Source organism: Panthera pardus, unplaced genomic scaffold (assembly GCF_024362965.1).
Source record: "Panthera pardus isolate Hobbes unplaced genomic scaffold, ASM2436296v1 HiC_scaffold_6, whole genome shotgun sequence".
Taxonomy (NCBI): domain Eukaryota; kingdom Metazoa; phylum Chordata; class Mammalia; order Carnivora; family Felidae; genus Panthera; species Panthera pardus.
The window spans coordinates 34,801,680-34,873,768 of NW_026526991.1; positions in this window are offsets into that span (position 1 = coordinate 34,801,680).

Here is a 72,089-nt window from a genome sequence, read left to right on the forward strand (position 1 = left end):
AGCTGGATGCCATGAATGTGTTAAAATGAAATATAAAATGGAGAACTGACTTGAAAATTCCCAGAACAGACAAAACCATTTAAATCACATTAGCAAAATTTACTTAATAAACATATGCAAAACATAACTTAGTTTTCTTATAAATGCCTTTGATAAGCATAAGAGAAACTTAAGTTATCTTCCTAAAAATTGTACAAGATAATTACTTTTAACCAAATCTCCAGCTGTCAAGAAGTCACCATTGTAACAAGCAAATATTGTATAGCTTAAACAGCTTCCTCATTTTCACTTTATAAACCATCCTATATGTCATGAGATCATGACCTAAGACTGAAATCAAGAGTCAGATACTTAACCAACTGAGTCAGCTGGGCACCTCTCTCTCTCTGTCTGTCTTTTAAATTCATGACTTCGTTTTCAGTGATAAATCTGGCTCCCATCATATACAATGCACTTACTTATTTAAATGGCTCTCCTGTACATAGCCAAATTCTCATCATTGCCTTACTACCTAGATGTCCTTCTCTCTTTGGTTGGATTCTGACATCCTACACCAGGCTGCCACCTCATATGTGAATATCCTCCTTAACTCTCTTTGATCTCCATCCTTTACCCCAGGCTGGGCAGTCTCCCATATACCACTCCAGATCACTGCAGCTCTGAAACCCATATCACTTGACCTTGCATGAGAAAGCTCTGTCATCTTGCTTGGGCTCTGACTCTTGTGCTAAGCCACCCTCACTTTGGGCTTCTTCCTCATTTGAGCTGGCTGGGAGTTAATATTCTGGACTACTGTGATTTTTTAAAACTCAGATCCATACAATGGTCAGCCCTGCTAAAAGGTTTTGGAACTAAATTGTTTCAGAAGGGAACATAAGAAAAACAAGAGAAGGAAATAAACAAAAAAGGGGAAAAGAAGAAAGAGAAAGAAGAAGCTTCAGTTCATTTTTTAAACCATTTTTTTCTAAAAATTGATTTGTACTAACAGCCTACCCAAAATTTGAAATACCTATTCAATCATTCATCTAACACACGTGTGTATTGATGACTTCTGAGGCAGTGGTTTATTTCTCTTGCAGAACTTACAGTCAAAGACAATATGTATATATTAGAAAAAAGGCATTTTTTTACATTTCCAGGATAACTTTTATTTATTAAATTTGAATCTATTATAGTTCAATTTTTGTTTGTGTGTATGTATGTTGGTGAATTAAATAATATGCAAAGTTATAATATGGGGTTCCTTTTACTACATGGGATTCATTAGACATAAAAGAAAAACAATTATATGCTAATATATATACCATATGTTAAATGCTTATTATATGTCACACACTTAAAAAAAATGTGTATTTATTATGAGAAGGAGAGAATGTGAGCAGGGCAGGGGAAGAGAGTGAGGTAGAGAAAGAGTCCCAAGCAGGTTCTATGCTGTCAGTCCAGAACCTGATACAGGGCTTGATCCCATGAACTGAGATCATGACCTGAGCTGAAATATATATGCTTAACCAACTGAGCCATCCAGGTTGCCCCCATGCCATACACTTTTATAGACACTTTAAATTACCTTGTTTAGGGGCAACTGTGTGGCTCAGTTGGTTAAGCATCTGACTTTGGCTCAGGTCATGATCTCATGGTTCTTGGGTTTGAGCCCCATGTTGGACTCTGCACTGACAGCTAAGAGCCTGGAACCCACTTCAGATTCTGTGTCTCCCTCTCTCTCTCTGCCCCTCCCTTATGTGTGTTCTCTCTCTCTGAAAAATAAGTAAACATTAAAAAATGTATTTAAATTAACCTAATTCCCACAATGAACTCATGTGTAAGATTGTATTTCTGTATTCTTTTGTATATGTAGAAATAGATTCAAATTCAGTTTAAGTAATAACTTTCACTTCTGGGAAGAGTTAGCAGACACAACTTTCCCTATTCCTACCATTTAGACAACTGAAACCCATGACTCTGGTATATAAAACAAACATAAGACTCTAAAGGTGAAAAAAAAAATGAAGCAAATTTACTAGGGACTTTGGGATCTGATGAATGACGTAGTGCTGAGTTTCCCAGGTTTTCTTTTTGCCTCCTATATCCCAGACATATAGCTGAAGAAGTCAGCAATCCAGAAATACCAACAGGAAGAAACAAACAAACAAACAAAAAAAAAACTCCACCGAGATTTGCTATCTCTAACCAAACAGTCAGGAAGGAAACTTGTGAACAGTAACAGCTGTACTCCATTCAAGCAAAGAACAAAATGCGGCCCCACCAGTACACATACCAGAAAAGGTTGGTGGTGAACCTAGAAATTCATTCTTTCAAGGCTGCAATAACACACCCTAATTCAAAATGGATCATGGCCCTAAATGTAAATCATAAAACCATAAAACTTTTATAAATAAACAGATAAAATCTTTGAGATCTAGGAATAGACAAAGAGTTCATAGGTTTGATACCAAAAGTACAATACATAAAAGGAAAAATTAATAAGTTAGAGTTCATCAAATTAAAAACTTTTGGTAAGAAATTTGTTAGAAGGATTGAAAGACAAGCTACCCACTGGAATAAACTGTGCACATCACATTTTTCTGACAAAGGCCTAGTATTTAGAATATACAAAGAGTTTTCAACTCAATAGGAAAATAACTTAGAAAATGAGTATGAAAATTTTACTGAAGAAGAAATACAGATATCAAAGAAGAACATTAATAGTTATTCAACATTATTTGCAATTAGTGAAATAAAAAAACTCCCAAAAAACAGAAGTCCAGGATCAGATGACTTCACAGGTGAATTCTACCAAATATTTAAAGAGACTTAATACCTATTCTCAAAATATTCCAAAAAAGAGGAGGAAAGAAAACTTCCTAATGTATTCTACAAGAACAGCAATCTTGATACCAAAACCAGACAGACACATTACAAAAAACAAAACAAAACAAAACAAAACAACACACAAAAACTATAGGGCAATATTACTGATGAACACAGTTCCAAAAGTCTTCAACAAAATATTAGCAAACTAAATTCAACAATATATTAAATGGATCATTCATCACCGTCAGGTAGGATTTGTTCCAGCAATGAAGGATAACTCAATATGTACAAAGCAATCAGTGTGATACATGGCATTAAAAAAATGAAAGATAAAAACCATAGGATCATCTCAATAGATGGAGAAAAAAGCATTTGGCAAAATTCAACATACACTCATGAAAAAAAAAAACAACTCTCAACAATGTTGGTTTAGAGGCAGCATACTTCAACCTAATAAAGGCCATATATGAAAAACCTACAACTAACATACTCAATGGTGAAAAACTGAATTGATATTTTCCTTTAAGATGAGGAGCAAGACAAAAATGTTCACTCTTGTCACTTGTTTAATTTAGTAGTGGAAGTCCTAGCCACAGCAGTCACACAATAAAAAGAAATAAAAGGGATCCAAATTAGTAAGCAAGAAGTAAAACTATTACTATTTGCAGATGGCCGATACTATATATATATATATATATATATATATATATATATATATATACACACACACACACACACTATATATATATATATATATATATATATATAGGGAGAGACAGAGAGAGAGAGAGAGTATATATATATATATATATATATATATATATATATTCTAAAGACTCTACCAAAAAACTATTAGAACTAATAAATGGATTCAGTTAAGGTCCAGGATACAAAATTAATATACAGAAATATCTTGCATTTCCATATGATAATAATGTATTAGAATAATGTAGCAGAGAGAGAAATTTTTAAAAATCTCATTTACAATTACATCAAAAAGAATAGAATACCAGGAATAAATTTAACTAAGGAGTGAAAGACTAATACTCTAAAACCTATAAGACACTGATGAAAGAAATTGAAGAAGACACAAACAAATGGAAAAATAGTTCATGCTCATGGTTTGGAAGAATTGATATTATTAAAATTACCATATAACCCAAAACAATCTATATATTCGCTGTGATCCCTATCAGAACACCAATAGTATTTTAAACAGAAGTAGAACAAATAATCCTGAAATTGGTATGGAGCCACGATAGACACCAAATAGCTAAAGCAATCTTAAGAGACAATAAGGTATCCCAATCTAAGATTTAAAGATAAACTGCAAAGCTATAGTAATGGGAACAGTATGGTATAGGCAGAAAAATATATACATAAATCAATGGAATAAGATAGAGAATCCAGAAATAAATCCACACTTCTATGGTCAATTAATCTATGATAAAGGAGGCAAAAACATACAGAGGTGGAAAGACAGTCTTTCCAAAAAATGATCTTTTTCATGCAAAAGAATAAAACTGGACCAATTTCTTACACCATATGCACAAATAAACTCAAGATGGATTAACCATCTAAATGTGAAACCTGATCATAAAACTCTTAAAAGAAACATAGGCAGTAACCTCTCAGACATCAACTTTAGCAATATATTTCTGGATCTGTTTCCTAAGGCAAGGGAAACAAAATTTAAAAATAACCTATTGGGAATATACAAAAAAAATTGCACAGCAAAGGAAACAACAAAACAAAAAAGCAACCTACTAAATGGGAGAAGATACTTGGAAATGATATATCTGATAAGTGGTTACTATCCAAAATACAGAAAGAACTTATGCAACTCAACACCAAACCAAAAACAAAACAAAACAAAACAAAACAAAACAAAACAATCTGATTTAAAAATGGGCAGAGGACCCTGAGACAGTTTTCCAAAAAAGATATACAGATGGCCAACAGACACATGAAAAGATGCTCAATGTCACTAATCATCAAACAAATGCAAATCAAAACTACATTGGGATAACACCTCACACCTATCAGAATGATAGTATCAAAAAGACAAGAAATAACAAGGATTGACAAGGCTGTAGAGAAAAGGGAACACTTGTACACTATTGGTGGGAATGTAAGTTGGTGCAATCTCTGTGGGAAACAGTATGGTAATTCCTCAACAAATTAAAAATAGAAATCTCATATGATCCAGTAATTCCACTACTGGATATTTACCCAACGAAAAATACACTGATTCAAAAAGACATATGCACCCCCCCTTTGTTTATTTGCAGCATTATATATGAATATATATGAATACACACAAACACACACACACACACACTGGAATATTATTCATCTATAAAAAAGAATGAAATGAAATGAAAGTACAACATATGGAACATAGCCAATAATAGTGTAGTAATGTTATTTCGTGACAGATGATAACTACCCTTATCATGGTGAGCATTGCATAATTATCAAATTATGAATTTGAAGAAAAAAACAATGATATATCACTAAACACCTATCAGAAAGGGGAAAAAGGACAATTCTAAAATATGAATTGACAGTTTCTTAAAATATACATACATACATACAGATACACACACACACATACGGTACAACGGAGAAATCGCACTCCTGGGCATTGTCCCAAATATAATGAACATCAGTAATAAAAAATAAAATTTAAGTGAGTAGTAGAATTGTACTACTTGTCTCCAGGTCCCACACTCTTTAAAAAAAAAATGTTTACTTGAGAGAGAGAGAGAGAGCACAAGCAGGGTTGAGACAGAGAGAAAGTGAGACTGAGAATCCCAAGCAGGCTCCACGCTGTCAGCACAGAGAGCAAGGTGGGGCCTGAACTTATAAACTGTGAGATCCTGACCTGAGCTGCAATCAAGATTTGGACACTTAACTGCCTAAGCCTCCTATGTGTCCCAAGGTGCCACACTCTTAACACTATATTATAGTAACCTACAATGTTTTGTCCTCTCTCTGTATGGACCCAGTTTGTAACTAAAAAAGTGCTTCTTTTTAAAAATTTTCTAGCAGTATGATGATATTTTTTAGCATTTTTAACCTAGATATTCCTTACATTTAAGTCCAATAGCACACAACTATAAAATGTTATGATTTAATGTGTATGTACTCTGGAAATTTTGTGGAGAAAGGGTTATCTTCCTGAAGAATTCATGGAAGTTAAAATGGGTGGGCAATGATTTGCCCCATGTGAGACAATGTTAAGTCACCTTTCTACAGACTCATTCATGCCAATGCTACTTGCAAATAAGGAAAATACTTTGGAACAGTACTTGGACTGCTAACTCTATTTACTAGAAAATGTCTCAATCTTAAAAAGAAAAATTGTCACTTAAAAACTTGCTTGTTTGTTTTGAAAAGAATAAAAATGTATGGGGCACCTGGATGGCTCAGGTCATGATATGAAGGTTTGTGAGTTTGAGTCCCGTGTCAAGCTCTGTGCTGGAGCGGGGAGCCTGCTTCACATTTCTGTGTCTCCTTCCCTCTCTCTGCCCTTCCCCCTGCTCATGCTCCCTGTTTCTCTGTCTCTGTTTTAAAAATAAATATTAAAAAAAGAATTAAAATGTAGACATCAATATATTGTCCTTTCCCCTTCCCAAATTAAGAAAATGGGGTGCTCTTTTGTCTTATTCTGTGGATTTTATAAAGTGCCCATGCAAGTTAGCAGGAAAGAGCAGTCGGCCCTTTTCTTTTTACTGGGCAGGAAAATTACCAAATTACCAAAAATGCACGGAAAAGCTTTAGAAACAATGAAGTAAGAAATTGAGGAATCAGAGTGATTTAGTCAGGTTTCTCCAGAGAAACACAACGAATAGGATGTGTGTGTGTGTGTGTGTGTGTGTGCATGTGTGTTTAAAGATTTGTTTAAGGAATTGGCTCATACAATTATGGAGGCTGAGAATTCCAAAATCTGGTAGGGTTGGCTGGCAGGCAGAAAACACAGGGAAGAGCCAATGTTGCAGTTCAAGTACAAAGGACCTCTGCTTAGGAAGAGTCGATGTTGCACATGAAGTCTGGACAGTTTGCTGGAGAATTTTCCTTTTGCTCAGTGGAGGTGAAGCCTTTTGTTTTATTCGGGTCTTCAACCGATCAGATAAAACTCAACCCCACTAGGGACAGCAGTCAGCTTTATTCAAAGTCCAGCAATTTAAATGTAAATCCTATCCATAGGTACCCTCAGGGAAACAAAAATCTGGGCACTGTAGCCCCAGACAAGTAACACATAAAATTAACCATTGCACAGGCAATTGCTTTAAGTTACAGGAGGATATTAATACTCAAAAGAAAATTGCAGAAAATTTCACTTTACTTGGGATAGTTAAAAGATTGTGCGGAGGATTAAGAAGAAAGGGAATCTGTAGGAATTCACTGTGTCATGTTTGTAGAAGATATAAAACAGTGAATAGAAAATATGCTATGATCTGCAGGACAGAAAATTCTTCTCATTTTTCTCACCAAGTTAATTTTATGCAGCAGTGTTATCAGCAAATCTATAAAACCCTTACCATGTACCAAGCATTCTCCTAGGTGTTTTATATATATTAACTGATTGATTCATTTTAATACGTTAGCAGGCAGGATTTATTACCAACCACCTCCCCTTTTTTTCTGCAAAGATGAAGCAATGAAAGCATAGAGAGCTTACAAAATTTGCTCTAGGTCACAAATCTAATAAATCTCAGATTTTAATTTGAACCCAAGTCATCTAGTTTTAGACCCTGTGTTCTTCGCCACTACTCTTAATGGCTTTCATAAATATGACTCAGATTTTCACACTGAATTTGAATCCACTGTTTTACTAGCGTGCCAGCAGGTTATTGTGTATGGGAGAAGCTCTTGTGGGGTGAAGTCAGAATATCCATCTCTGATTCTATCTTCTCATCTGTCAAATGAGAGTAATCACTGCATTAGGTTAAGCGACGCAAGATAAACTAACATCACAGTGCTTGGCATAAAATAGAATATAATGATTTATTTGCCTTCTCCCCACCTGCCTTCCTCATAACCACTTAGACCTTCTCCTTAATTTTTATGTAAATGTTATTAAGTGTTTCCAAAAAAAAGTACATATTAGCAAAGTTAGAATCTTAAAATGAAGGACTAGGGAAGGTTTTTTGGCTAGGGAATACCTGACATTGGAGTCATATATTATTGGAATAATATGACTTGGGTTAAGACAGTATTAAAAATGTTAATGGTATAAAATGAAAAATACTATGTTTTATCTGCAGATTACTTACCTCCTACCTCCAAATGAGCATTAATATGATATCCTGTAGGCCTCTGTCTTCAGCTAAATTAACACAATGAAGGCTTTAACCCAAAAGATTGACACTAACTACGTCAATGAATTTACGACACTTCAAATAAATTTTTATTTCACTAAAGTAAAGCCATAAATATGTGGATATTATATTTAGCACACAAATTATATATTAGTAGATAGATATGATAGACAGATGGTTTGATACATTATTCTCTGTAGACTAGCACATAACAGTGACATTATTTATTCCTTGAATACTTGAAAGCACTTCCTATCAAAATCAATCAGGCCTAAAGCCATTTTCATCTAAAAATATTTCTCTCTTTTCTCCTGACCATGATTTATTTTTTCCTCTAAATATAAAGCCAATTTTGTATTTTAATAAAAATGCTATTTATTCCCACCAGATTTTCCATACTATTTAGCATAGCTTTATATAATTATGAACTGATAAAATTTTCATTTCTTTTTTTAACAGTAGACTTACTTTATTTTTCATATAGAAAAAAATTTTATCTTGAATATCTTCAGAATGGACCTGATAAAAATATAGACCAACGTTTTGTTTACAAAAATAAGGGTCATCATGGAAAATAAAAATCGCAAGTTTTAAAAAGTAGCAAAAGTAGCATTTTTATTTATTCTCATCTTACCTACTTCTACCCCTTCCAAAAGATAGACTACTTAAATTAAAAATGCACAAAATTTTTATTTAAAATCTTCAGTAGCCTTATTTTTTTAACCTCAGTGTAGTTAATAAAATTAAAAAAAATATATATATATATATATACACAATTAAAGTCTGTTAAACAGAGATCCTTGTACTATAAACAAAACTATCCTGAGAAAAATAAATTTATTTTTAGTCACTCTGTGATTTGGAACCAGCCTTTCCTTCGATTTGGTTCAAATTGAACTTGATCTATAGGCAACTTTCCTTAAGGTTTCTGCCATATGGATACATGATCTCCTACTTCATTATTCAGTTGGGATCATCTGAGTGGATTTCTAGAAGGCAGTTATGCATCTATGCCTATATCACCCTCTTGTCTACACTGATTCCTTGTTCTTATATCTTTAACGTCTTTTTGCTTCTATCACCATTAATATAGACCTTCCTCATCAATTTCTGTTTTGTTTTGTTTTCAGTTAAAGAGTTTTGTTTTGGTTTTCTATCTTTTTTTTGTTTGTTTGTTTTTCTTTTTGCTACAAGGCACCAAAGAGTCATTTGAACCAGCTCAAGCAAGTGGTTTTATATGGGTACACACTGTAGTCTCAAAGAAACCCACAAACAGGCCAAAATACATCCAGGCCTCTTATGGAGCTCAACTGGGAGTTTAAAAGCCATCAGGAATTCAACTTTCTATTTATCATGGGCCAGAACTTCTCTCAAGTCATTAAATTTCTGCTCCTTTCTGGGTGTCTGAACTCTTTATATTTTTCATCTCAATAAGTTCTCAGTAGCAACTGGTTCAGTCTCACGGTTTTCAAATTCCAAATTTCAAAAAGATAAATCTAATTGCCCTAACTCATACTTTTACAAGGAATTCCAAAGTCATAGAAAAGGAAGTAGTCTTCCTTCTCATGCTACTTTACATTAAAAGAGTTATGTCCTATGTATTTTGTATGTACATCAATTATATCTCTTCCTCTCTTGTCATATTTATGACATTTCTCTATTCTAGATGTTCATTGCCTCTAGCCAACTATTAGAATGCCTTCCACATGTTTTTCATACCTGAACCTACTCACTGCTTCATTGCATTCTTCAAGATGCCATAAATGTAGTCTTCATAACTTTAAGAAATGAAGATTATGTTTCTGTAGGATATTGACAAGAATAGGGGAGAAGAGCAAAGACGAATGATTGGAAAAATTATAAACCGTGGATCAGATAGGCCAGATCTGGAATCTTGGCTTTTCCACGAATTATTTACCACTAATAATGTTGCTTATTTTCTGAAAGCTTTAGGTTCTTTATGTGAAAAATGTGAATTTATGCAGTTAGAGTACCAACAATAGCCCAAGGAAAAGGCCAAGAAACCCGACAAAATGCCATGTTCCTTCATGAATTTGCAAGACCCCGGAGACTGACTCTTGGCTTCATAGCTAAGAAATTTGATTTGCCAGTACAGTCAAACTGCGCACTGATTTCAGTGCGACTCCTTCTGTAATGTTATTGCTGAGTTTTCACATAATTACTATTATACAAAGAGGTTCTTCTTTTCACAATATTTATAGGACATGAAAATAAGATCTAAGTGCTAAATAGGAAAAAATATTGTTACAGATATTTACACTAAAATATTACATTTATGAGTGCCAGGATGCCACTGAGGTTAACTGTCCTATCTGTTTATCATTCTGAAAAAAGTATTTTCAGCCTGGAATGAGAACAAAGCTATCTTCAGGGTATTTCCAGTATGGGTATGTTTTGTGCTATTATGGCATTTGAACAGTAATATGCTGTGGTTAGTCAAAACTCTAGTGGTTGTCATCAGTGGGAAAGGTGGTGTAGAGGAAATTAACTTGAGGCAAGGAAATAATAATGGCCTGCAACATGGATTTTCATTTTTATTTAGACAGTAATTTTCCGAGTCAATAATAGCACTTGTGGTGCCATTCATTGGAGACTCAGTTTCAACAAAATTTCCAATTGCAGATGTTATTAATTTCCCTCAGAAGCCACAGACAACAACATATACCAAGATTGTCGTTTTATCTCTCTCATAATATTTTACAACATTTTATTTTGATTGAGGAAAAGGCAAAATAGAAAATCTAGAAACACATGATTGCCATGAAAACTGAGTACTTATTCTTTGGTGCAAAATTTTGCTTTTAAATTCAAAAATGAATTTTATGGTAACTGAAAACTAGCAATCAAAATGTGTTTTCTCATGTAGAGCCTCATGTTTTGTCTTATTATTCTTCTATTTATGTAAATTTCATTTAGTTTTTTTTTAAATATTTACCAATTAACAGCCTAGAAAGTGAATATTACTCAAAATTTATATTTAAAATAAGGAAATTTAAAATTCATACACGAAAGATCGTTAGAAAGTTTTAAAACTTTAAATTTAGTTTTAAGTAGCAAATGTTTACTTACATGACTATAAGAAAAAAAAATCTCGCCTACATTTTTCAGAAAAGCCACTGTCTCTGACACTTCTTAGTATCAGTCATATATCTCTCAGCTGTCATTTCTACTCATCTGTCTGGGTGTACCTTGACCAGGCTTATGTCTGGAATAGAGACAAACTGTTAGGACATCTACTTCATGTAAATTTGTCTTTTGGCCGTTGGGTGAAACCAAACTGGTGTAACACCTGGTGAACTATTATCACTCAAGACAGGGAGAGATACTGACCAAATGGCCTCAGGTAATCTGCATACACATTTGGGATTCTGGGACTATGGACTGAATCTATGAAAAGACAAATTCCTCATGACCTTGAAAGTTTTAGAAAATGCAAGGAAAGCATGCAATGTCCTAGTATTGAATGGGAGGTATTAGAAGAGAGTTTTTCTAAGTAAAATTGGAGTGGCTATACATCCCCATAGATCAGGCCTCAAATTAAACAAATTTCCAGTGAAGAGATATGTTGGAATGAATCCATCAAAGTGAAATCAACATCCAGGAGTGGATAAAGGGATGTCTGTGATCCATGCATTCCTTGTTTTGGATACCGTAAATGGTGTGGAAAGAGCTGTCAAGATACAAGTATGTGTACTGGGAAGTCCTTACACCCCTTTCTGGCATAATCACAAATTATGAATGATGAAGAAAGATTGATAAGGACATAAAAGTTCAGTGAAAAGAAAAAGTCTATTAAATGGAAGCTATAGTATCAAAAAAGATGGTGGGAAAATCTTACTACAACACCAAATAAAAGATTAAGGAGAAATTCACATGGTCTGGGTTTATTTATATCCTATAGGCAGTGAACAATCAGGCAAGTGAGAATAGCAGCAGATTTTATTTAAAAAAAATAGAAAATAATAATAAAATCTCTACACAGGGCAAGTGAAGGAGTTAAGTCTGCCTAGGGATTTAAAGAGACCTATTTAGTGACTAACCCTCATTTTCGCTATATAACCTAGTCCATGAAGGACTAAAATATTTTACTTGGACTGTTGAAGTTAGCCACAGAGAGGGTATAATCTTTCTGAGGATTATGATTTGCCTGAATAATAAACTATTGGAAGTGATGCAAAAGTGAAACTTGCAATATTGTGTTACTTCTCTTCTACCTCCCCTATGATTTTATTGTGCCTCTGTAATTGATGTTCACTTTTTTAGTGTATCAACTGAGTTTGAATATATTATATGACATCTCTCAGGCTGGCAAAATATTGAATATTTAGACTGGACAGTGAGCCAAGCTGCTTTTCCTAGTTTTACATAAATTTAAGATTTTACATTACAAAACATAAGGGGAAATGTGTTCCACATCCATAGCTAATTTTCAAATTTAGAGTCACATGACACCTTTAGTAAGTGCTTTGTTAACTTTTGCTTAACTAAATTTTCTTCTACTCTTTAATTTTATAAACTCTATTTTTGGAGTATTATAGATTTTGAAGTCTTAGTTTGGATTCTGGGTTTATTAAATGTATGCATTTTCCTTTTAAAAATATGAAAAATATATAACAACAGTGCATAAAATTATACCATGCAGCATATCAAATAACTGTATGTCCATGTTACTACCATGTTTGGCTGGAAAGAAACTTGCCACCTGCCAAAAGTCCCTCATATGTTTTTGTTTGATCTCACACTCCATCCTCAAGAGTAACTACTATGCTAATCTTTATGGTAAGTAGCTTCATACTTTATACTGTTACCACCTAGTATGTATCCCAAAAGGATCTTACAAGTAACACACATGCTGACTTTGATGATAATTCTTTGTTTTTATTCATATTTTTACCAACAGCTATAGATAAAATGTCTGTCTCTCCCCAAACCCACTGCATTCATATATGAAATCCTACCCCACAACGTGACAGTACTATGGGGTGGGGCTTTGGATAGATGATTAAGTCTTAAAGACAGAACCTTCATAAATGGGATTAGTGCCTTTTCAAAAAGACCCCAGAGAGCTCCCTTACCCCTTCCTCTACAGCAAGGACACAGCCAGGAGACACAGTCTATGAACCAGGAAGCATGTTCTCACAAAACAGTCTGACCAGCACTTTTGTCGTGGACTTCCCAGACTCTAGGACTATGAGAAAAAAATGTTGCTTAAGTTACCCAGTCTAAAGTATTTTTGTTAGAATAGCCCTAATGGTCACTGCTTATGCATATTTTCCTAAAAAGATTTAACATAATATTGTATTTTTGACCTTTTTTATGAATGTAATCATATTGCATATTTTAACATGTTTGCATCTTTCACTCAGTGTTGTTTTTATGATATACATATATATTTACATGTGGCTGGAGTTCAATAACTTTAATTACTGTATGTTTTTTAATTTGGTGTATGATCATGTAACAATTTATCCATTCCATTACCGATGAGCATTTTAATTGTTTTGGGATTTGGTGTAATACTAAATGACTGCTATAGATATTCTTGACATTTATTTTGGTGTACCTGTGTATGCATTTCCCTAGAGTATCCATTCATCTCAGAGTGGAATCATCAGGTCATGGATATGCATATCCTGAGATTTACTGCATAAAGCCAAACAATTTTCCAAAGAAGTCATACTTACACTTCTACCAGAACTGTTTCAGAAAACTCTCAATACTTTAGCCAATATTTATTAGTTCCAGCCTCTTTAGTTTCATGTCAGTTTGTGGTGTGTGTGGTGGAGAATTACATTAAAGTCTCCTGATTATTAATGAATCTTATTGTCATTTTGTGATAATTGATCCTTTGGATCCCACCTTTTTTATTTTGAAATAATTTTAGAATTTATAGAGTGTAGAGTTCTCATATAATCTTTACCTTGTTTCCCATACTTTTAATATTTTAAATAGATATATAAAAATAGGAAATAAAAAGCTCATATTGGTACAACAATATAACAAATTCTAGACTTTATATGGATTTTAATAATATTTCTACTAATATCATTTTTCTACTGAAAAATGATACTGGATCATAATCCAGGATACTGCCTTGCATTTAGTTATAAAATTTACTCAATTTGTGACATTTTCTCGGTCATTCCTATTCTTTTAAATGACTTTTAGACTTATGAAAAATTCTGGTATGTATTTTATGGAATTCCTTTAATTAATGTTTGTCTAAAGTTTTTTCATGATTAGTCTTTGGATTGTGGATAATAATAAAACAGAGGTGAATTTCTTCTTAGTTAAATCTTTTAAGAGGATACATAACACCAACATGGATTGTGTCTGGCATTGTTAGCTTAAATTATTCCATTAAGTTGTTGTTTTTCACTTTTTCTACTGCAAAGTTAGTATCTTTCACTTTCCATACTCTATTCCTTTAAAACAAATCACTGAGCATTGTCTACACTTAAAGGGAAAGGAATTAAACTCCACTTCTTAGAGTGGTTAAAACCACCACAATGAGTAATAATGACACTTTGAGTCTATAAAAATATTGATTCTTCTTAACGTTTCATCCACTAATATTAGCATTCATCAGTAGATTTTATATGTGACAATTATAACTGTGGTTGTCTAATGACGATCTATTTGCATTTTTATTTCTTCTATTTTTGGGGGATTGTTCTGTACAGAAAATATGTCTTTCTCTCCTCTTATTAATCATTTATTTATATCAATATAAACTTAGATATTTATTTTGTGCTTTGATTTATAACCCAATGTTATCATTATTTTTTTGCTCAAATTTTTCCAGCTTTGGTCACTGGGAGCTCTTTCAGCTTGCTCCTGTGTCCTTCTGGTATGCTCTCATCCTTCTGTTCCTTTTTCAGCTTTTCTTACCATTTGAGAATAAAAAATACCCAGAATTGATTTGTATTTTTCCTACCTCAGTCCTAGAATCAACTATTTCTCCAAGAAACTTTGGTTCCTTTTATTGCCTAATGATACTTAGAAACCAAAGCCTTAGTACTTGATGTGCTTGTTGCTACCAGGGTGCTTCTAAGCCCTCTCAGATATCTATCTATCTATCTTATATAATTATCATTAATATAGTATATTAATATACTATAGTATATAGTGTATATAGTACATATTAATAGTTATATTATATATTAAAATATATTAATATATGAATTATATGAAGTATATATAGTATATACAATATATGAATTATATATATATATAGTGTATATATATATATATGTATATATATATATATATATATATGTATATATATTTACTGACCCATGTATAAGCGCTATTCTACAATGGTTTCTGTATCTACCCATCCATGTATGTGTTAAACTAAAAATGACTTTAAAAACTTTTTTTAAATGTTTTATTTATTCTTGAGAGAGAGACAGAGCATGAGCAGGGGAGGGGCAGAGTGAAAGAGGGACACAGAATCGGAAGCAGGCTCTAGGCTCTGAGATGTCAGCACAGAGACTGATGTGGGGCGTGAACTCACAAGCCGTGAGGTCATGACCTGATCCAAAGTCAGACACTTCACTGACTGAGCCACCCAGGTGCCCCTAAAATGACTTTATACTGATGTCAGATGAAACAGTTTTTAAATATTCTGGGAAAGCAAACTGTTGAAGGAGATTTAACAACTACTTTTAATGCAAATAATAGGTAAAATAGCAAACAAACATTATAAGAAAGTATCTTACTACCTAATATTTACTGTTTAATTTATTAAACACTTTAGCATAATAGCAAGTAGAAAAACACGATTAATAAAATTTTTGAAAGAGCAGGCATTTTAAGCAAAATTATAACCATAAATTTAAGAATAGTGATATTATCAGATATAAATTGAAAGTCGTATCATAAATGAGCACTTTGAATGAAAAGGATCTATTATTATATATCCGATATAGGATACACAAACACACATGCACACATACATATAATTCAACCATCATCTATTAATTGATCTTTCTTTACTCAGTCAACCCTGGCTTCTTCAGTGGTAAAACACAAGTAAAACCAAATGCTGATTTGAATTAAAAACACAAGTGTTTGATACATGAAAAGTATACTGCTGACAGCTGTTTATAATTATGTTTTTATGAACATTGTGACAGTAACGGTTGGCAGAGTTTCTTTATAGCAAAAGTATATTTAAGAGCTCAGGTTACTATAAAAGATCTCCCTCTGAAGTACAGTGACAATTATAAATTACTGCTAAACTTAAATTTAATTTTATAATAATTTTAACAAAAAATCCAGAGGCATTGCCCATATTTCTTTCATTTTAGAAGGCACTGAATAAACCTGTGCTCATAAATAGATGAATGGATATAGAAAATATAGTATATACAATGGAATATTACTCAGCCATAAAAATGGGTGCATGCAAATGTTGCCATTTGGAACAACATGAATGGACCTAGAGGCTATAATGCTAAGTGAAATAAGTCACACAGAGGAAGACAAATACCATGTGATTTCACTTGTATGTGGAACTTAAGAAACGAAGGAAATGAATAAACAAAGACAAAAAGAGACAAACAAAAAAACAGACTTAAATAAAGAGAACAAACTAGTGGTTGCCAAAGGGAAGGTGGGTGGGAAGGGTGAAACAGATAAAGGGAAGAGAAAGTACATTTATCATGATGAGCACTGAAAAACGTACAGAATAGGGTGAATCATTATATTGTACACCTGAAACTAACATAACACTGTATGTTAATTATACTTCAATAAAACAAACAAGAAAACTGAAAAAAATTGATAAAGAAAGAGATGTTAACTACATTTGATTGAAAAGCATTTTTAATTTTAAATTTAGTAATGTTTATTAAATTTTAATTAGAAACAACAAAGCCTAGCATATACTAGAAACAATGATCAATTTCATAGTATTGCTCAGTTAAAACAGTCTCTTTTACAGTTAGAAAATATCTGAGTTGAAAATTTCAGTTCCAGAGCCTATTAATCTCCAATCTAGTTTCTACATTTGATCAATAAAAAATCCATCAAACTAGTAATGTTTTAAAAAAATTTAGACTAACACATTACTTCTCACATTTCCTAAATAATTCTTCCCAAAATGCACAAATAATGCATAAAAAAGAGAAGAGAGAAAGCAGGACACTGAAGGAAGTAAAAGGGAGATTTTGTAGAGGAACTGAGGAGAAGAGTAGAGAGGAGTGGAAGGTGGGAGATGAGCAGCGATGGTAATCACAGCCTCATGCACTGGACTTTAGCCTTGATTAGAAAGCTCAGACCACAGCTGAGAGTAGATTTGGAAGAAACTGAGCAAAGGCAGACATACTTCAGTATCAGCACTGTGTTGAGAAGGGTCTTCTCCCATACTCTTTATGGAACTCATTAACATTTTTTGAATGTTTGTTTTTTTAATTAACATTCAATACATTTTATTATTTAAATTATGATGTCATAGAAAAATATAAATTCTCAGAGTTTATTTATTTATTAAAACAATCTTTTTAATGTTTATTTTTTTTTTGAGAGAGAGAGAGAGAGCGCGAGTGCACACGCATGAGTGGGGGAGAGGCAGAGAGAGAGAGGGAGACACAGAAGGCTCCAGGCTCTGAGCTGTCAGCATAGAGCCCAAGGCAGGGCTTGAACCATGAACCATGAGATCATGACCTGAGCCGAAGTCAGATACTTAACCTACTGAGCCACCCAGGCAGCCCTCAAAATTTATTTTATAATGCCAAGTTCCAACCATCCCTGTAAAGAAACCTTGTTGACTATATGCAGTTCAATAAATACCCCAGGAATGCCAGGCTTTTATAGTAGGGCTAAACTGGCAATAGAATAATGGCTACAACAGACACAAGCCTCAAAAAAATCAAGCTGACTCACAACCAACTTATGTATCAGCCACAGAAAGATCCAACATAAACAAAACTTTTACTAAAGATGAAGAAAGTAGCAAATACAATCTATAGCTTAGGATAAAATTAATGTAATTTAGAAATGACATAAGGAAAGGTCAGTGACCTTTAAGATACAACAATATAAATGATCAAAACTGAAGCTCAGAGAAATAAAACACTGAAAAAGTAATAATATGAGATTCAGTGACCTGTAGAACTATGTCAAACACTGTCAGAAAACACTTTTGGAGACCCAAAAGTAGGGTTACAGAAAAAATAATTTGAAAAGCTAATAGCTGGGGGGACCTCCTTTATAGCTCCAGGATCTACCTTGTGGCTAACAATGTCTTGCTTTCCTTCCTTTCTTTCTTTACTCTAACTTTACTTTGAGTCTTCAGCTTTCCAAGTTGCATAAGGGTAATGTTATATTCTCATAGTCAACTTGGATCCCAGTCCACAGGCAGAAAGTCTCATTTAAGCAAGTTATTACCTTACCTTTCTTCTTTTAGAGAAGTTGCCATTATACTAATTATATCTCTGTGTTTGGAACCATATTGAATGCTTGAAGAAGTAGACAACACAGATAATCTGTATTTTCCTTTGTAAATACATCTTATTCATAATCACATTGTCTTCATCAGTATGTGTGCCTTAACATGCAGTAGGCCAGAGTTTGTACCAAAAAGGAAACAAGCCAAAAAGAATTGACACAATCTCAATTCACTAGAAAAGAGTTCTGAATGATCATTAAGCACATGAAAATATTTTCACCATCATTATTCATCAAGAAAACACAAATCAAAACCATAATAAAAAGTCTGAAAACACCAAATGATGGAAGATGGCAGAGTAACTGTAAGTCACATTATTCGTGGCAGTGAAAGTGTTATAACCATTTGGGAAAATGTCTGGAAGATTCTTATTAAAATTAAAACTATGATCCAACCATTTAATCCCTAAGTATATGCCCAAGAAAAAGGAAAACATGTGTCCAAAAAATACTGTACAGGAATGTTCATAGAGGCTTTATTCATAATGGCCCATAACTGGGAAACATTCCATGTGTCTATCAATAGGAGAATGGACAAATAGTAAAATGGAACACTACATAGGAATAACAAACTTCTGGTACATGCAACACCATGAGTTAATAAACAAAACTGTGTAAGTGAAAGGAAACTTAAAGAGTAGTATTGTTCTGTTCCATTTTTATGACATTATACAACAAGCAAACCTTATCTATGGTGGACAAAATCCAGAACAGCCATTGCTTCCCCAGGTGGGGCAGGAGTTGCTTGTAAAGGGTATTAAGAAAACTCTAGGTAAAACTTCTGGTAATATATGATGGTAGTGTTCTAAATCTTGGTAACATTATGGATTACAGAGGAGTATGCATTTCTTAAAACTTAGCAAACAACACTTAATATTACACTTTTTTAGAACAAAACCAGTTATATGATTAATTTTAATCCTTTTTAACTCTTAGAAGGCTGTGGAATATATCAGGGCTGTGTCTCCCAAACTTTTATAGTTGTAGGAATCACTTTGCTTATGTATTAAAAATATGGATTTGGGGATACCTGGGTGGCTCAGTCAGTTGGGCATCTGATTTCGGCTCAGGTCATGATCTCATGGTTCGTGAGTTTGAGTCCCGCATTGGCCTCTATGCTGACAGCTCAGAGTCTGGATCCTGCTTCCTATTCTGTGTCTCCCTCTCTCTCTGCCCCTCCCTGCTCACACTCTGTCTCTATCTCGCTCAAAAATAAATACACATTTAAGAATTTTGGAAAAAATATGGATTCTTAGTCTTTTTTTTTTAGAATATTCTGATTCACTAGATCTGAATTATAATACATTATTTATAAGTCTCATTGATAATTATTTTAACTTGAGAAACTTGGGAAATTTTGCTTTAATACACAATATGTGTCCATGCTATAAGCCAATATTTTGAGGCTCACTGACCTCTACCAGTCATTGCCACATGAATATACATTTGCGGTTTTTGTTTTCTCCTTCATTACTGATATTTAAAATAAATTTTCATAATGTTGATATTTATAAAATTTGTGGTTTACCATGGTCTTCCTTTCAAATAATTAGTCACAGTCCCTATTTACAAAAAGTTATGACATTATAAAACAGATGATAAACTAAAATTTTTAGAAATATTTTTTAAAATCTCCAGGAAAACTTATTTTCAACATTACTATGCAATTAGAAAAAAGTGTTGTTATTAATTCCAGAATTTGGTAAACAGCCATTTAACAATCCACCTGAACATTTTCTCTTAACCATTAAAAGGATATAGTAATAGTATTTGCCTATTAGTTGGGCAATGATCGAGAAATTCTGTGAAAGGATGATTTTGTAAACTATTAATGATTCACAAGTGTTAGTTGGACATTTTTGGAATTTAAAAATACGTATAACTTTGGAGAATAATGCAATAGAGTTAGACAGTATGCACTTAGAATATATATATTGTAGGGAGGTATGGTTAGAGGGATATTCCCATTTGAAAATAAAGGTCTTACCTTTGCTATTTCTCTTCCAAAAGTGTGGATCAGTGTGTCAATGTTTGTGTGTGCATGTGTGCATGTGTGTGTTATTTCTTATAGTTTGAAATAGTTCTTTCTTACAGCTGACATGTGTTCATTCATTCAAAAATGAAGGGAGAAGGGAATCCCTTTGTTCACATTTCCTATCCTATCGTGTGTATGTATGCTCTGCTGTTTTTCACATTTACACTCAGGATTGCTCCAATATGTTTTTAATGAACTTGCCTCAACCTCAAACTCCAAGTGCCCTGTGACTTTTCATCCAGACACATGAAAGCTGAGAGTTGTCAGCAACACCTGTATGTATGCGTTAGCTTTCACAAGTAACATCAAGTGTTCAGGTGAGAGCAGACGTTAGCTTATTTAATATTTCCATCACATATACATAAAAATAATCTTTCTGGATGAAAGGCAGAAGTGAGCAGGCTATTCTGGTTACTAGAAGGAATTAACTGCTGCTATTAGAAAGAAGATAAATTTTGTGAATACAGATACATTGCAACAACCAGGATACAGTGTTTTTAGAGCAAATGAATGTTACATGTTTTGTTTCTGCTATTTTGATATTTGTAAGCATCTCATTCTCAGTTTGACATCATTTATTTTATTCTACAATAAAAATTTATTAGGCAAAGGGTAAAGCTTTCAATAAAATAATTTTTTTGGCAAAAATGTCAAATAGCCGGCTAGATATTTTCTATTTTGACATCAATTAGTCTACTCTTAAAAGCAGTAGTTTTGAGAAGTTTATTGATTCATTCTGCTTTGTTAATTGAAGAACACTTGTTAATGAAAGACATATTACAAAGGAAATTGTTCCTTTTTAATTTCAATTGGATTGGTTTCTTACCAATGAATAATTATGGTTATGTTCTTATATACTTCATGTTTTACAGTAACTGCTAATTGTATTTTAACAGGATGGGAATCACACGTGCCTTTTGAAGGCAGTAGGATATAATGAAACAAGAAGGGATTTTTAAGTAAAACATATCCCTTCTTTAAAATTTTTATTTTCTGAAAATACCAGTTCTCGAACTTTCAATACCTGGTTACTGATCTATGGAATGGTCCTAATGTATGAAAATTTAAGATAAAAAGGATATAAACTTCTAATTATAAGGTAAATACTAGGGATATAAGGTACAACATGATGACTATAAGTTAACACTGCTCTATGATATGTAGTTAATTTGTTAAGAGAGCAAATCCTAAGAGTTGTCATCACAAGGAGAAATTTTCTTTTTATTGTATCTATATGAGAAGATGGCTGTTAGCTGACCCTATTGTGGTAATCATTTCACAATATATGTAAATCAAACTATCATGCTATATGTCTTGAGCTATACAGTGATATATGTCAATTATTTCTCAATAAAACAAAAAAAAATGAACAGGATTATCTCACATTAAAAAAAACACAATGCTTTTAAAAGGTATTTAGTAGTATGAATTAAAACAATGCCTTGGAAAAATTAAAGAAAAAACAGTCAGAGGTACAAAATCAAATACAATTTAAATATTTGTCTTTAAACAATTCCTGAATCCCCCCATGCTCTGTGTGATGTCTGATCCCTCACCTAACTATGCATGTCAACAATCAAGGTAAGGTAGGTGTCTTGTAATGATCAGAGCCATTAATTATTGAGGAAAGTTCTTTTTGTCATTTTAACTTACAGGGTTCTCCTATTCATTGAATTTTCATCAAATTATTAGCTAAAGTGATATAATAAAAACAGGCAATTCTTTGAGCATCTTGGTATATAACTGAGCCCAGAAAATATAAAAACATTGAGGTCACTTAAGGATTCTCTGAGTATCTTTTCTCTTCTTTCAATTTCACTTACAATCTTTTCAACTTTGCTAGACATGTTCAAATTATTTGATCACCCATGGTACATTTTTGTTAATAAATTAATGCTATTAAAATTTTCTATCTTTATTCTGCCTTTCATTGTTAAAATCTGCAATCAAGGGAACAAACTTATGTTGGCATTCCTCTCATGAATTCTGAATCTAAAAGTTTAGAGTATAGGATACAGAGTTTAAAAATTTTGAGATTTGCCTCTCCTTTTTTTCTGTTTTTGATTGTTTTTTGTTTGGTTGGTTTTTGTTTGTCCTTGCATTAGTCATGCTGATTCTTCATACACTATTTTCTTTTTCTTTCCATAAAACCAGTCTGGAACAAATCAGGACATAAACTTAAAACAATGTTTTATGTTCCCAAATCTATATATCAAGTTTTAAATTTTGCACTATCTGATCTTGTGTTTTCTTTTGTGTTGTGTTTTCTTTCTTTATTTTACTTTATTAAGGGTGAATCTGAATGGAAATCAGTGCCACTGACATCTTATAAGTCAAGACTATTGCTGTTCCATATATACTGCCTCTACTCTCAAATCTCTCAGTTCTTTTGAAACCACAGCAATTAGACTCATGTTCGTACTACTCCACTGAAACCAATTCAGTGTCGCTAGTGAGCTCTACTTTGACACATCCAACAATTAATTCTTTTGTCCTAAAGGAATTGACCTAATAGCAACATTCTACACAGACAATCACTGCCCTCTTTAATAGAACTGTGTAGAAGAATTCCTAATCATTACATTATCTGTACTTTCCTTTTTTGGTAGTAAAAAAGTTTTATCTGGCCACATTCCCATCTCTTTAAAAACTATACTTTCAAATTCTGCAGCAGCTAAGCAGGGACATGAAATGAGGTACTTGCATTAGGATGTGCGTAGAGGTGATGTGTGCCTCTTCTGTGTCATGGCCTTTAAAGAAACAGGAGCAAATTCCCTTTGTCACTTTTCTCTTTCCCTCCACCTGGGAGATGATTGATTGGAACACTTTTCCCCTTGAGCAAATAATTAGGTGAACACATAGGAGTGGAATTGTTGGTGATAGAATAGGTGTATGATCAATTTTATCAGAAATTTCTATACAGTTTGCCAATGTGGTTGCACCATTTTATAGTGATACAGTGATACGTAAAAGCACCAGTTGTTCCACATCCTCACCAACAGTTGATGTTATTAGCCTTTTTAATTTTAGTCATTGTGTGAGTAGAAAAAATCTAATGGAAGTTTTAATTGACATTTTATGCTTCTTGTTGATTTTGATCCTTTTGCAAGTGTTTGTCGGCCATTTCTGAAGTATCCGTTCAAGTCCTTTACCCATTTTATTTATTTTTCTTTCTTCTTTTGAATTGTAGGAACTCTTTATATTTTAGATAAAGTCTTTTGTCAGATATATGTATTGAAAGATTTTCTCCCAGTATGTGGCTAGGCTCTATACTTCCTTTTTGCTTCCATACGTGATGAACACATGTATTAATTTTTCATGATGTATTATTCAATATTTTCTCTTAAAGTGTGAATATCCATATGGTTCTTTCTTGTTCCTGCAATGTTTTCTTCAGAAGATTTCTATTTGGGGGGCGCCTGTGTGGCTCAGTCAGTTGAGCAACCGACTTCGGCTCAGGTCACGATCTCACGGTTTGTGAGTTGGAGCCCTGCCTCGGGCTGTATGTTGACAGCTCTGATCCTGCAGCCTGCTTCGGATTCTGTCTCCCTCTCTCTCTGCCCCTCCCCCACTCATGCTGTGTGTCTCTCTGTCTCAGAAATAAATAAACATTAAAAAAAAAATAAAAGAAGTTTTCTATTTGGGACTATTTCTGAACTTGTTGCACTATTACATTGATTTACTTGTCTACCTTTATCCCAATATCATATGTTATTCACAATTATTCTTCTTTTAGAATAAGCTATGATATCAGGTATTGAAAGTTTTAAATTTGCTCTCTTTCCAAAATTGTTTGACTGTTCTAGGTTATCTGTATTGATACATCTACTTTATCAATTTCTTTAAAAATATCTGCTGTGATTTCAATTGGTAGTACATTTCATTTACATATCAATTTAGGGAAAGGTAATGTCATGACAATATTGAATCTTCCAATCCATGAACATGGTATATATCTGTTTTTAAAGCTTTTTTTTTCAGTTTTACTGAGAATAATTGACATAGATAACTAATTAAGTTTAAGGACTATGACATGATGGTCTAATTTATATATATTGTGAAATTATTATCACAACAGATTCATTTAACATCTATCTTCTCATATAGATACAATAAAAATAAACATTAAAAACAGAAAAGAACAAAAACTGCTCTCCTTGTGATGAGTATCCTTAGGGTTTGCACTTTTATCAACTTTCCTATACAACAGTGTTGGCAATTTAAGTTAAAAATGTTTTATTCCTATGTTATGTTTGGTGTTTTTTTGTGTTTTGTTTTTTAGTTTTCGGCATGCACACTTGGCACATTTTTACTTTCTGTTCTTGTTATATCCTTTGGTTATTGCACTTGATTTTATTTCCTAAACACAATTTACAGGGCACTTTAAAGTTTTTATCTGCATACATTTATAAAGACCTCTCTCCAAAGTCTAGATTCAATTATGAACATGCCTACACAAACTTCTTTTGGAAATCTTTTACACATTTAAATCTCAACATGTCACAATTGAATTCCTGTTCTTTCTATTTTTTAAATAATTTTTTAATGTTTATTCATTTTTGAGAGATAGAGAGAGATAGAGTGAGAGTGAGGGAGGGGTAGAGAGAGAAGGAGATACAGAATCTGAAGCAGGCTCCAGGCTCTGAGCTGTCAGCACAGAGCCCAATGCAGGGCTTGAACCCACAAATGGCAAGTCGGACGCTCAACTGACTGAGCCACCCGAGCACCTCAAATTCCTGCTAATTCTTCAAAAATACAGTCTAAATACATCTTATCAATGAATTGTCATTACCTTGGATGGAGCCACAATAGTTTTTTCACTTTAATAGCCTCTAAACAAGTCTTCCTTTTTCTATCATTCCTGTAGTTTATTTCATTTCTTTTCTTTTTTTTTAAGTTTTTATTTAAATTCCAGTTAGTTAACATACAATGTAAGTATGTACAATGTACATATTCAGGTGTACAATGTAATAATTTAACACTTCCATACAATACCTGGTGGCCATCACAAGTGTACTCCTTAATCCCCATCACCTATTTAACCAATCTCAAAACAATCTACACATTTAATACAATCCTTATGAAACACTCAACAGAATTTTGCACAGAGCTAGTACAAATAATCTGAAAATTTGAATGGAACCACAAAAGCCCTTAAGTAGCCAAAGCAACCTTGAAAAAGAAAAGCAAAGCTGGAGGCATCTCAATTCTGGACTTCAAGTTATATTACAAAGCTCTAGTGATCAAAATGATAGGGTATGGCACAAAAATAGACACAGATCAATAGAACAGAAAACCCAGAAATGAACCCATACTTATATGGTCAATTAATCTTTGACAAAGGAGAAAAGAATATCCAATGGGGGGAAAACATTCTCTTCAACAACTGGAGAGTAACCTGCAAAAAATATAAAACTGGACCACTTTCTTATACCATACGTAAAAAATAAACTCAAAATGGATTAAAGCCCTAAATGTGAGACCTAAAACCATAAAAATCCTAGAGAACATAGGAAGTAATCTCTTTGACATCAACCATAGAAACTTCTTTCTAGACATGTCTCTGGAGGCAAGGGAAACAAAAGCAAAGATAAACTATTGGGACTTCATAAAAATAACAAGCTTGTGCACAGTGAAGGAAACAATCCACTAAATGGTTTCATTTATTTTCAAAAAAGCAAAAATAGTAATCCTGCTAAAACACAAGATAGATTATGTCACTCTTCTTTCTAAGCTGTAATACTAATTTTTTTTCAGAGTAAACAAAAAACAAATAAACAAAAAAACAAAAAAACAGAACTTAACTAGTCTACCAGACCCTATATGACCTGGCCCCATTCTTTCTCAGGTTTATTTTTGTGTTCCTCTATTTCTCATTCTGCTCCAGTCGCTCCAGTCTCCTTGTTTTTCCTCAAATACACCAGGCACGTTTTTATTTTGCTCCAATTCCCTCTGCCTTGTACGTTCTTTCCCTGCATACCAACCCCCATTGTCTAACACCCTGCAAATCTTCGTCTAAACTTTATCTTTTCAAAGATTACCTTGACCACCTTTTTGTAAGAGAATCTTTTTAAGGTGATTGTTTGTTTGATTAAAGTAATTTCTACACCCAACGTGGGGCTCAAACTAATGACCCTTAGATCAAGAGTTACATGTTCTACCAACTGACCCAGCCAGGGTCCCCTACTGGAACATGTTATTTAATATTACACTCTACTATATCTCATTTTATTACTCAGCATTCCTGATTTTCATCATCTTGTTTTCTTTTTCCAATCCTAATCACTACCACAACATAATTTTTATTCACTTATAAAGTTTATTTTCTGAATATTAGCTTTTATTATCCATTTTTCCCAGTAAAATGAAAATTCCTTGAGAGCAGACACCATTGTTTTATTGTTGTTTACTGATGTATAAAGAAAAACTCCTAGCATTAGTGAGCTCTTATGAAATGTTGGTTGAATAAATAAACAAATAAATAAGTGAGTAGTATATTTGTCTTTATGTGGCTACCACTCATATTTTTATGAGATTAATTCTTCTTGAACCAGTGATTTCCATGAAGTTCATACAGAGGTGAGCCAAGGATTTCTTTGAAGGAAGCATAAATTGTTTTCATAATAATGTGTGTGTGTGTATAGATAGATAGATAGATGATAGATAGATAGTTAATTCCTAGTCCTTGCAACTAAAATCCACACACATAATTTAGAGAACTTTTTCTCTATTCTACCCTGATTATTTACTCCATCCTTCATAAACTGATTTTTTTGAATGATTCCTAATTTAAAACCACATATTTATTTCAAACAGTATCCGGGGATATTCCCACTTCTAGTGTACTCAATTTTATCCCAGTTTTCCAAATTGAGTATTGTTTTATTCCATTAAATTGTGCAACTTAGTTGAGAGAAAAAAATACTAGTATCAATGATAATAAAAAGAGGAGCTAATATTCAAACTCAAAAATTGTAATAACAATAACATCTAACATTCCAAAAATCCTTACTATATGTCTGGCAAAATTCTCAGTGATATATGCATATATGTAGATATACACTCAATGACACTATGAAATAAGTAATGCACTGATGCCTATCTTAAATTGAGGCTAATGAAATAAACATTTAGGTAAATTTGCTTAAGTTCATGAAGCTTTTAAATGTTACAGATGGTATTTGTAATCCAGATGTAATGGCTGCAGAATTTATGTTCATGAATGCCATGAAGAGAAATATCCTTTGCCTTCTATTTATAGGATGTGCATCTTTAAACATTCCCTCTTTCAACCAAAACAAAAAAACTTAATTTTAATTTTATCCAGGTTACTGCAATAGAAAAAGCACCTCAGATCTGGAAATGAGAGTTTCTTGTCAAGAGGATAGTTTCTACACTGTTATAAGGAGCAGTAGACAAGTCATAGTTGGAATGACTTACTATTGGGATTGATTTGGTAATCAGGACATGTCTCAGTTAAATCAGTAAAACAGAGACTATTTATTTTTCTGCCTATCTACTTTAGAGGGTCAAACAATTCGACTAATTATAGATGAGACAAAGAATGGGAAGTTGAAGGGTCTGTGTCTGGCCTTGTTAAATTCAGGCTAAAGTTTAAAGATCTGTGTTTATCTTGTCATAAGTAAAAAGTGTGTCTTTGGTGAGTCTTATGGAAGTCAAGAATGAGTGGACAGCAAGTCTACATAAATCATACCGGGAAGGATCGTTCTTTGTGGTAAGCCATTTTCTAGGACACAAAATTAGATATGAGGATTTATTTACCATTGCTGCTTTCAGGGCTTAGGTGAAGTTCAACATTGTCACTTCTTAGAGACCTTCCACATGTCTACTTAACCTTCATTGCATTTGGCTACTTTTCTTTATGTATTATGCTTTAGGGCTACAGATGTCTCTTAATAATATTAAAACTTCCTGAGAAGAGACGGTTGACATTTTTTCTTAGTTGTGCTACTTAAAATGGAAAAGTCTAAAAAGAAATATTAGATCCAAAACCACAGAAGAGATATTTAGAACAGCAAAAGTATTTCCATAGCACATATGTTACTTATTTCTATTCTTTTATATATTATTTCTTCCTTTGGCACTTACTTTTTTATTTCTAGAAATTTGTCTTTTTCATAGTTCATGTAGAAATTTTACAGTCATATCAGTTATAAGAATTTCACTTTATTTTCAAATAAAAATTCCCTTATGCAGACATCTTTACTATTCTGATAAACTTTTAGAATCAGAACTAATAAAAGCATTTCCAGATAATTATATGGAAATTTTATTATTGGAGTGAAAGTTCTTTAAGGTATTACCAAAAAAGTTTGGTATTTAATTTATTGTCCAAAACACAATGCAATAATAAGCCATGGAGTGAAGGACAGACCTACATGAATTGTCTGAGACTCTTTACTTGATTATTATTGTGTAATATATTATAAATTTATTAAATATGGTGTGTTTACCATTGTTTTTCATTACTTAAAAATAAAGTTTGGCTTCTTTAAAGAATAGGTTATATATGGGAATTCACTGCTTGCATACTTTTAATTTTTTTTTTTTTTCAGAGACAGAAAGGGACACAGAATCTGAAGGAGGCTCCAGGCTCTGAACTGTCAGCACAGAGCCCAATGCTAGGCTCAAACTCACAAGCTATGAGATCATGCATGACCTGAGCTGAAGTTGGACGCTCAACCGACTGAGGCACCCAGGTACCCCTCACTGCATGCATACTTAACTCATTAGCTACAAATTTTTGTGTGTGAATGGCCTTATAACCGAAGAAAGGTCCAAGGAGAACTCAAAGGTAATGATAACCTTGCAAAGAAAACATGATGACCCCATTGACCATTTACCTACCTAGAACTGAGCTAAGATGTTTGGATTTTGCTAAAACCAATAAACATGGCATTGATTTTTTCATCAAAAGTTTTTTTAACATTAAAATAAATGCAATTCTATTTCAGCATATGTTTTATATATTTTTTATGTACCATAAGTGAAAAACAAATGTGAGACCTTTTAGGATATTACTAATCAATCATTCCAACCTCAAAAAAAAGCTAAGTTGAGAGCAAAATAATAAGATATTCAATAGTGAAGTAATATAAGAATAATATGTAATTACATCAATATGAGGCTTACATACATTTTCCCACTTTGGAGGAATAGACTGTAGCAGATGACCATAATGCATCTGAAACAATAAATAGATACTCTTAAAGCTACTATCAAGCATGAGTCTCAAATATTTAAAATGAATCTATTACTCAGAGGATATGGAGAAATCACAATTAACATTGGCCTAGTCATTATTTAAATAGTGTTTCCAAATTCAATTCCTCAAGCTTAATAAAAAAAAAATTAGAGGCAGCACAGTGAAAATTAAAAAGAGATGATTAAACAGCTAGAAATTAGGATTACATGTAAGACTTACAATATTATGTTTAAATGACTTGGATAAAGCACAGCTAATGAAGGAGTCTAATAATAGCATGGTATGCAGTGATGCCAATAATCTGCTCTAGGGGTAGATGAACACCTGTTCTCCCGTTGCACCAAAGCAAGACCAAGAATTGAACTAAAATGAAACAGGAATGATTTAGGCTAAAAATTAGCAAATGCAGAAGCTATTACTCTAACCATTGTCTTTATGTTTGTATCATTCTCCATAGCATTTCAAAGATAGAAGCACATGGACTTTTTTAAGAAGGTCAATATTTAATTAGTTACTTAGTCTTTTTGAATCTAAGTTTCCTTATCTATGAGAAATAGGTATCTATGTACACTTTCATAACAATTTATTAATGGTGTTCTTTTACTTTATTGTCTTATTTTTCATCACCATGACAGCTGCATGAATTAGATGTTGCACGAATCCACACCTGCATTTTACAGTTCAGAAGACAAGTGCTCAGAGTTTTTGGGGTTCTCAGGGATGTACAGCTTAGCTCCCAGGATTCGTGAAGTGCTTGTATATCCCCTAAACCATCCTCAACTGGATGTAGCTTATTCATCTTGAAATTTCATCTTTTCACTTTTACTGTATTATTGTATACTGAGCAGGGCCCAACATCACACAAGAGAGAAATATAAAAAGCCAAGTCAGTAAATCTCTCCCAGCACTCACCTGATCTCTATTCATATAATCTTGAAAAAAAAATTAACATGCATAGTGACAAAGTATTACTTGACGTTAATATAATCAATAGAAAATAAAATATGCATCACATTGTAGCATAATGATGAAAATGGAATTCAATGGCCAAAAAACTTACTTAATCTCTTTAAATTTCATGCAAAATATGTTTTGCTTAAAAAACTTCATTAATTATATTAATAATTCATCTAATATTTTAGCAAATTCTGATTTTGCAGTAGGGGCCTTGTTTCTATTGCATTAGAGTAGCTGATTAATTATTAACAGCATAGTTATTACATTATATTAATTGTGGAAAAAATTGAAAATGTGGAATTATCTGTAGGAAAAATTTTATACAAAAATATAAAGCTTATTTTCTGTGTAATTAGACAGCTGAGATGGAAAATTGATTTTGATAGCTGTTGAATACTGACTTGAAACACCTAATATCAATTATCAACAACTCTAAATGGATTTTAACACATTTTGTAGTCAATAAAAAATTTATATCTGGTGATCAATCTCTGTCCCAAGAGAAGCAATGGTAAATGGATAGACTGTTAGATTCTCTTTTTTTGGGGGGGAGGGAATTACATAAAAATATGTGTTGAGATTTCATTAGTCTGTAAAGGGAGTAATGATGAAATACATGCAAAAAAATAAAGTCATCTAAGAGATTTTCTGAGTAATATTGCTATCAGTGAGTAGACAAGGACTGTTTTATAAGATGACAACCCTCAGAGATCTCAGAAAAAATCACCTGATCTCCTGCTGGACCTACTATTTGGTTAAACTACATGAGACTGCATTTTCTTGCAGGTAAAAAAGGATCAGACATTAGTAATTTCATATGATTCACCAGATAGAATTCTTGATAGACCTTAAAGACACTGATTTCTCTGCATAGCATGTTGTCCGTATTCCAGTGACTTTTCTCTATGAATATGTCATTCTTGCAAGAATGATTGATGCAAATTTTCTTTCTAAGAAATGCTAAGGAACAACTTTGTGTTTTGTTTTTTATTTTATTTTATTTTATTATTATTTTTTTTATATCAAATAGGTTCCTCAAAAAATAAAAATAGATCTACCCTATGACTCAGCAATAGCACTGCTAGGAATTTACCCAAGGGATACAGGAGTGCTGATGCATAGGGGCACTTGTACCCCTATGTTTATGGCAACACTTTCAACAATAGCCAAATTATGGAAAGAGCCTAAATGTCCATCGACTGATGAATGGATAAAGAAGTTGTGGTTTATACATGCAATGGATTACTACTTGGCAATGAGAAAGAATGAAATCTGGCCATTTGCAGCAACGTGGATGGAACTGGAGATTATTATGGTAAGTGAAACAACTATGTGTTTTGAAAAGGAGGTAGGAAACTCATTTTGCACCTTCATTTATATAATTAACACTCTCATTTCATTCATATTTTATGCTTATTTGAGGTGTTCCAGAGGTAAGGGTGTTTTACAGAAAGCAAACCTCGGTCCCCTTGGCACTTACAGCACACTAAGGAAGGAGTGTTCACACAAAGGGAGCCTATGTTCAAAGCATATACTTTGGAGAATTAGAAACAGGGCTTCAGTTTGCTTTTTCTTGTTTGATCCTATCACTGAACCTTCTCCTATGCTTTCCCATCTTAAGTAACAGCACCATAAGTAATGCAAGGTAGAAATCTAGGGAACATTCTTATGTCCTTTCTTATTCCATATGTTTGAGCTTTCATAAATTCCTGTCAATTGTAACTGTAAAGTATATCTAAAATCTATTAATTTTTTTCCATTGTGACTACTATATGGCTACTACTATTACTATTCCCTCCCCTCCCCACTACATAGACACACACTGGAGGTAAAACAGTTACAAATTTATACACACACACACACACACACACACACCCCTTTTTAAAGAGTTATAGATATATAACTCCTTATAGTTATATATACATATATATAGTTATATATATAGTTGTATACATATAATGTTATAGATATATATAGATGGTTATATATATGAATACATATATATAACTTTGCATATATATCACTTTAATTTGATAATCACTACAACTATATAGAATGGCATTACAGATGAAGAAAATGATGCCTGGAGAATTTATGCATACTGCTCATCATTACAGAGCTCATAAGGAAATGAAGGCAAGACTGGAACTTAGGCAATTCTACTCCAGTGCCACAGAGTTCCTAAGTATGGTATATTTCCTTCTTCAGACCAGTCAGGTCACCATCAGCACAAGCTTGTACAGAGGGAGTAGTCAAAACACTCTCCTTAATTCCTCCTTTATGCCACCCTATTCCAAACTCCTCAGAGATGCAAGATCAGTGGTTTAAAGCTTACACAGAATAATGTTAGCAGATTAAGTCTGTAAATGAAGCCTTTTGGACAGTCTGGTACAAGGACATGTGTGTATAATCACCCATAGAATGAACAAATACAAGCTTCTCCAGCCTTGCAGGATTCTCATTTTATATAGATGATGACATTGGCTGCTCTTATCTTTCTGCATGAGACAGTATAAGCCTGTACAATGGGAAATACACTTAAGTGTCTCTGATGTCTCAGTGTATGCTTGCATATACTTTAAGAAATTTTAATCTTAAAAGAAATTGTGCTATTTACCTTAATAACTCTCATTCATTTCTAAGACTGAAATCATGAATTGAGTAGTAAAACGGTAATACTGGGATTATAAAAAGTACTAAGAATCTTCTGATAGGTGGAAAACTAGCATCTTTACAGAAAATACTATTCAGGTATAAAATCCCACCTAAGAGAAGAGGATTCTAGGAAAATGGCAGAGTAAGAAACACCAGGAATCTATCTCCCTATCTAAACAATAATTGCTCCGATAAAATCTGTCTCATGTGACTATTTTGGAACTCTGGGGTCTGTTGAAGGCTTGCAACTTCTGGCAGAAAGCATTGGATGGTAAATTTTGGCTAATTTCAGCTCCTAGCACAGTAGAAGCTCCCCATTTCCAAATCCAGCCAAATGGCAGGCAACCATGGCCATTTTCCCAGACACGTTTGCACACAGGAGCTAAGGTAGACAAATAAATGGCCCTTTATTCCAAACATCAGAGATCTATACTTTGATCTCTGATTGCTACTTCTGATCACAGAAATGAAGACAAAGAGGCTGGCAGTTTTTGATGTTGTACTTGCCCCCACTGTTGCAAGACTCTACCCTTCTGGCTGAAATGGCTTCCAGGGGATTTGGGCCAGCATCTTTTCCCTTGTTACATATTTTCACTTTTTTCCCCCTTTCAAGACAAAGACAAAACAACTGCATATATAAGGGAAATTAGAAAGTGACCTGGCATGCCCAGGGAAAGGCTTAAAAAAGACTCAAGAATACCTTAAGTTTACACTTTAAGCTGATCGTTAGCACAGAGACAACCTACAACAATAATAAAAAAAAAACAAACAATAAACAAAACAATAACAACAACAACAAAAACAACAAAACACCCAGGAAACCTTGGAAAAGGACAATCTGATTTCCAGAGTTATGACATTATTAGATTCAAATGTCCAATGTTCAAAAAAATAATCAAAAGACATGCAAAGAAACTGGAAAATATGGCCCATTCAAAGAAAAAAATAAATCAACAGAAACTGTCCATGAGAATTAACAGCAAATAAACTAGACAAATACTTACTAATAATAGTAATAACAATAATAATAATAAACAGCTATCTTAAAGATAATCAAAGAACTAAAGGAAGACATGGAGAAAATCAAGAAATTATGCATGAACAAAATAGATACAAGAAAGATCTCAAATCAACAACCTAACTTTACAACTTAAAAATTTAGAAAAGAACAAACTAATTGAAAGCTACCGAAAAGGAAGAAATAATAAAGATTACAGCAGAAATAAATATAAGAGAATAGAAAAGCAATAGATAAACAAATCAATAAAGCCAAAGTTAGTTATTTGCAAAGATCAACATAATTGACAAACATTCAGCTAGACTGACCAAGAAAAAAATATATAGTATCAAATTACTAAATTCTGAAATAAAATTGAGGACATTACTACCAATTCGACAAAAAATGAATATGAAAGAGTACTATGAATAATTGAATACCAAGAAATTAGATAACATAGATGAAATGGAAAAAATTCCTAGAAACACAAAATCTACCAAAATTGAATCATAAAGAAACAAAATTTGAACAGACATATAACTTGTAAAGAGATTGAGTCAGTAATAAAAAACCTACGAGCAAACAAAAGTCTAAGGCCACATGGCTTCACTGATGAATTCTATAAAACATTTAATAACTAATACCAATCCTTCTCATATAATTTCCAAAAAAAATAAACATGAAGAGAAAGGGATTATTCCTAACTCATTCCTAGGCTCAAGACGCTATAATAAAAGAAAAATACAGATCAATATCCTTAATGAATATTGATGCAAAAATCCTGAACAAAATACTAGCAAACAAAATTCAGCAGCATATTAAAAGAATTTATAACCATGAGCAATTTTTTTTTATTTCTGGAATTCAAGGAGAGTTCAACATGTTAAAATTGCTGAATGCAACACACCCAGAATGAAGGAAACTAAGAAACCCCATATGGTCAACTCAATCAATGCAGAAAAAAGTGTTTTGACAAAATTTAACACATTTTCATGATAAAAACACTCTACAAATCAGGAATAGAAGGGAAACACCTCAACATAAAAAAAAAGTCATATATGAATAACACACAGTGAATATCATACTCAATGGTGAAGAACTAAAAGCATTTCCTTTAAAATCAGGAACAGGGCAAAATGCCCACTTCTGTTCTGCATACTACTGGAAATGCTAGCCAGAACCATTAAGCAAGGGAAAGAAATAAAACACATTAAAATTGGAAAGGAAGACATAAAATTACCTCTGCAGATAAAATGATTGTATATGTATAAAACCCTAAAGAGTCCATTAAAAAATGTCAGAACTACTAAATTAACTAATTCATCAAGGTAGCAGGATACAAAGTCAACAAAAATGAGTTGTATTTCTACATATAAACAATTAACAACCTGAAGGAAATAACAACAAAAAAACCAATTCAATTTATAATACCATCAAAAATAATAAAATACTTAGGAATGAATTTAACCAAGGAGATGAGAGCCTTGTAAAATAAAAACTACAAAACATTGTCAAAATAAATTAAAGAAGATATAAATATATGGGAGCACATCTCATGTTCATATGATGGATTGTTAAAATATTACATGTCAACTGTTAATATACCAAAGTGATCTGCATATTTCAATGTAATCCCTATAATACTCACAATAGCCTTATGAGCAGGTAAAATTATTCCTATTTTAATGAGGAGGAAACTAGGCAGTGGAAGGACAAATTAATAATTGGATGCCACATGGACAAATGCAAGTTGTGAATCAGCAGTGTGACTAGAATCTCTGTTCTTATATTACATTCCTTCCTATTGAATAAACCATTGCATGTAGAGAATTCTCCAGAGTCACAGGGTAAGATAAATTTCAAAGTTGTATATATATTTTGCCCACTTGATATATAAAAGTGTTGTATTATTTTCTTATTCAGCTAGACTGTATATTTCACCCAATCTTTGCATCCTATGACGTTCCATGGTGTTCAATTCCAGGGAATACTGTTCATAGTTTTCTGTTTCCTTGGCTATTTTATAATTTTGGATTTTTAATTATATGTAGTAGGATTTTTAATCTAGTGAGACTTTCTCTAACTTTATCTACGGGAATCTTTTGCATTTACTTTTTGTCAGTTGCTCCTGGTTGCTACCAAACTCTGAATTCAAGAATTCATGAACTATTCAATGTTATTTTCCTAATGTGATCTTCCTTGCATGTTGTGAATGCCAAAATAAACACTTTTCCTTTTTCAGCTACTTTTGCTAGTCTAGGGTATTTTTCTCAACATTTTCGTTGAGGCTCTATATGTTCTAGGGTCCAGTATTAAACCCCAGTATTCTTAATTACTACAACTAGTAATGCCCCAAGTGTGACTATAGCTTGAGGGTTAGCTTGCAATTTTTGGTTCAGATTTTCTTTTTCTTTTTTGGCCTCTGGGGATTTTTCTTATTCTTCTATAGGCACAGTGTTGCATTAACAAATGCTTTCTACATTTTCATAGCATTTAGAGGTGTTTTGTGTCAAGAATTTTCTCAGAGCATGTGTCTTGGCTTACCAATGGAAAAGCAGGTCCAGGTACTCTCCACTTTCCGCCAGTATAATAGACAAAGGTCTTTAAGTTCCTAAAAGAAACCGTAACACTCTGAAAGGAGAAAGATATAAAACTCTATAAGATATAAAGATATAAAACTTTGAAAACAAGGAAAATTCTTCAGTATGGCAACAATTTCATATCAATAAAGAGGTAATCAAAATACCTCACTGAAGTGAGAAAATGTGTCGCTTATATCAAAGATGGATTTTTATAACCAATAAAAGCAATTTCTTTTTTTAAGTGTGAAACCATTTGTAACCTCTGAAATCATAATTGTTTTACTTTTGCTATGTAAAGAATTTCGTTATAAAGTACTATAAAGTAAAAACTTGTCATCTCTTCTATACAATTGTGTTTTGCGTATGTAAAATAAAATGAAGACACTCCACATAGAAACAACTATTTTAAAGCCAAGAATTTTTGTTTGAACATAAATACAAACTCAAACGATTAGAAATTCCTATCAAGATTGTTTAAAGTAAGGTATACATTAATAATTATTGAAATGTTATAACTATTCCACTGCACATTGTCAAATACCTTCTCCAGATACACATTGCTTATATAAGCACAGGATTAAGTTGTCATCATTCTGTTATGTTTATGCCAGATTGACCAAAATTCTTCACTTGGGTTGTTTAGTCTGTGCTACGTAAGGTATATCGCACTCTTAATAAAATCTATACCATTCATATATCTCATAAAAAATCTTCTTGAACTGTTGGAACTCTAAATATTTTGTGCCTTAATTATAATTTTAATCTATCACTCCAACTTTAAAAAGACCTAAGTAGTAAAATATTGAAAAACAAATGTATTTACATATGTCATCTTTCATATCAGACTGTAAATGTCCTGAAGATGAGTGTAATTCACAATATCAGTATTTTTAATTGACTAAAAGATAGTTCTAAATTTTATGAAATGTTCTAGCTCATAGAGAATTTTTAAAGTTCATAAAGTAAGTACAATCTGATTTCAAAGTTGCCAGATATTAGAAGCATCACAATATAAATTCATTTACAATATATCAACCCCTGTCTTTGACTTATATATATTCATTTACTTATCTTCATCCACAAAATATAAACTCCAAGAGATCAGTAATCATCTACTTTATTCACTTATGTTAGGTATAGTTATTGATTTGGGCCAGTCAGCATTTATTTTTCTCCCTGTTTGTATTAACTGCTCCTGATGTTCATTTGGGAGCCACATCTCACCAACTCTCAGTCCATCCTTTTCTCATGACTCAAGAGTGGAATATGTGAGTTAGAATTGGCACACAACTCATGGACCTGTCACAGGGACTATTTCTGGAGATGGATCTTGGCTGCAGTTGGACCAATCAGAACTTTTAGTCTCAATTTTGGCACTTGGTTAAAATTAATGGGTACGCATCATCCCTCTTCTGCTGGATTAATATTGTGAAGACAGGACATAGACAATTATTCAGCCATTGTGTCAACACAGCTAAAGAACCTCTTTACAAATGGCAAAACAAAAAAAATTTAGTAGAAAAATGACATTTTATTATATTAATACATGCATGCATTACATGTATTAATTACATGTATTACATGTATTTACATGCATTACATGCATTACAAAGTAACCTAAAAACTCCAAAATTATTGAAAACTATGCAAAAAATGAAAATGAACTTATATATGTATACATGTGCATGTGTGATTATTAGCATTTTTTAATTGATTATTAAAGTATGGGCATATTTTAAGAATTGCTATTTTTTCTTTTATTTCCTTATTTTATTTGAGAGAGAGAGAGAGAGAGAGCGCGCTTAAGTTGGGGGAGGGGGCAGAGGGAGAGAGACAGAATCTTAAGCAGGCTCCATGCTCAGCACAGAGCCCAACACGGAGCTGAATCCCATGACCCTGGGATCATGACCTGAGTGGAAATTAAGAGTTGGACGCTCACCCAACTGAGCTACCCAGGCACCCCATTATTTTTCCTTTTATATTAACTTGAGCAATTATATTTCTACATATGTATAGAGATATAAAGATAGATGGATCGAAAGGGAGAGACAGCTTCTAATCCTGGCAAAGGTTGGGTAACATCATCCAGTCTAGCTGTATAAGGAAATAATACAACTATTTCCTATGTCAAATCATCTAAATTCATCTACAGTCTTGGCAATTCTCTTAGCTTTTGACCCTGGAGAACTCTTTAGGCACAATGATTTATTCAATGGGAGAGAATGTAATATATATAAGAAATGAGATTATTATCGAACCACGTATTCACATCCTATATTAGTCCATAGAGTTGCATGACATCCAATTATCTACTTGATCATCTTGTGCTTATTTCCCTCATTAAAATAGAAATAATTATATCTGTTCATATGCTGCTGTATTATGGAAAAGTTTAGCCACATTTTCCAAATATTAACCATAATTAATAGTATTCACATTACTATCTGTAGAGAGAATATTATTCATCTCAACCTCCATAAAAAGGGATAAGTATATAAAAATATAGCAGTATTTTATGCATCTTTCAATCTCAACCTCCATAAAGAAGAGACAAGTATATAAAAATATTGTAGTGTTTTATGCATCTTTCAAATTGATGGTTAAATTCACTATGTAAAAACAGACTACAAAGGATGATAAAATTATAGGTTATACTTGAGATAAAATTTTGTGTAGCTATTGTGGGTATAATTGTAAATATACATGAAAGCATAAATTCACCTCCTAGGCACAGGATAATGGACAAGAGTAAACAAATAAGAATATTATGAAGTGTTTTGGAGTGCTTGGCTTTTCTCCTTAATTTTCTAGAGTTTCAGTAATTGCCTTTGGAGTAAGACAACAGGCTCTGGAGCTCAGGTTCTGGAGCTGACTCTGGAGCCACTTCCTCATACTAGCTGAATCACCTGAGCCATTTCTTAAGCACAGTGTTCAGTTTTCTTACTCATTAAACAGGGACGTTAACAGGGTCTGATGGGGGAATAACTGAGTTAATACATAAAAAGTATTCATAATAATGTTTGGCATGGATTAAATGACATGAAAATTTTCTTAACTAAATGAGTTAAGCCCTTTATAGAGATAAATAGAAATTATAAACCATGCCTATTATTTTTAAAACTGTCTCTTCAAGCTAATTACATATATTTTCTTGATAACATATAATGCCTTCACACAGAATATACCTTTTTTTTCACTAATATCAAGAACCACTTTCCTCTAGAAGAAAGAAGAAAAGCCTAAATTTGAGACAAAACCACACTTTATAAGAAATCTGGAAATGAGGATATAAAGCTGTGAATAAAGACACTTACAAACACCATATGTCCACAGATGGACATGATATTTTTCAAGAGTAAAGTGGTTTTTGTCTATATAAAATGTTCAGAGTTATTAGTATTAATAAATGTAACAAAATATAAATCATTTTTAAAGCTCTAGTGTGCTATTTTATGTTGTTATGTAACCTTCTGACCCATTTAAAATGAACATGTAGGGAATCCATTTTAATAGCTTCTTCCTGTAGGCTTGAGGGATTCTATAGCTAGCACAAGTCCTAAACCAAAAATATAGTTGGGTATTTCCACTCATTTAAAGATTTCCATGCCAGAAAGTTTTGTGTTGAGTTGGCATCTCCTAGGAATACAAGTGAATAAACAATACAGAAAGAGGAAAGAAAAGAGAAATATTTGTTCAACACTCTGCATGTTGTAACAACGTGCAACATCATTTATGATATGTTACCTCAGCCAAAAATGACATGATGTTATAAATCACTAATTTCTCAATTTTGGAAAGGAAGTTGGAAATATGGGATAAGGTCATGTTCAGTTCAGGTCATGAAAACCAAAAATGCGCAGGTTGGAGTTTTTATAATGTTTTACTAAATCCCAGAGGAGGTTCAATATCATAGTTATTACTATTATTTTCCTCTTGGAAAAGAAAGGAAATGGAAAAATTCTTGCCTGATCTTTGAGGCATATAACATGACCTGGAAGAGTTTTACATTTTATTTAATACTTACAAAGTCCTGGTTATTTTTTTTATTTCATAAGCTAATATTTCAGTAAATAAATAGTAACTTTTTTTTAACATTCCCTACTTTCAGTAATGTATTCTCTGCCTATATTGATCATCTTAAATTTCTGCCATTGTGAATTTTATATTAATCTTAAAGAACAGTTCTAAACTAGCATTAGAATATAAATATATTTTTAAAATTCACACCATAATATTTTCAAAGTTGGGATAGTCTAAGAAATAGGACCCTAGGGAATCAAACAGTTGGTTTGAAACAGAAAGACTGCACTGCTAAAAGAATGAGAAATACCTGTGCTTTCAAAGGCTTTCTCCTGTCATTGTGCCAACGGGCTCTCTTTTACCCTCAATAAAACTTCTATTTCTTTCACTTGATCTATGTGGAAAGAAACACACAAAGAACCACAGGTTAAAGATGAACTATCCAACAGAAGAAACAGGAAACTCTTCTCTATGTGTTTTGGAGGGTGTTTAATTGCCTGGCCAAGTCCCCTTAATTCTACAAAGTTCATTCAGCAGGCTAAGATGGAGGTTGACTCCCTGTTAGGGCTCCAGTTATAACTATCAACCACCTTTCTGTTTTGTATTCTGGTAAACAACAGCAAGCCTACTGAGCAAGGTTACTGGAACTTTATTTTAGGATTGGTTATGTAAAACACATCCAAAATAAACTTTATCATATGGAATTCTTGCTACACTTTTCATCCTTCTACTCCACAAACATTCATTGCCTATTACCTAGGTTCAAACCCTTTTAAGCAGTTAAAATAGGGCTTGACATCCTCTACCTATAATGGAAATGACAGCTCAGTGAAACAGATGAATAAATTTAAAATGCAATAGAATGAAACAGGAGCCTTCATAAATATATACAAAGAGTGCAACAGGAGAAAGTGTGGCTTAGATGAAGGAGTCAGACAGATGGAGATTAATCTATCATCTTTATTTACGACAAAAGCTAGGTTGGAAGACATGGCTTGCTAACAGCACATCGAAGAATTACACTTAGTCACCCAGGTACAGACATAGCTGGAAAACCACAAACTTCCTCAATTGAGCTTACCCTTATAAAATTTACAGCATGAAGAGACCCCTGACTCTAAAAGAGGAAAGAGCTAAGCTGAATATGTCCAGGCTCCTTTTTGTTAAATCTCTAATCTCTAACTCACTCCTCCCACAGAAAGAAATGGATAGCTGGTGGGGAAAGAATTTGAAGTGTTATTCTAGCAAAGTTCTCCACATGGAAACATGAAGAGCTGTAACATAAACAGCAGTTTACCAAGGAGCTTGACTCTAAGAATTGAATGACTCTAAGGCAGACCCTTCCAGGAGACACTTGAGCTCTACCTCCCCCCCCCCCGGCCCCCATTCACAAATCTCCCTACTCTAAGAACAAAGCAAAAATCTTGGGAAGCTTGGACCCTGATACCTCACCCTCCCCAGATGACTCCCAATACAGCATGGAAATGAAATAGTATATATAATCCTTATAATGTGCAATATTCTGGGATTTTTGGCACCTATTAAAAATATTATTGGCCACAACAGAGTTTAAGTCATAATAATTGAGAATCTGCTATGTAACTTGAACTTAAGAATGAAAGCATTGAACTGGAAAATAATTCTTCTCATATAGTTTGCTTTTATGAAGGGAATGTTTTAGTTCACTCACACTCCTAAAGAAAGTGATTTAACTATATATTTAAACAAGTCAGTTAATGATATCATCTTTAGGCTTATAAAATCTTATTTGAGCCTAATAAGTATTCTTTCTGTGTCTTTTCTTTTTTTCCTTTTTAGAAATGCAACTTAGAGAATTTTGGTTGAAACAATTATAACTGTTATTTTAAAATAAAAAACAAATGGAAAATCAATCCTTTCTTCTCCTAATTTAGTTAATGCCATGGATATCCCACTCTTCTCATTTCAGAGTGCACTTAAATCAAACTTTGTTTGTTATTTCTTAGACTTTAGCCATAATGGTCTACTCTAGTGAAATCTCAGAAAAGTCTTACTCTGGCTAGGGCAAAGGCCCACAATTAGAAAAAAGGCAATTCTCTCTAGCTAAGTGTATGTTTTCTTGTTTGAAAAGAATAATAGACATGGTTTCGCTGGTTAGCCCTGAGCCTATCATAGCATCTCCACTTTGATGGAGTGAAAAAATCTCTACTTTGTGCCTTGAAAAAAATCACCTGGAACATTTAAATTAAGATGAGGATACACTGTTGCTTTTTAACTATTGATTTCCAGAGAGACAAAATTTAAATATCATCCTCTGATAGTACAATGCCAAACAAAATATTATAGAAATTTAAAATTGTTAGTATGTATTATGTGTTAAAGCTTGCACATCTCAAAATCAAATTCATCAATAGTTTATCTGTACTTTCTTCAAAATTATAAAAAACATGAAATGATTATTTACAATATTTTTGACATGCTGACAACTGTTAACCCAATGTGAGAAACTGCCTCAAATAAACTTCCTTAAACAAATCAAAATTAGGGTGCCTGGGTGGCTCAGTCAGTTAAACATCTGACTTCCCCTCGGGTCATGATCTCACAGTTCGTGGGTTCAAGCCCCATGTCGGGCTCTGTGCTGACAGCTCAGAGCCTGGAGCCTGCTGCGGATTCTGTGTCTCCCTCTCCCTCTACTGTCCCCCACTTGCTCTCTGTCTCTCTCTCTCAAAAATAAAATATTTTAAAAATTAAAAAAAAGTCAAAGTAAGTACATTGTCTTGCAATTATTCTTCCTTCTACCTTGCCACTACATTACTAAGTCAGGGGTTCACTGAGGTTTTTGAATCTACCAGTTTACATTTTCATCAAATTTTGGAAATTTTGACCAGTATTTCATCAAATACTTGTTATGCCATCCTTTATTTCACAGGCTACAATTACATATGTTATACATGTTACATCTATTAGACTGTTTAAGATTGTTTCATCACTTCCTGGTGCCCTGCTCTTATTTATTTTTTTGACTCTTTTCTGTATGTGTTTCATTCTGGATGGTTTCTATTGCATGTCAACAGATCCAGTGTTGAGAGTATAGTATGTCCTTGAATAGCTTACTCAACTATAATGGATGCCTGAAAAATAAACCATTTATAATGTCTTGAGAGTTTACACTGAATAAATAATTATTTTAGTATTTGTATTTTTGCTTGTCAAAATAATTGTTGACATGTATATAGACATATTTTTGAATGGCTCTAGGATGCCATTTCAACAATTCAGAAATACTGAACGATTATTAAGTACTTATGCTGGTTATTGTCCTATATATTTTCAGGTACAGTAATCAATTGATTTTCACAGCAAATCTGGAGGATAAGTACCATTCTCATTTAGCAGGAAAAAAAGTTATCAGGGTTAGGGCAGAGAGAGTACCATTATACTGGTAGACTGTAGGGCTAAGGATAGACTCACTCACTAAGACTCCAAAGTCCATGATCTTTTTTTTATGAGTCATGACCTGGAGAGACTGCTCTTCTAAGAGAAAAAAATAAAAATGGAAGCAGCAGGTAGGGCATTGGACTGTGAAACTTACACCAAATATTATAAAATGAATTCATATTTAAGAAATTAAAGGATATATCTTTGCAGCATCAATTCTAGAAATTAAAGCTTGAGAAACTCAGTTCGGCTGTCAAGACATGAATTAAAATAAAGTTAGAGAAGACCATGTTAAAAATTCCAAATTATTGTGAATTTTCATGAAGGAAATAAAGAGGTCTAATTTAACATTCTATACAATATATTATTAGATTCTTTTTTATCTGTACTTACAATAGTGACAAAGAATGAGCCAGTATTTGGGGGGGGGGGAACACCAGCTTATATTAGCTTGTCCTGTCTCTTTGAAGCACCAAGAGAACTTTTCAGATAACTGGGAACTAATCGTTCAAAATGCGTAGATATTGTGTTGGTGTCGTGGACATTTGTGTCATTAGCTAATGGTTTAAAATTTTCTATCAAAGTAGCAACTGTTGAGATTAGAAAATCTGGGCAAACATCTTTTTTTTTCTATCTTTAGAAACAACAACTAATTGTGCAATTTTGAGTAAACCTCATGGGGAAAACAAATTGAATGATACTGTGGAACAAATATATAACCAGCAGAAATATTTCTTATAATAATTATTTGTAGACCTTGGGTTACTTGTCTACTAAAAGAATACTTTTCTTTATTTTCTTCTTAAATGACAGGCTTCATGTTTCATAATACTTCTGATAATCATTACAAACAAAAGCAGATTCTTTAATAAGAGGGGAGGGAATACATTTAAATTGGAAGTTTTATACATTCATTATTTGGCACTTAATTTTACACAGTTAAAATATTTAGACCTTCTGGTATGCATTATTCACTAAGGATTTTATGATATATATCATATAGTGGTAGGAAAATCAGAAATTTTTTTTGCAGATTTCCGTGTTCTTCCCCTTAATAATGAATTGTTAAAGAAGAAGAAAACTTCACAATTATTCTCTTACTTTCTCCAGTTTTTATTTCTTCTAATATTCTTCATTTGTTTCTTGTTTGTCTTTTGACTTCGAATGTTAGGAAAAAAATGAAAAAAGTTAGAAAATATTTTTCTCTTGGCTTCCTTTCAATTGAAATTGGTGACATATTTATTATATAAAATGACATTTTGCTCTAACTTAAATGGATTGCTTGAGTACAAGCTGTGAATGAAACCCTTAGAAGATCTTGTTGGGATTTTATTAACTTATCTACATCAGATTTGTAAAATATTGCAATTTATTTTTTGTTTTTTTACAGTTTTAACAATTTTACAACTTCATATATATATATATATATATATATATATGAAAGAGTAAATAAACAATATATTATATACTCTTTTGTCTTTCTTTTTTCTGCTCAGCATAATGCTTGTGAGATCTACCCATGTTATTGTATCAGTAATTAGTTGCTAAGAGCATTTGTATACAAATCCTTTTGTGATCATATGCTGTGTTATTTTCTTTAGGTGATTACGTACAAGTGGAATTTGTGGGTCATATGGCAATTGTGTATTTGTCTTTATTAGAAACTGACAAATTTTTTTTTGACAGTGGTTGTAATATTTCCACTCCAATGAGCAACATAGGAGTCTAGTTGTTCCGCATCTTTGCGAAAACTTGGTACTCTCTAATTTATGCATACTAATAGATATGTTTCCATAGTTTTAATTTGCAATTCTCTTATGGTATTGTTAATGAGCATCTTTTTTGTGTTTATTGGCCATTCATAGGACTTCTTTGGTGAGGTTTCTGTTCTAGAAGTTCTGGAAAAATTATTTCCAGGTATTTATATTGAGTTATCTTATTATTGAATTATAAAGGTTCTTCCCCCCTCCCCAGTCTTACTGAGATATAATTAACATATAATATTATGTAAGTTTAAGGTGTACAATGTGATGATTATATATATATATATATATATATATATATATATATATAGTATATAATATGATAAGGTATACCATGTGATGAGAATGTTTACCACAAAAGGTCAGTTAATACATCAATTATTTTATTTTTTTTTTTTAATTTTTAATGTTTATTCATTTCTGAGAGAGACAGACAAGAGTGTGAACAGGAGAGGGAGGGAGGGGGAGAGAGAGAGAGAGAGAGAGAGAGAGAGAGAGAGAGAGAATCCAAAGCAGGCTCCAGGCTCTGAGCTCAGAGCCAGACACAGGGCTCAAAACCATGAACTGTGAGATCATGACCTGAGCCAAAGTCAGATGCTTAACCCTACTGAGCCACCCAGGCACCCCATATCAATTATTTTTAAATTATACTTTTTAATCTGTTTCGGGGAAATATATTCACTTTTCTCAGTACAATAGTACATTACTTTTGATTCCTAACATCAAGAAATGTTTGGAGACAGAAAATGTGATTTTGCTAATTGAAAAGATGAAAAAATAGTACCTACTTCAGAGCAATTGCACTGTTTCTAAGACTGGGCCTGATACATGCTATTGGGCTCCAACTGGCTTTTTCTGTGTAACAGCACCCTAACTCCTTCACCCTACATGAAGCACAATCTGACCCACAGTGAGCCAATCATATCAGTCACACATTCCTCACTACATTTGTGTGAGTCTGGGCTGTGCCCCGGAATCAAATTAAGCCATTTAGAAACCTTTACTATATTTTCCAAACTGTGACAAAGAGCAGGAGAGTCCCTTCCCTGGTGGTATTAACCTTGGTACATGGGTTTTGGAAGCTATCAGTTACCATATTCCTTGTGGCGAGAAGAGTGGAGAATGTGAAGTTCACAGGCAAAGAATGAAAAGGAGAAGATAGAGGGATGATCCATGGAAATGTTTCAGAACATTCTTGTTTTTCACAAACTTTCCTAAAATATTCCAGTATCTTTCTGTTAGGTAGAAGCTAGACATGAACAGTGGAAGGAAGGTCTGAGGTAAAGTCCTGACTCCTCTAAGAGGAATGATAGAAACATGAGCTGGGGGCAAGAATGGTGATTAAAACAAACAAACAAACAAACAAACAAACAAACAACAAACAACATCAAACCCCCCCCCCCAAACCTACACATTATAAGCCTGAGAGTTCAACATCCAGACCTTGTGGCTTCAAGACCTTGAGCCTGACAGATCAAGAGCCACAGGTGCAGAACATGCACTCTCCTCTTCTGCCTCTGCCACAGGGTAACCCCTAGATTCAGTATAATGCATTTGCTGTGTGGGAACAGCCCCTCCTCCTCATTGAGAAGGGCTGCCTAGACATTATGGTACAAACCTTATAGGGTCAAAAATTCCTCCTCTTGACCTGTGGGAAGGATTTCCCAAATGATTGGAAACAGCCTCCACTAGAGGCCACCACACTATTTGTCACAGCTCCTTCCAGCCAGAGAAACCCAATACTATCCAATTCCAAAATAACCTAGGTGCTAGTTCCACCTTCAGGAATGTGCCAATTCTTTCACCTTGAGAGTGTACTTTTGCTTTAATAAACTGCTTTGTGTTTGCTATCTTCCTTCCAGTTGTCTTTATTCTGAACCCTGATCCCCACGTAAATCTTCTCTTCTGGGCAATCCAAGGACCCAGGCCACGGTTCACAAAACACAGACACTCTCTCACCCCTAACATCTCCAATAGCTCTCACCTTTACTCTCAGCTTTATCAAATTTACTTTGACTTATTTGATAGTAAGTATGCCCTGACAAATCAACAACAGCAAAATCTCAATGTCAGGGACATTTACTCATTCTCTTTAGAGAACTCATTCATTTCAAAATTATTTATTTAAGCACCTTCAAGAATAAGAATCAGACTATATTAATAGTCATACATCTCTTGATGCCTAAAAATAATCTAAAGGCAACCAACTTGAAAGAGTTCTTAAGTCTGGAACATATTCTACATCAGATAAAACTAGTATGATTTTATATTCAGTGGGGAAAGCAAAAGGGAAATGATCACTTTCTCTTTTTTTTAGGAAGTTCAAATTTGGATTAGTTCTGTCAGATTGTTATTTTGAGATTTGATATTTTGAAGATTATTATGCCTCCCTGTTATCCTCAGTTACATATGACTACTAATATATGTTTATAATTTTTATCAATGCCAAATACAAAAAAATTGAATTATTCTTTATCATTTAACTAATTGAAAGGTGCACTTAAACGAATACACATGTATATTATCTCATAAAATAAACCTGTCTATATTAGGAAACAAAACAAACTTAATAGCGTTACATAAGTTCAAAAAATTTCAGTGATTAATTTGACTTCTTTTCTCCTGGCTACATTATTTCCTGGAGAAGGTATATTAGTTCACAATAAAATATTATTCAAAATAAGCCAAAGTTACAGTTAAATCTAACCTGTTTTCCCCAGATAATTACACTGCACTGAATACTGCTAATACATCCTTAAAAAGAAGAAAAGATGGACACTGATTAAATGTATGCAGGAAGTTATAAATTAAGGACAATGCAGGTTGGTAGGATAAAGTTAATCTCACTGTGCACACAAACAGACAATTGTTTGTATTTTTGGCATTTTAGATCAGTTCGTGCTATATTTAGTTGTGACTTTTAATGCTTGGATTGACAATATTTTTTCTGGCTGCACATTTCTGCCCTGAATAGGACAAGGAAACAGGAACACATCACTCTCATCCTCTTCAGACAATTCCCCTGAAGCTTTATTTATATTGGGATGGATTCAAAATTGCTCTCAACATTTTAAGGATTGTCTTGTTCCAGTATAACTTATGGATCTAAATTCCCTTTTCTAATTTCCTTAGCTCTATTTAGGGTCTGTTCTAAAACCCATTATTTCCCTTGGTAATTTATTTAATACTGATAATATAGTTTTATTGTATTCTACTTTCAATGATAAATAAGCTCCATCTATCTAGGGACACAGCAAGTGGGTGGTATTTATGTTGTGTTGTCCTCTGCTCTCATCTTGTAACAGGGGCTTGGTTTCCAGTTCCAAAAAGAGATAGAGGCTGGTAAATCAATTTCCAAACACTAAAATAAACATAGAAGTGACAGAGAGAAAGAAGAGAAGGAAGAAGAGAAAGAGAGAGATGGAGAGAATGAATAAAGAATTCTAGGCTTTTTTGTTTGATTGCGATTATAGTTATAATTAAACTGCTCCAAATTTTTCTTTTTCCATATGGCATATTATTATACTATAGATGGTAGACATTAGACTGATCACATATATTCCAGCTGTCTTTCCTTCCAGACACTTTTGGTTATATTATGCTTGGTCTTCCTGCTTGAATTTATAGATGGCCATGTGATTTTATTTGGCTAATGAAATGAGTAGAAGGGACATGTGTCAAACCCAGATAGAAATTTTAAGAGCCAGTTAGTGCCTTCCCATATTCCTTTCTCTCTCTTCTAAGAACTAGTTACAGTGGCCCAGAAAATGGCAACACCAGTCTGGTTAATGGACGATTATGACAACATGTAGAGCTCACAGAGAACCCAAAATAGACAGTGAGTATGAACAGAAGATTATTCATGACTCTTGAAAGAATTCATATTTGGCAATTTTTTGTTACTTACCAATAAGCTGATATAACTAAAATGAAATGGTACTCAGTTATCTATACTACTTAGTATGAAATATTTTTACTTACAATTAATATACAGACTCTAGGTAATATATAGTTTTATAAATCTCTATTATCTTGTAATTTTAAATTCATGAGGCAATGCTTACCAAATTAATGAAAGATTTTTACTGGGAGGAATTTGGAATCATTCAGAGTAAAGGCACAGAAAAGGCCATGTTGCCCCGCAATTGCTTTGAGTGGGGATATATGTTGTTTTGTTAAACATTTTATGTTTTCTCTTCCTGAATCACTATATTTTATTTATGCTTTAGTCACTTAAGTTGTTCACCAATTATTACTTAAAACTTTCCCTTCTTGAAGGAAATATCAAAGATTAGAGCAGAAATAAATGATACAGAAACTAGAAAAAACAAAAATCAAAACAAAACAAACAAACAAACAAAAAACAACAATAGAATAGATCAATGAAACCAGGAGCTGGTTCTTTGAAAAAATAAATAAAATTGATAAATCTCTGGCCAGACTTAGAGAAAGTACCTAAATAAATGATATCACAAATGACAGAGGAGAAATAATACCAACATCACAGAAATGCAAGCAATTATAATAGCATATTATGTAAACTATATGTCAACAAATTGGACAATCTGGAAGAAATGGATAAATTCCAGGGTGCCTTGGTGGCTAAGTTGTTTAAGCGTTTGACTCTCAGTTTCAGCCCAGGTCATGATCTCATGGTTTCTCGAGCGCAAGCCCTGCACTGGGCTCTGCGCTTACAGTATGGAGCCTGCTTGGGATCCTCTCTGTCTCTCTCTCTCTCTCTCTCTCTCTCTCTCTGCCTCTCCCCTGCTCACACTGTCTCTGTCTCTCTCAAAATAAATAAACATAAAAAATTAAATAAAAAATTGATAAATTCCTAAAAAGATGTAAACTACCAAAACTGAAACAGAAAGAAATACAAAACTTGAACTTTAACAGAAATTAAATCAGTAATAAGAAAAAAGAAAGAGGTAGACAAGAGGCCCACAGAAGATGGTAGGAAGGGTGGCGAGGCAATGTGCTCTACATGGACTGGCGGGAGGGAGCAGGGGCGGAGGGGCGGCCTGCTGGTCAAGCAGAGCCCCCGAGTCTGGCTGGCAAAAGCGGAGGGGCTGGACGGAGTGTGTTCCGACAGCAAGCGGGACTTGACATCTGGAAGGTTGTAAGTTAACAGCTCTGCTCGGAGAGCAGGAAGGCTGGAGGACAACAGGAGGGAGAGTTGTTGAGCCCCGGACGACAGAGCTCAGCTTGGTGGGGAACAAAGGTGCTCGTCAGCCCCATCTCCCTTGCCCATTCCCCAGCCAAAATCCCAAAGGGAACCAGTTCCAGTCAGGGAACTTGCGCCGTGCAAACACCCAATGCTGTGCTTCTGCAGATCTATCCCACCGGCGGGTCTGACTCCCGCCCCCCCCCCCCCCCCCGTGCTGAAGGGCCCCTCCCAAAGCGATCACCAAAGGAAAAGCGAGCTGAGCCTGCCCCTCCCACCCCTGTGCACCTTGCCAATCCACCCCAGCTAATATGCCAGATCCCCAGCACCACAAGCCTGGCAGTGTGCAAGTAGCCCAGACGGGCCACGCCACCCCACAGTGAATCCTGCCCCTAGGTGAGGGGAAGAGAAGGCACACACCAGTCTGACTGTGGCCCCTGCGGTGGGCTGGGGGCAGACATCAGGTCTGACTGTGGCCCCACCCACCAATGCAAGTTATTCAAGACAGCACAGGGGAAGTGCCCTGCAGTTCCCACCACTCCAATGACTATTCAAAATGACAAAACGGAAGAAGTCCCCTCAAATGAATCTCCAGGAAATAACAACAAATAACGAACTGATCAAAAATGATTTAAACAATATAACAGAAAGTGAATTTAAAATAACAGTCATAAAATTAAGTGCTGGGCTTGAAAACAGTATAGAGGACAGCAGAGAATCTATTGCTACAGAGATCAAGGGACTAAGGAACACCCAGGAGGAGCTAAAAAATGCTATAAATGAGGTGCAAAATAAAATAGAGGCGACCACAGCTCAGATTGAAGAGGCAGAGGAGAGAATAGGTGAACTAGAAGATAAAATTATGGAAAAAGAAGAAGCTGAGAAAAAGAGAGATAAAAAAATCCAGGAGTATGAGCGGAAAATTAGAGAACTAAGTGATGCACTAAAGACAAATAATCTATGCATAATTGGTATTCCAGAGGAAGAGAGAGGGAAAGGTGCTGAAGGTCTACTTGAAGAAATAATAGCTGAGAATTTCCCTGATCTGGGGAAGGAAAAAGGCACTGAAATCCAAGAAGCACAGAAAACTCCCTTCAGACGTAACTTGAATCGATCTTCTGCACGACATATCATAGTGAAACTGGCAAAATACAAGGATAAAGAGAAAATTCTGAAAGCAGCTAGGGATAAACGTGCTCTAACATATAAAAGGAGACCTATAAGACTCGTGACCGATCTCTCTTCTGAAACTTGGCAGGCCAGAAAAGAATGGTAGGAGATCTTCAATGTGATGAACAGAAAAAAAATGCAGCCGAGAATCCTTTATCCAGCAAGTCTGTCATTTAGAATAGAAGAAGAGATAAAGGTCTTCCCAAACAAACAAAAAGTGAAGGAATTCGTCACCACTAAACCAGCCCTACAAGAGATCCTAAGGGGGATCCTGTGAGACAAAATACCAGAGACATCACTACAAGCATGAAACCTACAGATATCACAATGACTCTAAACCCATGTCTTTCTATAATAACACTGAATGTAAATGGACTAAATGCACCAACCAAAAGACATAGGGTAGCAGAATGGATAAAAAAACAAGACCCATCTATTTGCTGTCTACAAGAGACTCATTTTAGACCTGAGGAAACCTTCAGGTTGAAAGTGAGGGGATGGAGAACTATTTATCATGCTACTGGAAGTCAAAAGAAAGTTGCAGTAGCCATACTTATATCAGGCAAACTAGACTTTAAATTAAAGGCTGTAACAAGAGATGAAGAAGGGCATTATATAATAGTTACAGGGTCAATCCATCAGGAAGAGCTAACAATTATAAATGTCTATGTGCCGAATATGGGAGCCCCCAAATATACAAAACAATTACTCACAAACATAAGCAACCTTATTGATAAGAATGTGGTCATTGCAAGGGACTTTAATACTCCACTTACAACAATGGATAGATCATCTAGACACACGGTCAATAAAGAAACAAGGGCCCTGAATGACACATTGGATCAGACGGACTTGACAGATATATTTAGAACTCTGCATTCCAAAGCAACAGAATATACTTTCTTCTCGAGTGCACATGGAACATTCTCCAAGATAGATCACATACTGGGTCACAAAACAGCCCTTCATAAGTATACAAGAATTGAGATCATACCATGCATACTTTCAGACCACAATGCTATGAAGCTTGAAATCAACCACAGGAAAAAGTCTGGAAAACCTCCAAAAGCATGGAGGTTAAAGAACACTATACTAAAGAATGAATGGGTCAACCAGGCAATTAGAGAAGAAATCAAAAAATATATGGAAAGAAACGAAAATGAAAATACAACAATCCAAATGCTTTGGGATGCAGCGAAGGCAGTCCTGAAAGGAAAATACATTGCAATCCAGGCCTATCTCAAGAAACAAGAAAAATCCCAAATACAAAATGTAACAGCACACCTAAAGGAAATAGAAGCAGAACAGCAAAGGCAGCCTAAACCCAGCAGAAGAAGAGAAATCATAAAGATCAGAGCAGAAATAAACAATATAGAATCTAAAAAAACTTAGAGCAGATCAATGAAACCAAGAGTTGTTTTTTTGAAAAAATAAACAAAATTGATAAACCTCTAGCCAGGCTTCTCAAAAAGAAAAGGGAGATGACCCAAATAGATAAAATCATGAATGAAAATGGAATGATTACAACAAATCCCTCAGAAATACAAACAATTATCAGGGAATACTATGAAAAATCATATGCCAACAAACTGGACAACCTGGAAGAAATGGACAAATTCCTAAACACCCACACACTTCCAAAACTCAATCAGGAGAAAACAGAAAGCTTGAACAGACCCATAACCAGCGAAGAAATTGAATCAGTTATCAAAAATCTCCCAACAAATAAGAGTCCAGGACCAGATGGCTTCCCAGGGGAGTTGTACCAGACATTTAAAGCAGAGATATCCTATCCTTCTCAAGCTATTCCAAAAAATAGAAAGGGAAGGAAAACTTCCAGACTCATTCTATGAAGCCAGTATTACTTTGATTCCTAAACCAGACAGAGACCCAGTAAAAAAAGAGAACTACAGGCCAATATCCCTGATGAATATGGATGCAAAAATTCTCAACAAGATATTAGCAAATCAAATTCAACAGCATATAGAAAGAATTATTCACCATGATCAAGTGGGATTCATTCCTGGGATGCAGGGCTGGTTCAACATTCGCAAATCGATCAACGTGATACATCACATTAATAAAAGATAAGAACCATATGATCCTGTCAATCGATACAGAAAAAGCATTTGACAAAGTTCAGCATCCTTTCTTAATAAAAACCCTTGAGAAAGTCGGGATAGAAGGAACATACTTAAACATCATAAAAGCCATTTATGAAAAGCCCACAGCTAACATCACCCTCATTGGGGAAAAACTGAGAGCTTTTTCCCTGAGATCAGGAACACGACAGGGATGTCTACTCTCAACGCTATTGTTTAACATAGTGTTGGAAGTTCTAGCATCAGCATTCAGACAACAAAAGGAAATCAAAATTGGCAAAGATGAAGGTAACCTTTCACTTTTTTAGATGACATGATATTATACATGGAAAATCCGATGGACTCCACCAAGTCTGCTAGAACTGATACATGAATTCAGCAAAGCTGCAGGATACAAAATTGATGTAGAGAAATCAGTTGCATTCTTATACACTAATAATGAAGCAACAGAAAGACAAATAAAGAAACTGATTCCATTCACAATTGCACCAAGAAGCATAAAATACCTAGTGATAAATCTAACCAAAGATGTAAAAGATCTGTATGCTGAAAACTACAGAAAGCTTATGAAGGAAATTGAAGAAGACATAAAGAAATGGAAAAACATTCCGTGCTCAGGGGTTGGAAGAATAAATATTGTCAAAATGTCAATACTACCCAAAGCTATCTACACATTCAATGTAATCCCAATCAAAATTGCACGAGCATTCTTCTTGAAGCTAGAACAAGCAATCCTAAAATTTATATGGAACCACAAAAGGCCCCAAATAGCCAAAGTAATTTTGAAGAAGTAGACCAAAGCAGTAGGCATCACAATCCCAGACTTTAGCCTCTACTACAAAACTGTAATCATCAAGTCAGCATGGTATGGCACAAAAACAGACACATAGACCAATGGAATAGAATAGAAACCCCAGAACTAGACCTACAAAAGTATGGCCAACTCATCTTTGACAAAGCAGGAAAGAACATCCAATGGAAAAAAGACAGTCTCTTTAACAAATGGTGCTGGGAGAACTGGACAGCAACATGCAGAAGGTTGAAACTAGACCACTTTCTCACACCATTCACAAAAATACTCAAAATGGAGAAGGGACCTGAATCTGAGACAGGAAACCATCAAAACCCTAGAGCAGAAAGCAGGAAAAGACCTCTCTGACCTCAGTCGTAGCAATTTCTTACTTGACACATCCCCAAAGGCAAGGGAATTAAAAGCAAAAATGAAATATTGGGACCTCATGAAGATAAAAAGCTTCTGCACTGCAAAGGAAACAATCAACAAAACTAAAAGGTAACCAACAGAATGGGAAAAGATATTTACAAATGGCATATGGACAAAGGGCTAGTATCCAAAATCTACAAAGAGCTCACCAAACTCCACACCCGAAAAACAAATAACCCAGTGAAGAAATGGGCAGAAAACATGAATAGACACTTCTCTAAAGAAGACATCCGGATGGCCAACAGGCACATGAAAAGATGCTGAACGTTGCTCCTTATCAGGGAAATACAAATCAAAACCACACTCAGATATCACCTCACGCCAGTCAGAGTGGCCAAAATGAACAAATCAGGAGACTATAGATGCTGGCGAGGATGTGGAGAAATGGGAACCCTCTTGCACTGTTGGTGGGAATGCAAACTGGTGCAGCCACTCTGGAAAGCAGTGTGGAGGTTTCTCAGAAAATTAAAAATAGACCTACCCTATGATCCAGCAATAGCACTGCTAGGAATTTACCCAAGGGATACAGGAGTACTGATGCATAGGGGCACTTGTACCCCAATGTTTATAGCAGCACTCTCAACAATAGACAAATTATGGAAAGAGCCTAAATGTCCATCAACTGATGAATGGATAAAGAAATTGTGGTTTATATACACAATGGAGTAATATGTGGCAATGAAAAAGAATGACATATGGCCCTTTGTAGCAACGTGGACGGAACTGGAGAGTGTGATGCTAAGTGAAATAAGCCATACAGAGAAAGACAGATACCATATGTTTTCACTCTTATGTGGATCCTGAGAAACTTAACAGAAACCCATGGGGGAGGGGAAGGGAAAAAAAAAAAAGAGGTTAGAGTGGGAGAGAGCCAAAGCATAAGAGACTCTTAAAAACTGAGAACAAACTGAGGGTTGATGGGGGGTGGGAGGGAGGGGAGGGTGGGTGATGGGTATTGAGGAGGGCACCTTTTGGGATGATCACTGGGTGTTGTATGGAAACCAATTTTATGTATGGAAACCAATTTGACAATAAATTTCATATATTAAAAAAAATTAAAAAATAAAAAAATTAAAGATGAGGCTAAGGAGCATAAACTTAAAAAAGAAAGAAAGAAAGAAAGGAAAAGAAAAAGAAGGAAAAAAAAAGAACCCAGCAAACAAAAGTCCAGGGCCAAATGGCTTCACAGGTAAATTCTACCAAACACTTCAAGAAGAGTTAATACCTGCTCTTCTCAAACTATTCCAAAAAATTGAAAAGGAGGGAGAACTTCCAAACTCATTCTATGAGGCCACCATTATCCTGATACCCAAACCAGATAAAGACTCCACTAAAAGAGAGAACTATAGGGCAATCGCCCTGATGAACATGGATGCAAAGTTCTCAATAAAATACAAACAAACCAAACCAACAATAAATCAGAAATTCATCATCATGATTGAGTGGGATTTATTCCTAGACTGCAAGGGTGATTCATTTGCAAAGCAACATGAGGTATATCCTATCAAAAAGAGAAAGGATATGAAACATATGATAATATCAATAGATGCAGAAAAAGCATTTGATAAAGTACAACATCCACTCATGATAAAAACCTTCAAAAAAGTAGGCTTAGAGGGAACATACCTCAACATAATGAAGACATAAAATACATAAAAATGAAATAAAAATATTTAAAAGTAAATATTTTAAAAATTAAAAATAAAAACATTTAAAATACTTTTAAAATATTTAAAAATATTTTTAAAATATTTTAAAAATAAAAATAATATTTTTGTAATATGAAAATAAAACACAGCTAATATCACCCTCAATGGGGAAAAACAGAGGGATGCACTCTGCACTATAGTCAGGAAAAACAGAGGGATGTCCACTCTTAACACTGTATTTTAACAGTACTGAAAGGCCTACCCACAGCAATCAGATAAGAAGAAATAAAAGTCATCCCGATCAGCAAGGAAGAAATAAACTTTCCCTATTTGCAGATGACATGATGCTCTATATAGAAAACCCAAAAGAAACCAAAAATCAATGTATGGAAATCTGTTGTATTTCTATACATTAATCAGCAAGCAGAAATAAATTAAAGAAATCAATCCCATTTACAATTGCACCAAAAATAATAAGATACCTAGAAATAAACTTAATCAAAGAGGTCAAAGACCTGTACTATGAAAACTATAAAACACTGATGAAAGAAATTGAAGATGACACAAGAGAAAAAAATTCCATGCTCTTGATTTAGAAGAAAAAATTATTGTTAAAATGTCTATACTACCCAAAGGGATCTACATATTTAATACAACCCCTTTTGAAATACCAACAGCATTTTTCACAGAGCTAGAACAATCTTAAAATTGTATGGAACCACAAAAGACCTCGAATAGCCAAAGCAACCTTGAAAAAGCAAAGCAAAGCTGGAGACTTCATAATTCTGGACTTCAAGTCATATTACACAACTGTAGTAATCAAAACAGTATGGTACTGGCACAAAAATAAACACGTAGGTCAACAAAATAGAATAGAAAACCCAGAAATGAACCCACAACTGCGTGGTCGATTAATTTTCTACAAAGCTGGAGACAATACTCAATTGGAAAAAGTCTCCTCCACAAATGGTGCTGGGAAAACTGGAGAGCAACATGCAAAAGAATGTAACTGGACCACTTTCTTATACCATATACAAAAATAAATTCAAAATGGATTAAAGACCTAAATGTGAGACCTGAAACCATAAAAATCCTACAACAGAACATAGGCAGTAACCTCTTAGACCTCAACCATAGCAACTTCTGTCTGGACATGTCTCCTGAGGCAAAGGAAACAGAAGCACAAATAAACTACTGGAACTTCATCAAAATAAAAAAGCTTCTGCACAGTGAAGAAAACAATCAACAAAATGAAAAGGTAAAAACTGAATGGGAGAAGATATTTGCAAATGGCATATCTGATAAAGGGTTAATATCCAAAATATATAAAGAACTTCTAAAAGTCAACACCCAAAAACCAAATAATCCAATTAAAACTGGACAGAGGACATGAATAGACATTTTTCCAAAGACATCCAGATGGCCAACAGACACATGAAAAGATGTTCAACATCACTCATCATCAGGGAAATACAAATCAAAACTATAATGAGAAATCACCTCACATCAGTCAGAATGGCTACAATCAACAACACAAGAAACAATATGGGTGGGTGAGGATGTGGAGAAAGGGGAACCCTCTTGCATTGTTCATAGGAATACAAACTGGTATAATCACTCTGTAGAACAGTATGGAGGCTACTCAAAATGTTAAAAATAGAATTACCCTACAATCCAGCAATTGCACTACTAGGCATTTACCCAAATAATGCAAAAATACTAATTCAAAATGATACATACACCTCCATGTTTATAACAGCATTATCTACAATAGCCAAATTATGAAAGCAACACAAGTGTCCATTGACTGATGAATAAATAACGAAATGGTACACAACCCGCAACCTCCCCTCCCCCCCACCCCCCCACACACAGAAGACTATTATCTGGCCCTAAAACAAAAAGAATGAAAAAGAAATCTTGCTATTTGCAAAGATGTAAAAGGAGCTAGACAGCACTATGCTAAGCAAAATAAGTTAGTCAGAGAAAGACAAATACCAAAGGATTTCACAAATATGTGGATTTCACGAAACAAAACCAATGAGCAAAGGGGTAAAAATAGAGAGAGGCCAACCAAGAAACAGACTCTAAAATATAAAGAACAAATTGATGGTTACCAGAGGGAGGTGGGTAGGGGGATGGGTGAAATAGGTGATGGGGATTAAGGAGTGTAGTTGTGATGAACGCCAGGTGTTGTATGGAGGTGCTAAATCACTACATTATACATCTGAAACTAATATTACACTCTATGTTAACTAACTGGAATTTAAGTAGAAACTTGGAAAAAAATCTCTTCTGACTATCTATTTTATTTTTCTGGGAATCTAATTTGATACACATGAAAACTTTTCATTATGTTTTAAAATTTATTTTCACTTTTTTTTGGTATTTTCTATATCTTTGTCACTCTCTACTGAGTGTATTCTTTGCATACATCTTTTAGTTCGTTATTTCACTCCCCAGCTATATATTTTTGTTCTTTCACCTATCTGTTGGCCTTTCATATTGTTTTTTAAAATTACGTTTTTATTTGTAGAACTACTTTTTTTTTAATATGCTTGAAAATCTTATATAGCTATTTGGCTTTCTAATATTGTGTTTCTGTCAATTGCAATAACTTAAGTCCTAGAATATAATTTTTACATTTTTTTCTTTGATTTTCATATGTAAGTACTTGCATCTTTGATATTTATTGTAGGGTCATTGCCATGTCTTTATCTGGCATATCCCTGTGAAACTGGCATAACTTTTATTCAAAGAAGACTCATATCAGGGTGCCTGGGTGGCTCGGTCAGTTGAGCGTCCAACTCTTGATTTTGGATTAGGTAATGATCTAACAACAGTTTGTGAGTTCAAGCCCCACATCAGGCTCTGTTCTGACGGTGCAGAGCCTGCTTGGAATTCTATCTCTCCCTCTCTCTCCGTCCCTCTCCTGCTTTCTCTCTCTCTCCCTCTCTCTCAAAAGAAATAAACTTAAGGGGCACCTGGGTGGCTCAGTTGGGTAAGCGTTTGACTTTGGCTCAGGGCATGATCTCATGGTCTGTGAATTCGAGCCCCACGTGGGGCTCTGTGCTGATAGCTCAGAGCTTGGAGCCTACTTCTGCCCCTCCTCTGCTCATGCTCTGTCTCTCTCTGTTTCAAAAATAAATAAACATTTTTTAAAAATTAAGTAAATACATAATAAACAAAAGAGAAAAAGAGGACTGGTGTCTTTTTCAACTAAGCAGTAGGAGACATATCTGATATGAGGGTCTTTCAGTTTTCCTCAAAGTTCTTGCCTCAATACAAGAAATCCTGGCTCAGAAACTGGCCCAAAACTCAGTAACACCATATCAGTGATCATCTGCTTAACCAATCTTTGTAACACTCTTGGCAATGTGTGACTGTGTTTCTAGGTCTGGCACCAACTTGTTTTTGTTTTTGTTTTATTTAAGAAGTGTTCTTGAAGAACTTTCCTAATTCTTGTAAATGAAGCAATGCCTTAAAAAAAAAAATGTGTCTTTTAGCATCTAATTGCTCTGCAGCGGGTGGTCCCTTGAAGTATTCCCCACACTCCATGGTTTAGGATTGAACCTTACAATCTACATTTCCACAACTCTGTCCCTTGGTGATTCCAGTTCAACTGGATCACTAAAGAGCCTCTGAGGAATATTGCTGTTACAATGTAGGAATTTTATTTCAAAAGCCATTTACAGGGTCTTAAGAATGTTAATAACAGTTTAAAGTATTGTAATATTATAGGTAAATGGTCACTTTGGTTCACTCTGTACGGTGAAGGGAAGAGGAAAATTAGAGGGAAACAAAACTGAGTCTAATATCAGAGAAATAAATTAGGAAGGCTTAGCTAAGGTAGTCACAGTGTGGAGAGAGAGAATTGAGCAGATTGAAGCCTATGAAGTATAAAGTATGAGCTTCAAGGATTAAGTTATGAGGGTTGGTTAATGGAAGAATCAGATTTGAACATTTTTTTTTTTTTCTTATCTTGGTGATTCTGACACATTATTAAAATAGGGAAGGTCAAATTTGATGAATTTATTTGGGGTTAGAAATAGAATGAGATGACTTTAGCTTTGGATGCTGTGAAATTGGTATGAATCTATGTGGATATTCAGGAGGCACTGGTATACAGATATTGGAATCAAGACATAGACATGAGATTATTATATATAATTTGAAGATATCAGCATATATATGGTACTTGAAACCATAGAAATGAAGCATATGATCCAAGGTAATTGTTAAGACAGGAGAAAGATGAGACAAAAAAACATAGGGTAGGAAAGTATTTAAATTGACAGATAATTGGAACTAGTGAATATATTGCCATGGTACATTTATATCCAAACACAAAAACCATTCTAAAGCAATATTTTGTATAAGGTTTCATTTTTCCACTTTTAGGCAATCCAGACACTAGTGTCTGTGCCTAGGTAATTAATAACTTACAACAGCAATTATCAGCTATTATTGTGTGTCATAATAACTTGGGAAGGTTGCAGAGATAGACACTCTTGGGTCTCATCCCTAAAGACTTTTAATCAGAAGATTTTTGGTACACTGCCATATTTACAAATCACAGTTTTATATTTATCCAAGAAATTTTACATGGAGTTAAAAATCAAAGGTTTGACTGATAAAACCTTAATGTATGCATATATGTTTATATATAATCTATATAACTATAAATATATATTATCATATATATATATATTTTGTTATTTACTTATTTTAGTCATCTTCATAGGCTGCTATTATAACTAACTGTGAAAAATTTACCTGTTGTCTCTGATATTGTTTAAGCATTCTATACCTATAGAAAACTTAAAAATAAATTTTCCAGACATATGCTTTCTTCTTTTATTTTCCAATTTAATGCTTTGATGTTTAATCCTTCATATCTCAAGGTAAAATATTATATACACTATACTACAGAGACAGAGAAAGAGAGCAGTGTTAACATATAGGAAACTGGATTAGCATTATTTTTGCATATGTTTCACATTATATATCAGTTATACTCAGGGGGCACTTTTCACTTAGAAATCCACTAGGTGGCATTACAAACTGTACTGTTTTAATAATTCATTGATTAAACACTTAATAAAATTGTGTAATAATGCACCTGTTCATAATTTATTTTAAATAATATGAGTTATGTCTTATACCATTATTTTTGATATAAATAATATAGGATGTTTATTAAAATTAGTATTCATCAGAAGTTTTATTGAAAATCTATAAAGTTATTTAAGTATGTATATAATACTGGAGGACCTAGTTTGGGGACATTCTTATAGTGTTGTAATCTTATTCGCCTGAGACACCTTTAAATTCTCTTAGGCTTTATATTTCAAAATTCCCACCTGTTTAATGGATATTGTCTGAAAAAGGAAATAAAAACAATGAAAATAGCTTAGAGAGCAAAACTCTGAGAACATTTATTAATGAAAGTTGGCATGGTTAACTTGAGGCAGATCTGATCCAGGAAAACAGTTTTATTCCCATTCCTACTTAAAACTGTCAGACATTCAGACTGTGTCTGCTTGAAACCATAAGATTAAAGTTTTGAATCACCTGAGGAGCAATTTTATTCTGATATCCAACTGAAATAATTCCCTGTCCCCAACAGGATTGAATTTTGGTTTAGGATTTCCGTAGAGAGATTATCTGTGTAATACTCCCGGAGTCTGCAGAATGAATGTGCAGTTTGTTACAAATAATTAGAAAAAGAGAGAAGAGAATTTTGGGAAGAGACACTAACAGTGAAGTAGAGAGAAAAGTGGGAATATATGTTGTAAAATATAACCTTTTGAGAAATAATGGAGGCTGCAGAATAGTACTTCCATACCTTGTAGTTGCATTTCTGTATCTGTGAGGGAGGTGGAAATTACAATGAGGGAAGGCACACTGAGATGGCCAAGTCAAGCACCAGCTATGTTTGCTGGCAAGAAGTTAATGTGAAAAGAGCTGAACTGAAAACAGTTAGTGATTGCGGAAGTGGTTTTAGAAATGCCACAGGGTATACATGAAAATGTTTCACTTAGTGATGCCAAACTATGCAAGTTATAAATGCCACCTAAATTTTTTCATGTCTCATATGATCAGGAAATCTGCATTTACTGAGTAAGGGGAAGAGTATGAGGTTGGAGTCAATCCTATGTTTAGAGCAATTGCATTTACACAGTAAAATTAATCAACCTATTCCCAGTTTAACATTATTTTCCTAGATCTGAGTGGAACATAGGAATCTAAAAGAAAGTGTTAGGATGTGTGAGAGACTGGTAGGTCAAAGAAGAAAGGAAAAGGAGGAGGAGGAGAAGGAGAAGGAGGAAGAGGATAAGGGGAAGAAGAAGGGAAGGAGGAAGAGGAAAGTAGAGTATTAAGAGGAGATTCACTTAATGGTATGAAATAAGAAATGTCATGCATATGTGCTTTTCCATGATGATGTAATTCCATGTCAACTTAGACCACAATCTGAAAGTCACTCCTCTGGATGAAATATATGGAAAGAGGGAAAAAGTAACAGAGGGTCAAAACATAAAGTGCTAAAACAATTTGAAGATCATGAAATACTCAAGTCCAAGAAAAATATTATATTATCTGGGGATTCTGTCTTCAAATTATATTTAGAATCCAACCATATCTTATCACTTTCACTGCTACCAATATGGTTCCAGAACCCAGTATCTCTCATGATGACTGCAACTATATCCTCCTAACAAACTCCTGTCCTCACCATTGCCACCTCCCCAGTCTACAAGAAAGCAGCTGAGTGAACCTGATAATGCCTCATTGCCTCCTTGTTTGACTCAGGGTAAAAGCCAAAGTCACTAAAATGGTCTGAAAACGACTTAATTCTCCCTCCTTTATATACACATGTCATCTCTAACAAAATGGGCAAACCTTTGGTAACATTTACCAGGAACAAACAAAACAAAACCACCACAGAAAAAACCCCAGGCATTAATATTAGAATATAAAAATATTAGGATAAAAAAAGTACACAATTTTATGACAGAGAATTGGAAAGAGGAAATGTATAAATCTCTCATAAAATTCAACATACCAAAACAGACTTAAGACTTCTTGTGTCCACTCTGGCATATGGGGAGCTTGGAAGTCACCACTCCATCCTAACAGCAAATAAAAAGCCAAACAAACTAAAAAATCAATAATTTTTCTTAGGTCCATTAGAGAAGTGAGGCCACAGGGAAAATCACTGCCCCCTGAATGAGAAAGATAGTCAAACAGATACAGAGAATCACAATTTACTGGAGCAGAAATCTATTAAGCAGAAACCTCCCTGGGAAGCAGTACCTGAATAGGAAACCCCAACCTATAATTGATGAATTGCTGAAGGCTCAGTGTAGATAAGTCCAAGAATTAAAGGACGGGGGCACACTTTTGTCAGTTTTAACTCATGTAGTTCTACCAGGTTCTCACAGTAAAATTCAGAAAAAAAAACCTCCCTTCCAGTTTTCTTTATAAAAAAAACTAAGGCCAACATCATACTTAATGGTTAGAAATTAGAAGTTTTCCAACTAAGATCAGAAGCAAGGCAGAGATGTCCTCTTTGCTTCTTTTTTGCAATATCATATTAGCAATCTAGCACAATAATTCCTTACGCAATAACACAAGGTAAAAAATGTATACAGATTGAAGGAAGAAATAAACTTTCTTTTTTTACAGATGGCATAATTGTCTATGTAGCAAATCCAAATCTATATAGAAATCTATGTAGAATTGACAAAAAATCTGGATGTAATAAGTAGTTATTTTAAGTTTGCAGGATACAAGTTTAATATGTAAAAGCCAAACACTTTCCTACATATGAACAGTGAACAAAAGGAATTGGAATTAAAAACACAATGCTATTTATATTAGCACTCCCCCCAGAGAAATACTTCGCTATGTATCTAACAAAATATGTACAAGATCTAAATGAGGGAAACTACAAAACTGTGAAGAATGCAATGAAAGTAGAACTAAACAAATGGAAAGATAATCCATGATCATGGATACGAAGACTCAGTATTGTCAAGGTGTCAATTCTTCCCAAATTGACCTGTAAATCCAACATATTTCCAGTCAAATATCAGCAAATCATTTTGTGAGGATATCAAAAAATAATTCTAAAGTGTATATAGAGAAGGCAAAACCCCCCAAATTGCCAACACAATATTTAAGAAGTATAAAGTAAGAGGACTCACAGTGGCTTGCTTCAGGACTTACTAAAAAATCTGCAATAATCACGGTAGTATGGCCTGGGCCAAAGAATACACAACCCAATCAATGAAACAGGAAAAGAGAGCCCCCAACTAGACTCACATAAACGTATTCAACTGATCTTTGACAAAGGACCAAATGTCAAGGATAATATTTTCAACAAACGGTGCTGGAATAACTGAACATCCACATGCAAAAAAATGACACAGACTTTAAATGGGTCAGAGAACTAAATGTAAAATACAAAACCAAAAACTCTGGGAAGATAATCCAAAAGGCCCAAATGGCATTGGGTATGATAATAACCTTTTAGGTATGACATCAAAGGCATGATCTATGAAAAAAAAAAATAATCGATAATCTGACTTCATTAAAGTAAACAAATGCTTTGAGAAACACAAAGTTATGAGAATAAGAAGACAAACCACAGACTTGGAGAAATTATTGCGAAAGACCTAATAAAGGAGTACTATCCAATATATACAATATGGATTGTATCAAATATAAAAATCTCTTAGAACTCAAAAGTAAGAAAATAAACAATCCTATGAAAAGTAGACATCTGTGCAGACATCTCACCAAAAAAAAAAAAAAATACACAGGTGGCAAATAAGCATATGAAAAAATGTTCCACATTATATATCGCTGGACACACGCAGGTGAAAACAATAGTAAGATACCTCTACACACCTGTTAGAATAATCCAAACCCAGAACATGGGCAGCAGCAAATGCTGGTGAGGATGTGAAACAACAGCAACTCTCAATCATTGTTAATGAGGATGCAAAATGGTACAGCTACTTTAGAAGGCAGATTATCAATTCCTAACAACATTAAACATACTTGACCATATGATTCAGCAATCTCGGTCCTTGGTGTTTGCCCAAATGAAAAGTATGTCCACACAAAAACCTATACACAATGTTTATAGCAGCTTTTTTCATAACTGCCAAAACTTGGGAGTTTTTCATAACTGCCAAAACTTGAAGGCATCCTTCAATAGGTGAATGGATAATAAACTGTGGTACATCCAGACAATGGAATATTATTCAGCTTCAAAAAGAAATTAGCTATGAAGCCATGAAAAGACAGGGAAAGACCTTCAATTCATATTACTAAGTAAAGGAAGATAATCTGAAAAGGCTACATACTGTATGTTTTCAAATATATGACATTCTGGAAAAGATAAAACTATGGAGACAGTAAAAAGATAGTGGTTGTCAGGGGGAGGGAGAGAAGAATGAATAGGAGGCTGACAAAATATTTTTAGGGTAGTGAAATAATTCTCCATGAATAGCCTATGAATTCTCTATAAATCTACCATGGTGAATGCTTACTGATTTACAATTTTGAAAGCACATGGAATGTACAACACTTAGAATGAAGCTTAATGTAAACCATGGACTTTAGTTTGTGTCAGTGTAGATTCATCAATGGTAACAGATGTACACCCTGGTGTAGGATACTGATAGAGGGGGTGACTGTGAACAGGGAATATATGAGAATTCTCTGTACTTTCAGCTCAATTTTGCTGAGGACCTAAAAGTGCTCTAAAAGATAAATTTTAATTAAAAGGAAGAAAAAGGAACTGACTTAACAAAGACCATTCCTCTGATTTTTAAGAAGAAATTGAATAGTGAATATCAAATAACCATTTTAAAAAGTTATTTTGTAATTTAAAACCCCACCCCCCAGAAAACACACACACACACACACGCACGCACATGCTTCAAAAATTATTTACACAAGCATTAAGGAACAGAATATTAGAATCATTCACAAACACTTTCAGAAATCAGAACAATAAGAATCATTTCCCAACTAATTTGTAAGACTAGGATCACTGTTACTAAAAGCTGGTAGTAATAATGCAAGAAAAATAAACTTCAATGTAATCACATTTGTAACTATACATGTCAAAAACCTAAATAAAATAGTAACAAATTAAATCCAGAAAAGTATTAAATAAGATAACCCACCATGCTCCTTTTTACTTTATCCCAGAGACTTCAGGAACAAAATGTTGATTTAATTTTAAAAGTGATTAACACAACAGATGAACACAAGGGAAGGGAAGGGAAATAAGAAAATCAGAGAGGGAGGCAAACCATAAGATACTCTTAAATACAGAGAAAAAACTGAGGGTCGCTGGAGGGGAGGTGGGTGGGGGAATGGGTAAATGCTGATAGACATTAAGGAGGGCACCTGTGATGAGCACTGGGTATTGTATGTAAGAGAAGAATCACTGGGTTCTACTCCTGAAGCCAAGACTAAACTGCATGTTAATTAACTTGAATTTATATAAAAAGTAAAAAGTAAAAATAAAAAATAAAAGGCAAAAAAGTGATTAATGAAACTCACCATATTAACAGGAAAACAACTATATGACAGTGTTAATCAATGAAAAAACCTATTTGATAATGCTCACCATCCATTTATGCTTTTTTTTTAAATATTCAAACTGAAATAGTGAAGAATTCAAGAAATTGTTAAAGGCATTAAATCTCCACTCCACTCATTAATATCTGTTAACTTGAATAAGTCATCCTATCTTTTCTCAATCATTTTTGTAATACATTATACTTTACAAGGCAGTTTAAATATACACTATATCACTTACTCCTTACAATTTTATAATGGGTTATATAAAATGAAGCCTTTTTGTTAGTGTAAACATTGAAATAAGCCTGGGACACAGAGACATTACCATGAATGTCCAGTATTGAAGTTGAAATGTGACAAAGTCTTGTTTAGAATTTGTAGGTCATGACTCCTAGTTAAGAGCCCTTTTGAGAGCTCAAATCTCACCTTTTCAAAATTACAGCCATGGATTTTTGTGAGTAGCTGAAAGTAATATCTCTCTATATGATTTAATATAAAAAGAAGCTACATTTTATCCTTTGCATTGAGTCCAACTCCCCTCATGCCTAGAGGAAGAGAACAAAAGGAGGAAATATGCCTGAGTCCTTGCCCATATATCATCTATGCCAAAGCATGGAACCTGTTAGGTGGTTACTGTGCGAGGAAATTTTGTGGAAGATAAAAGAATGGAAATTTATGCGGACAAAATGGAGGTCACTGATCTAAACTTGCCATCCCCTTTAGGCAAGGGATGCAAATATCACTGTGGCACAAAATATGTAGAATTTGACAGCCTCCTGGATGAATGAAATGCCACAGTCACATTTAAGCCCAGGAAACTCAGAAAACTGAGGAGAATTTATCCTCCTTTGAACTGTAATGTGCATTTTAATTACAAAGACTTGAGTTCAGGTAACAGTGTTGAATGTAAAGATATTCCAATTTTTTTTCTGAGGAAAAAAAAAACTTTTATATGTTATTTGCTGGTCAGTAGCTTTAAATCATATCTGAAAAGTTTGTGGAAATCGGTATTTAGAAAAACAATTCTGTTTGTGCCCTGGAGTTTTATTAATATTAGAGTATAAGGATTTTTTCATATATTTATACAAATATAATACATATGAGTATACGCACACATGCACATTTGCACATACATCTGAAAGAAATTAATCTATCAGTGTTGACTCTTTTTCTAATATAATTAGCCACTCATCTGAAACAATAAGGAAAAATATGAAGTCTATGTTTCCTATCCAACACTTTAACTTAAACCCAAAGATGGTTTATTTACATATATTATGTGCACAAAATAAATCTTGACTAGTATTTTATGGTTTTTTTATAATTAATAATGTTAACAGTTTATAACATAAAACTTACTCCTCTGAAACAATACTTTGAAATGAAAACATATCATTTTGTGCATGCTCAGAGAAAATTCCATGAATATTTGGATCACCTTTAATCCAACAATTTATTTTCATGACTCAATACATTTTAATCCATTTTATTAAATCAAGCAAAAATGTTCATTTTCATTTACCTGCTAAAATCATAATATGGTTAACATTTTCGGCTTCATTCATTATAGAAGAAATAGTTGCATTCATTGCCTACTGTTGAAGAGAAAATGTTAATATGAAAGAGCTACTAAACATTATATTTAATGAATTATTTGAGCTAATTACATGTAATGTATATTTGAATCTAAAGCTTTTCAATACAAATTTTACCACCAAATTGTATACATATCTATAAAAATGGAAATATATATGAAAAAAATGAATTATATCTGTGAAAGGAATGTGAATTTAAATATATACTATAACTAAATTCAAGGAACTACACATAAAAGATTTTCTAGAATAAATATTGAAATTATAGATTTGGTTTTTTTATGTATAGTCTGTTCCTCACTTTGCCAATAAGGTGTTACATGACCTTCAATTTTCACAGATACATTCCTTATACTGAGAATTCTGCTCATTTCCTAATGGTTACATCTTATCATTCATTGACAAAAAATGTTTCAATCTTGTATAGTATGAAGGAATACAAAAGCAACATTAAGAACTTTTACTTTCAGGGACAGTAGTAAATACTTGTTAATTATCTAATATGATCTTCATAATAAACACATAAGAAAAATATTTTTGCAGCTGCTTCTACAGGAAGAAACTTAGTTCCACAGGGCTTAAAGTATGGTTGAAGGTAACACAATTTTTAAATGCATGACAAAATACGGCATCACCTTTTTTTTTTTTTAATATATGAGTATATACTATACAATTTTCAGAAGCCTAATTAAGAATAATTATCAATGGGGCGCCTGGGTGGCTCAGTTGGTTGAGCGGCCGACTTCGGCTCAGGTGATGATCTCGCGGTCCGTGAGTTCGAGCCCCGCGTGGGGCTCTGTGCTGACGGCTCAGAGCCTGGAGCCTGTTTCGGATTCTGTGTCTCCCTCTCTCTGACCCTCCCCCATTCATGCTTTGTCTCTCTCTGTCTCAAAAATAAATAAATGTTAAAAAAAAAAGAAAAAAAAGAATAATTATCAAAAATAGTGGTTGTAGCTGGTGGCAGACTCCAATTAGTGAAATCATAGTTCTTATTTCCTGCTGCTAAAGTATGGATTATGAAAGAGGGAGAATCTTAGATTAAAAGTTTAATTATCTCTAGGGAAAATAATAGGGAGGATCATATAGAAAGCATCATTCTGTTTCTCCACAGATGGTTACTTGCTCTAAAGTCAGAAAGATAAGAGCAAGAGATATTGCATGTATTTTCTTAAGGTTTTTTGTTTGCCAAAATGTTAGTGAAAGGAGTGTTGTGTCTACAAACTAATTCCTGTCTTTTTCATTTGCTCCAATTTGGTAGCTGGGTCTATATAGTCTAGAGAATGTAAAATCTTGAGGATATGATGCCAGACCTTCCAAAATGTGGAACCACCCAAGCGAGGAAAACAGGTGAGGAAAAACTGTTAAGTCAAAATAAAATGATAGAGGAGGAATACAAGGACATAATTTAGTACAATTGTAGGCTTAGCCAAGATTATACACATGGGCATTAGTGAGGACAATTATCAATTGGCCTTATAGTTTTCTTTAATAATTCTATTTCATTCTTTAAAATATTGTGATAAAATTATCTAACTTCATACTTGTGGGGAGTAAAATACATGTCTGAACTAAATGCACTCAATGGATTCCTAGAATTCCTGTGCATTTTTCTTCTTTGTTACTCAATAAAGCTAATTTCTTTTAAGCTAAAAAGCCAGATAACTTACATTGTTAAGTATTATCTGGGAAGTAATGGCGATTGACGCTTTTGAAAAAAATCTAACAGAATCTGCCAAAATCTCTTTCTAGGGCCTCCCATATAAAAATGTAGAATATTGGTGGGCCTGGGTGGTTCAGTTGCTTTAGCATCTGACTTTGACTCAGGTCATGAATTCATGGTTCTTGAGTTTGAGCCCTGCATTGGGTTCTCTGTCCCTCTCTATCCCTCTCCAGCTCATTCTCTCTCTCTCTCTCTCAAAACTAAATAAACATTTTAAAAAAGGTAGATTATCAATAGCTCTTATTAAAGATATAGATTCTGGTCCCTATTCTAGATTTAGTGAGTTAGATGAAACTTAAATCTCCTCAGATTATTCTTATGTATATTAAAATAGAAAACTACTGGGGTGCCTGGGTGGCTCAGTCAGATGAGCTACCGACTTCAGCTCAGGTCATGATCTCACAGTTTGTGGGTTCGAGCCCCGCATCAGGCTCTCTGCTGACAGCTTGGAGCCTAGAGCCTGCTTCTGATTCTGTGTCTTCCTCCCTCTCTGCCCCTCCCTTGTTCACGCTCTGTCTCTGTCTCTCTCTCAAAAATAAATAAATGCAAAAAAAATTTTTTAAATAGAAAACTACTGACCCAAGAAATACAAT